Source organism: Thermobia domestica, chromosome 9 (assembly GCF_964235325.1).
Source record: "Thermobia domestica chromosome 9, izTheDome1.hap1.1, whole genome shotgun sequence".
In the NCBI taxonomy this organism is placed as follows: Eukaryota; Metazoa; Arthropoda; class Insecta; order Zygentoma; family Lepismatidae; genus Thermobia; species Thermobia domestica.
The window spans coordinates 78,623,964-78,696,052 of record NC_137462.1 but is presented as its reverse complement, the minus strand read 5'-3'; the positions used below and the strand labels follow the sequence as shown (position 1 = coordinate 78,696,052).

At 35.1% G+C, this 72,089-nt stretch overlaps 2 protein-coding genes across 3 annotated transcripts; both read right to left on the bottom strand.

The window, feature by feature from the left end:
• Positions 1-1,719: 1,719 nt before the first annotated feature.
• Positions 1,720-9,440, bottom strand: LOC145694029 (uncharacterized). The gene is made up of 2 exons (XM_081770169.1): positions 8,952-9,440; positions 1,720-2,545 (listed from the first exon to the last, which is right to left on the bottom strand). Exons 1-2 carry the CDS (start codon positions 9,042-9,044, stop codon positions 1,850-1,852), a joined length of 789 nt encoding a protein of 262 aa, XP_081626295.1. The 5' UTR covers positions 9,045-9,440; the 3' UTR covers positions 1,720-1,849.
• A 9,791-nt stretch (positions 9,441-19,231) lies between these two features.
• On the bottom strand, positions 19,232-55,366 carry LOC145694779 (uncharacterized). 2 transcript variants are annotated; one of them, XM_081771411.1, is made up of 11 exons: positions 55,138-55,365; positions 51,002-51,150; positions 48,358-49,304; positions 41,826-41,989; positions 37,380-37,579; positions 33,424-33,603; positions 32,589-32,724; positions 28,234-28,346; positions 24,672-24,911; positions 21,751-21,842; positions 19,232-19,941 (listed from the first exon to the last, which is right to left on the bottom strand). In XM_081771411.1, the coding sequence occupies exons 1-9, from the start codon at positions 55,331-55,333 to the stop codon at positions 24,747-24,749; spliced, it is 2,250 nt and encodes a 749-aa protein (XP_081627537.1). In that variant the 5' UTR covers positions 55,334-55,365; the 3' UTR covers positions 19,232-19,941; positions 21,751-21,842; positions 24,672-24,746. The 2 variants fall into 2 exon arrangements, with proteins under 2 accessions (XP_081627537.1, XP_081627538.1); XM_081771412.1 differs by lacking the exons at positions 19,232-19,941; positions 21,751-21,842; positions 24,672-24,911; positions 28,234-28,346 and having other exon boundaries at positions 32,597-32,724; positions 33,388-33,603; positions 55,138-55,366.
• Positions 55,367-72,089: the final 16,723 nt, after the last annotated feature.

Sequence of the window (72,089 nt, the reverse complement as noted above, 5' to 3'; positions counted from 1 at the left end):
GAGAGCTTCATTTAGTCCTCAGCTGTAAGACTTTTGACCGGATGAACTGGGAATAGTTGATGGAGATCTAAAGAAAGTTGGGTTGGAATTGAAGGATCGAAGCCTCATAAAAAAACTTATATAAGTATCAACAATAAGTGTTAGAATACGGGAAGAAATCACAAAGGAAAATGCAATTGGAAGGAAAGTTCCACAAAAACCTCCCCTCACTGTCCCTCATCAACAATATTTAATATCTAAAATGTGTAGTGAAGAAGAGCTTATATAATGAAGACGGTATTTCGATAGAAGATAAAATGATTAAATGTATACGGTTTGCAAATGATATGGCAACCAAATTGTTGAAACAGTATGTCCATGACAAAAAAAAAAAAAAAAAAAAAAAAAAATCATTTTCCACAACTTACTACAGCTCTAAATTTATATGATATATTTAATATAAAGTTTACAGAATAAATTTAAGCAAAAATAATTCTGGACTTATATTATTTAAATGTAAATCAGATAGAACACTAGTAGTTTTCTACAAAGGAAAAAGAAAATAACTACATTAAGTTATTTCGCTAGTGCTTTATCAGATTGGGAGAGAGAAATGTATAAGTAAATTACCAGAAGCATGTAGAGTTTTTAACTTACATCAGAACCAATGCCACTTCATGTCGGGAGTCACACGTTAATGTCAAGTTAAAAGTAATTCAGTGGAGATCGATAGAACACTAGTGAGTCAAGTTGGTAGTATTGGGGTAAAGAGTAATAGGGAAAAAGAAACAAAATATAAAGTAAGATAAAATTCTGGGTATGTGTGGATTGAACTACCGAAATGTAGGTTAGATAAAACAATAGTAGTTTTCTACAAAGAAAATAACTACATAAACTCTTTCGCTATCGCTTTATCAGGCTGGGAGAGATACATGTATGAGTAAAATACCAGAAACATTATTTGAAAAAAAAAAAAAAAAAAAAAAATGAAATGAAATCTTTGAGTTGTACGTCCCACGCTTATGCCGGTTAGGCTAAAGGAGACGGTGGTTATGAGTAATGAATGAAATGGTCGAATGAAGGAAGTGGGAGGAAACGGGAGAACCCCGAGAAAACCCACGCACACGGTGTTTGTCCACCACAAAGTTCACTTGGCGGGGGCTGGGATCGAACCCGGGACCCCAAGTACCAGAGGTGAACGCTCTACCACTGAGCCACCGCGGTCCCAAACATTATTTGGAGTAACGTTATTTGGAGTTATCAGGAGTAACGTTATTTGGTATCGGGAATCACATGTTAATGTCAAGTTGAAAATGGAATGAGTTCAGTGAAGATCGATTTTAAAAAATAAATAAAAAATAAATAAATAGAGGATCGGGATGGTAGTATTATGAAGAAAAGTAATAAAGCAGTGGTGCCCCCCCCCTTATGTCCATGACGCACCCCCCCAATTGTCTATCCGTAGGTGTTCTTCCATGAAAAAGAAATCTTTTCGATTAATTTTTACACCCCCTCAAACATTTTACACCCCTTATATAGATTCCCCCCCAAATATTTCAATGACGCAGTTTGCGTCATAGCCCCCCTTTGTGGGCACCTCTGAATAAAGAAAAGTGAAACAAAATATAAAATAAGATAGAATGTAATATACAAAATATAAGTAAACCAAAAACAATAGGAGAAAAAATATAACAATTAGTTAGGTCTATAAAAATAAAGCAATAGTTTCTTTCAATTTAAAATGTTTGTATCTTATGTTCTAAGGCGTTATTATTTTTTTTTTTTTAATATTTCAATTACAATAATAAGGCTTAAATTATCAAAAGTAATACAATACTCGAATTCTGTTACTTCTTTTTAGTGCAAATATTTACACAACATCTTCAGTCTCTGGTACAATAAAAACAGTGAATCTTGTAAGACACCATAGAGATTCTTGAAATATATCTTTACCACGATGGCTTGACCAAAGTTTGGTTAGCTCTAACTGACTAATATATTTAGGAGAAAAGTTCATTTTAACATCATCCAGCTGACTGATGAGAATAAATATAGAACGACACTTTCCATCCAAACATTTGTAATGCTCAACTGCAGTCACTGGCAATGCTCTACCAGCACTTTCAAGATCACATACAATGACGTCATTACAGCATGTTGAAAACATATCTTCTTCCGCTATGCGTTGTCCACGACAACATCCAGGAACATGGGTGTTTACAGTGCACATTACACTATTTAATTGGAAAAACTTTTTCAGACTTTCAGCTAACGAACAAACAAAATTGTAACCTGTTCTTAAACATGCTTGTGGCACAAGGACATATATCACACAAGGCTGGCCCGATTTAGTTTCTGCAAAATTTCCTACAGCTTGCTCCAATGTATACCATGTTTGTTGCAGTTGAGATGGGAATTGTGGCCTCAATTCATAAACAACTCGCTCTCCATCACTGAAATGGGGCACCATCAAACAGTATGAAATTTTGTAAGCATAAAAGCCGATAATCACAAGCGCTATTACACCAAATAAACAGACCAAACAAACATGTTTTCTAGCACGTGGCTGAAACGAAATTATTTAACAAAGAAATTAATATAATATCGATACATGTCATCTTCAGCAATCTACAATTGAATCAATGGCTGCAAAAAATATGCCATTTTTTGTAGTTTATTTCAGATATATTGAACATTTAAATTTTCACATTTCTATAGGCTGGTCTATTCCCTACACAAATATTCATATGTGACTCATGTAATTTCTGCAATCATCTATCGAGCTGAAAATACAATACTATTTAAATACAATTACAATACTATTTAAATTAAAATATTAACTTATCATTGTAGATGGAATTATGTGTTGTTCAGTGTTATCTCGTTTCTTTGTGATATGTAGTTCCTTGGTAACTATTCTTCGGAAACGCTTAATTATTGTTGGAAACGAAATATTCTGCATGATGACTTAAAATATTTCGTTCTTCCTAGATGTGTTGTGTCACCTGCTAACTGCTATATTTTCTTTATACTCGTATATGAATTTAGTAAAATTCCCGTTATTCATCTAGAAATAGATCAAATTAAAGGATATATAGGTATTTTTTAAAAATATATACAAACCTTAGTTTTCTGGTTAGAGGAACTCGTCGCTGTCGAAAGTTCAAATTCTCCTGAGTCAACCCATTCCCCACACCCCAAAGTTGACCCTCAACGCAGAGGTTAACTAAAAGCCTCTTATCACCTAAATCCATCAGTCATATTGAATTTCCTCCCTATTTTCCCACCAAATCGAGAAGGAACTTCAAAACTTTGTGCAACGTATTATATATTGTGAAACTATATAAACTATATGGACCTTATTAATGACCTTTTTTTTCGATGCGGAAATTGAAACCACTTTTGTTTTCATTTATGGAACAAGTATCAACAACACGAATTCTACACAGTCAATACATCAAGTAACCGAACATTTTCTTGCTTGCTTGTCAACCGGAAAGGATTCTTTTCCGGAACAAGTCAATTTGTGTAGAAACATTTAGAACCCAACATAGCATTGTGAAAAATGAAATGAAATCTTTAAGTTTTACGTCCCACGGTTATGCTGGCTAGGCTAAAGAAGACGGTGATAATGAATAATGAATGCAATGATGGAATGAATGAAGTGGGAGGAAATGGGAGAACCCCGAGAAAACCCACGCACACGGTGTTTATCCACCACAAAGTCCACTTGGCGCGAGCTATAGGTGTGTGATATGCGTATATCGGGAGATGTCTCACCCACTTTATCTATTACATGAAATGTTTTGGAACAAGATGAAGAGAAAAGTGCATATCAAGAAAATGCGAATTGAGAGTATTAAAAGAATACGAATATTATTGCTCTTCGTAAGTTGAATTGAAATAAACCAAACTCAAGATGTCTTTAGTCAATATGGTAACAGTAGTTCCTAAACATTAACAATTGAATCATGAGAATGCTGTACTATAATTTTTCTTCTTACCTTCACAGAACAGCCAGAAGAAGAAATCAATGTATGTTGGTGTCTTAAGAGCCTGACATTACTAAAAATAATACAAAATGTACCATTTTTCTTTTGCATGTTTTTCATAAGTGAAAGGAGATAATGAAATGCAACTTACTACAATTCTGGTTCTACAACAGAAAATATGAACCTGAAGAATTTTTAGTGTTGCTATCCATAGAAATTACAGGTTGCCGGAATAACTCAGTTCTAAACTTCTTCCTTGCAATAGTACGCCTTAGAGTACCTCGCACACGTGTAATGACAAAACATGAACTGTTACAAACACTAAATATTCAACTACTTGACACTCGTCATAAAATCAGTGACTTCAAATATCTGTATAAACTCACACATGGTCAACTCAGGTCCGAATCGCTACTCTCAGAATTGTATTTCCAAACCCCCTTCAGACAAACACGTAACACATATCTTTTTCATACAGTACGACCTAGACTTTCAATAGTTCAACGTCCTCTGTTCTACATGCTTCCTAAACTATACAACGAAATGTCACATACATCCATAGATTTATTTAATTCTGAAGCTACATATAACTCTGTACTGCGACGTCATTTTGGTGGATAAACTTTAGTCAGCTCTTGTCAACCTTCTTGTTATCACTTACATATTGTTATTTTGTTGTTGTTCCTATTATTGCTATCTTATTATTATTATTATTATTATTATTATTATTATTATTATTATTATTATTATTATTATTATTATTGTATTATGTTTCATCTCTAAGATTTGTTAGATATTTCAGTGTAAACTGGCGTTCAATTGTATCTGGAATTGTGTTCGTAAATAAAAAAATAATAAGAAAAAAAATAACATTTCCCCCAAAATCTAAGTTAAGGCAGCGACTAGAGGAACGAATTCAACTGCATTTGATTACATATCATGTTGTTGCGGAACTACTTTTTAAATAACATTATTATTTAATAACTGTTAAAACTATTTTCTTTGTTACAAACTAAATACAACTATTATTTAAAAAGTAGTTCACAGAATTCCAAGACAACATGATACGTAATCAAATGCAGTTGAGTTCGTTCCTCTAGTCGCTGCCTTAACTTAGATTTTGGGAGAAATGTTATTCTGGCAACCTGTAATTTCTATGAATGGTAAAACTAAAAATTCTTCAGTTCATATTTTCTGTTGTAGAACAACATTATCTATGATTGTAGTAAGTTGCATTTCATTATCTCCTTTCATTTGTGAAAAACAAGCAAAAGAAAAATGGTACATTTTGTATTATTTTTAGTATGTCAGGCTCTTAAAAACGACGATAAAGGCAATGGCCTGACAATCATTATTTAAAATATTATAAAGTTATAAAAGATAGGAGGTTAAGGCTATGCTTTTAATCATAAATTCTTTATCAGAAATATAGGTTTCAATATAACTGGACGATATAATGAGAGACTTTGAGGGATTTAATTATGTGAACAAAGTTAACGAAGCTTTAAAACCCTCTTAGTTATTACAAAGATAAATCCAAATTGGTTCAAGAGAATGCTCATCGTTGATTTAACAACCTCCTAAAAGTACATAAGGAAGCGCTCCGCCACGCCCAATAATTTTACGCAGAAGATTTCCATGATGGGTTATGGGTTTAACAAAGGTTTTAATGAAACAAAAGTCTTCAAAAACCTATTTTCAGCCTTACTATTAACAAGACTTCTGAAAAAAGAAAGAACAAAAAATTGATATTGTTAATATGTATAATTCAATTCCCATACCATTGTAATCACCTACACCTAACACTGGGGACTACCAAAGAAAAAAATTTAAAAAGTTTATATATTAAGAAATCTAAGTAATCACTAAATTACTCGAAGTATGCTTGGACACCAATTAGTTTGTTTAGTAAAATCGTGATTATAAAGAAATAGGACTGGTTATGAAAATATGTGCAGCCGCTTATCTCAAATATTAGATAACAGTCATTAACTACTTCGAAGGAAAAATAAATCCCATAACTATTTAGATATTACCATTTACAGTGAAAAAAAATACATTCTTTTGCAATAACTTTACAGAAACTACTGCTAGTAGCCAATACATACATGATTCGCTCTCAAAAGTGAACGAATGGAAAATTGTTTCATTAGGGCATAAAGATTAATGTAGCTAGATGAAGATTTCAAAGAAAGAACGAAAATATATTTTCATGTCAGGTATATCCAATAATTATGAAATTAACACATTACTAAAATGGCAAAAATTAGCACGTTTTATCACTACCAAAGATCATTCTTGAAACATGAAAAAACTAGTACATGAATAGGTATTCCGCTCTGTCCAATCTTATCACACAAACTAAACTTTTTTTTTTTTTTTCAGAAGTGTAACACGAAGTTGATCTTAAATAATTCATTATAGAATTCAAAAATAGTTTCATCGCAAATAATATCCAAGTTACGAACAATGTAACGCCACCAAACATAGAGGCATGACCAAGAGAAACACAATCAAAATCTGAATCGATGACTAAGGACACTTTCACTCACCACTTCTACTTCTAGCCTCTCAAGAAAATAAACTTAAAATTTACGAAATTTGAAATCTGTAAAAATCAAAATTGCAAATAGAAAAGATTTGAATCTTATTACATATAAAGGATAAAACCTTCACTATAACACATTTGGTTTAACATGTTACGTCGTAAGGCTTTCAGGTGAGTTGAGCAAATCTTTGAACAAAAATGTATCATCATCCACTTGCTACTATATTTCAGCAAATCAAGAATGCGGCTGTTTCGGTTTACTTCACCTTTGACTGCAGACAACTGAAACGTGGCTTATTGTTTGTTTTACGCTCTGTAAATGTTTTTACTGCAAGATGATTTTTCCTTTCATTTTTCTTTCTTTCTTTTTGTTTTGGTCAAGTGCACAGCGAGGAGCGCTGGTGAGTGGAATGAGACGCTGTTGTCATCTGCTTCACAATTTTGCGCAAGAGCTGAAATAGGTTAGATACTACGTATAATAAACGAATTTCCACCTAAGGTGGAAAGATTTCTTTGATAGTTTGCTAAACACGCAACCAAAACATAATGTTCGTGGAGAAAGTGAAATGCATACAGCAGAGCCGAACAGAAATAGAAATTGCTATAAAGAGATTAAAGAAACCCAGGTCTGTAGGAGTAACGAAATTCTCGCTGAGTTCATTTTAACTGGAGGGAACCCATTCTCCTAATCTGGAACAAGAAGGGATTGCTACAGGAGTGAAAGGAATTGCATTGTTTCAACTCACAAGAAAGGCGTCGAGACTGACTGTAATAATTATCGAGGCATCTGTCTTTTCTCAACATCCTATAAAATTCTTTCAAACACTGTTACAAAGATTAACTCCATATGCAGATGAATCTGTTGATTTAGACGAAATTGATCAACTATATACCATGTATTTGCCATTCGCCAAATACTCGAGAAGAAATGGGAATACCCAGAGTTAGATGAACCATTATGCAAAATAAACACGTGTTTAGGGTATCAAGGGAAGGGGGGCACAGAAATTTTGCATAGGCGAAATTAAATATTTATTTAATAATAACAAGAGCACTCAGAGAGTGCAGATCTCTGCCAAGGTTCACGAAATCGAAAGGGAAAAATCCCTCCATATAACCTAAATAAAAGAAACCTTTTGTGCAATCTGTGAAATTTATATAGTCTACTTTCTGTGCATCGAACTTGCAGATTCCATAAGCCATAGGGTAAATCAGTTAAGGGAATTTGAGAGGATATTCAGCGTTCCCTTTTATTTGGCGAGCACGAATTCCCTGACTTTTCGGTTCTCCAGGTCACAATTAACAAATGTCCAGGTCTATATACTGTGCACATTATAACTCATGTAATGCTAATACGTTATAATGTAATAAAGCAACGTATTTTTCCTGACTATGGAACTTATCTACACGCAGATACATGAATATAGTTTGTGTGTAGGTAGAGAAATTTTGCAAAGCAAGCTACTTGTTTTATAAAATATTTCCTACCAAATAACCGGTAAAAAGACAACAGGAGAAATGGGTTCTGACAAGTAAAAATCCGTACTTCCTGACTTCTTCAGGTGTTTAATCTTTTCATAAAATTCTCTGATTTAAAAAAAAAAAAAAAATAAATAAATTTACTTACTTTTCGAGGTTCTCCAGATTTTCCAAGTCGTTGGGATCTCTGATATGATAGGAAGTTTCAAAAATAACACAATTCTACTAAATATGAGCTATTTTTACAAAAGCAAATTATATATACAAGATTGTTACTTAATCAGCGATTTTCTCAATCAGTAACTTTTCACTATAATATTGGTTACTAAAAAAAGATCAGGAAACAGTGTTTAAATGTAAATGAACAGGAGGAAGAACACACTGTTTTTATTTATTTATTTCAAGGTCAAGTGACTCACAAATTGAACAATTATTACTACAGTAGATTCCTGAGTATCCGGCTAACGACTATTCGGCCTCGTTTACTTTTATCGTAGTAAATGAGGAAGGCAAGGCGTTGCATTGGCAACATAGAACTCCAGCCCATCCGGCTTTTTTGTTATCCGGCCTGCCCTTCTGCCACATTAGGCCGGATACTCGGGAGTCTACTGTATAAGAATCAAACACACACAAAAAAACAAGTACAAAAATTACTATTGAGGTATTGCACATAATGAATTCACTAACAACAATAACAATAAGTACACCAAACGGATAGATCTGAACTAGGACATAATATTACTTTTGTTCCAGAAAGAGAATGTTCTAGAGAATTGATTTCTGCTTTACTCTACCTTCGATAATTTAAGGCCTAACTTCACGTGGCAAATAAGTTGCTCACTTGATGTTTGAGAGTATAACATTCAGTACGTTAAATCTAATCAGATTTCATCACAATGTTTCACCAAGTCGAACTCTACATAAATCTAACTGCTACTTAGAGAGATACTTACCCCTCGTACAAGTTGACAATCACAACATAGTGATACGAACGTGGCCAATCGACAAAGAAACGAATGCTCTTGGCAGTGGCAGTAGCAGGGCATATTGCTTAATTAATTAGCTTTGAAGTTGTTTTCTAACGAGTCGCCACAAGTCGAATTTCAAACAGAACACGATACAGATTAACTACGCTGTTACTTCCACACGTGAAAGATACTAGTAGTACTGTGTTTCCTTCAGTAAAGTTCAGCTCCTTCAAACGAATTGTCGATAAAATTTGGCATCATTTTCAAACATAATTCATACATTGTGTGTGAAGCATAGTAAATCAGGAAATTTAATTAAATCAGCATGAGAAGATTGGCAATTAAAAGAAAGAGTGAACTACATCATTATAAGCAAATCAAAATATTCTGAATATGTAATGTGAAATAACAGCCTAGATTTTCTTCTTATTTTTTATTATACATAACTTATTCTGGAAACCTAGGGTATATTCATTGTTTCACTTTATTTGGATTTAAATGTTAATTGTTAATTATTATTATTTTTCCTTAATTTTTTTGACCAATTAAGACTAATTAGTATATCGATTAGACCGAATGTAGTTCTAATATAAGAAAAAAGTATTATGTGTTTCTAATTATTTTCATTAATTCTGAAAAGATTTTTACAGCTGTTCCTATTGAAGGTTATGAAACCTTAGAAATAATATTTTTGCCAGCCAATGAATCCAGTTGATTTGAAATGCCTTAGTTATATATATAGGAAGTAGTAAGACTTATTTCGCATGCTTTTATACTGGACTGTACCGTAAATTGATGAGCAAAGTAGTAAGACACAATTCGAAGTTTAGACTTACCAAGTTAGTAAAAAATTGATAAGGACTAAACTTCGAATTGTGTCTTACTACTTTGCTCATCAATTTACGATACAGACCAGTATAAAAGCATGCGAAATAAGTCTTACTTAGGCTACTTAATAATAATTATTATTATAATAGCCTATAATAATTATTATTAGGCTACTTAATTGCAGGGATATTACAAATTCTCTTCACAATAAGAAAATAACCATAGCTCATGCTTAGTGATACTTGATACAAGGAAGTGGTATCACTGGAAATGGAAACTCAAAAATTTTTCAGAAGCTGGTAAAATTCACACCAAAATAAAACGGGGAAGGGAGTCGTTTTGTAGCCTAGATTTTTACGTCAATAATCTGTTATTATTACCCTCATGAAAATTTTTGAGAAAACAGGCAATGTACAGTGCTTGTTCTCGCATGTTTTGCTCATGTGCTACAGGTGTTACGTGTAAAGTAAATGGTTTGGAACAGAAATAGGCACTTATCCGGGAAATAACACCTGTTTTTGAATGTAATAATTCTTGTCCTGACATGAAATCACATGTGTGCACTGTACATTGACTGATCAGTACCTGTGCGACGCGCATGTACATGGAATGTTCAGAAGAAAATGTTGCTGGCTGCAGACATGTGCAGATCAGCGAATGCAAGTTCATGTGTAGCACGTGGTATTTAGTGAAAACGTGTCTGCGTATGTAATGGTACCAACACATACACTGTACTCCACCGATATTGTAAACATGTACATTTGCGTTCCAGGCCGGCCGGTATTTTAAATGTTGAACGAAAATTTTCTGCACATTACATATAATGTGTTCCGTTTTTTAACGTGATTTTCAGCTATGCTGAATTTCAAAAGAAATCTGCTATGAACATGAGCTGTTTTTCCCTGTATTGCCGAATGTTCATGCAGGTTCCAGAGAATTGTTCATCTAGCAGGAGTTTGTCGTTTACATGTCTGGTACATGGTATGTTTTTAATACGGAAAATAGGATTTCCAGGTGGTTTGTTTTAGCAGTAAAGGGTTGTATAAACATAAACTGTACATGGTATGTAGTGACAGCATGTATTTGCAGGTTACAGAGAAACAGTACACTGTCTGAAATATAAAAGAAACATGCCCGGTAGACAGATTTAAATCCGGGAAAAGGCCATTTTCAGATGGGTTTCTCATAAAAAAAAAAAAAAAAAAAGCTGTTTTGTTGTTAGGTGTATGTTGCTTGTATCAACATCATGTACATGCAGTGTCCAGCTACATGTTGCTTTTGAATGAATTCTTGAATTTTCAGCAAAACAGATTAATCTCGACAATATTGGAAGGCTCACTGTGTGGGTAGAAATTTGCAGGTGCGAATTTATATTTTCCTGGACCAGCAGCAGATACTGGTATGTTTAGAAACACTGTGTTGCTGGAAATTCAGTCTTGATTCTTATTCCTTCAGCCAAATTTCGAACAAGTTTCATTCAACAGTGTACACATTTTATAATTACTACAAAATGGAAAATAGCTAGTAGGTCTAAAGACCAGGGACAGGTTAAAAAACAGAAAATTGTGCCCTATAGTATAGATGCCCGCTAGTTTGAAATAATGGCTGCCATCTTGAAATTGGGACCTGTGCATTCACTATTAACTAATCGAAAAATGTGTTCGTATCGTCTGAACTGCCTATTTCCAGTTCCCCTTTCACTGCATGTTTGTGATCCCTGTACATTGCATGTTCAGTGCTCTCGAACAATACTAGAATAGCACCGGTCTTCTTCCTTTTACATGCAATGTTCAGCGGATGATCAGCTGCTGTTGAAGAGAAAACACGTTAAGAACAGTTGCAAAACATGCAGTCCACAGATGTTCCGTTCGGTTATAGGTACAAAACATGTTTTCCAGGTACAAACCAGGTGTTCACTTCTTCCTTGTTTACCTGTGTTTTTCCGTTTCCAGGGACTGAACACGCAATGTTTTTAAAAAACATGAGCACATGATCAGGCGTAAAACAGTGTTCCAATTTCAAGGGTTTTCCAGGCGCATGTTGTACATGCGCATGTATGGTACGTGTTTTTTTTCTGCTGGGTATGCAAAATAATTTTAGAAGCTTGATGAAGATTCACTTAGTGTGCGTGTATGTGTAGAGTGGAGCAATGGTACTCCATCTGTAAGGAAAGTCATCCAGCCATCTATCAGTAAGCGTTGAAATAGTGGAGCTTCTCCGTATAACTTTCACGCGAAGACCACAGAAATTTATTGTTAAAATGAGCAAACAATTGAACACCCCACAGCCGACTGTATGGAAATTTTTTGTTTGCGATTTTGTCCCTGCCGGTTGCAATTCTTTTAGATCCTGAAAGCGAAGCGACTTTCTTTTTGCGAGAGTATGCCATGAAAACTGATGGTTCCATAGAATCATTAGTAATCAGTGGTAAAACTTGCCTCTACTCTTCGGATAGAGCGAACAAACATAATGTTAGAAGCTGGAGGAGGAAAGCCTACATACTTACGAGGTGACCACGTGTGACTCTCCCAAGGTGAATGTGTTTTCTGCTATAAGCAATAAAGAAGCGTATGGTTCTTTGTATTTCGATGAGGAAACAATCACGAGTATTTCATACCTGGATATATTGCAGAAATGGCTTCTTCCACAGCTGGAACATGACGTCTCAAATTTCATCTTCCAACAGGACAACAACTCCTCATTTCACGAAAAAGTCAGTAGTGAGCTCAAAAGGTGACTACTGAACAGATGGGATCGGCCGCGGTTGGTTCTGGTGATAGTGAACAACTTTATTATACTCCACGTTCTTGGGATATTTACGTATTTCTGTATTTTGGTTCTCTGACGGTATGCTAAAGATAAATTTACCTTACCACCCATCATGCACAATCTACCACAAGAGCCAAGTTACTACTTGACTGTGATATGCTATCATACAACGTCTATGGAAGGAACTTGACTAGTCCTAATATGCGTGAAGTGACAAAAAGGGCTCACACGTAATACATGTAATCTGGAAAACAAGATGTAGTGAAACAAAACTCTTTCATGTATCTGAGTATCAGTTAAGGAGAGTTCTGAGTGTTACTAACGGGGGAGATCGTTTGTAGTAACTCTGTATATATTGAGTAAGTCAAAGTTAGGACCATATAATGAACAAAATGAAGGACGATATGTGTGTAACACATGATGGGCGGCCATTTTTTTTTTTTTTTCTATGGTTTGTTAGCTATATTGAATTCACTTTAGAATTTTTAAACATGTTCCTTGAAACATAGTTTAAGCCACACTTCCATGTGACAATTAAATACGAAGTTTTACGGCTTCTAATATTTTTAAATATCTTTTTTGTTATTTAAATTATAGAATTTTAGTAAGAATTGTTTTTGACAGACGAAACAGGTTACTGTTCACAGAAGACACAGAGTTCTCTTTTGGGAGCTTACAGCTTAACATAGTTGGCCTTCAATCAATTTAAACAAGAAGCAACGTATGTACCTTCAACGGTTCTGTATGGTTATTCATTGTGTGTTCACTCAGAGTTCTATCTAATATCATGAGGACCGACGATCTATATTCCCACAACTACACTATGATGAGGATGAAGCTTCATCTTGCTGGAAAAATGTTAGAAAGACATTTAATACGGGCAGGTGCAGAAATGCTTACTTTTTCACTTACCTATTACGTAGGAAATTTAAAACAATATTATCAACACAGATTTGCCACAAGAAAATAAAAGAATATGTATCTTTTGAAGAGTGAAAAGATGTTTCACAATGACTAGTGGGAAAACTGAAAAACATTCTTAAAACAGACTAGTGTGTATAACTTGCGTCCATGGGCACCCGAACCTTCCCCGGCTCACGAAAATGTATACGTAATATAGCAAATCACGTATATTAAGTACTATAAATAGTATACATAATCAGGGTTGGGTAATTACGCGTAAAAAAAGGTTTTCTACGTAAAAAACGCGTAATTTACGTACAATACGTAAAGTACGTAAAAAATTAGAAACAGGTCTACAAATTAAAAGAAAACGTTCTACACGGTGAGCTTTAAAAAAATTCTTCCTAAAATTGTATGGAATCTAGCTGGATTTTGCAAAACTTAATCCGTAAGCATAAACTGGGAATTTTGTATTGGCTTTGTAAAGTAGCATTGTATAATACTGTTCAAAACTGTTCAAAACCTATTTCATCATGTTTCATGTTTTAAAACCTCTGTAATCGAGAAAAGTTTTATGCCAGAGAAGCCGTGGGAGAAACTATTGTACAATACAATAATAATGGTAAAACCTTCGTGGTCTCCATTTGCGACGACTTTCTGCAATCTCTGAGAAAAGCATCACGAACAAGTAGAGGAGTTTTTGTTGAAAAACCTCGGCCCTTCAGGAATAACTAGCTACCAGCAATATCGGGGAAAATGTGGAAAATTTGAAGAACTTATGAAGAAGGGAATTACAACACCACGCACATTCTGGTATTTCGCTACTCGGCAACATAAGGAGTTGTCGGAATTTGCTATGAAGTTACTGAACATCCTAGCATCTTCAGCCAAAATTGAAAGACTTTTCTCAAATTGATCCTTTGTCCATAACGTCACAAGGAACCTGCTCAGCTTCGAACGTTCGAAGAAACTACTTCAAATATACTACACCCTCAAATTAGAAGACCACTTAAGTTATGAATATTAGTGTGATTAAGAGTATTGTGTTCGAATTGTACTAAACTATAATGGAAATGGCATGTAACATTTTTTTAAAATTAAAATAATGGCTGTTTTAAATGAAATGATATACTCAGTGTTATTGGAACCAAGTGAAATATATTCAGTATTCGAACTAAGAAGAAAGACAAATTGTTTCTTTCCAAAAACAACGAAGAAACAAGTAGTTCAATATTCTGTTGAGTATTTTCTTCCGTTTTGTCTATTTATTATGAACATGAAAAATTTCTACATTAAAAGTTGTGCTAAGGGAAGTAATATATTTAGTGTTGTTGTTGGACTTGGAAGAAAAGAGCAAAATAAGTGAGTTCATTCCGAAAAATGTAGTGTGTTGAAAATGAGAATCTAATAACTTTTACATCGAAAATTCAATATGTCCCAGTGCTAAGTGAAGTGGTACATATAGTATCGTTGGGACGTGGAAGAAAAACAAATCAGTTTATTCTAAAATTTCATTATTTCAATATTCTGTTCAGTATTTTTCGTATCAGTTATGTGTGTGTATTAGTGTGTAATATGAAGGTGAAGTGAGCCTAACAGTCAATCTCATTTTCTTTTCTAATAGAAGTTTCAAAGTATACTGAAATGTTTCGAGTTTTATATTAAAAGCTGCAAAGGTATGACAATAAATTGTTATAATCAAAAGGTTACTTGATACTTTCAAAAATAGCCGAATCAACATATATTTATAATGTGTGCGCTTATATGTTGGATGGTTGTGCTTGTGTGTGCGCTAATAGGTGGAAAGTAGTAGTGGGCCGGCGAGGGGCTATCCAAAATTATCTTTTATTACTATGATTTGGCATGAAATCATTACTTTTAAATATAATGTTTAGAAGATAATAATGTTTTAATGCTTAAATAAGAAAACTAAGCTTACAATATAACCGACTATTCAAAATGATCTTAGTTTTAATGAAAAAAATATAGTTTTCTACATGACGTATATTACTGGTAAATTACGCGTAATTTATGTAAAATACGTAACAAGAAAATTACCTTGCCAACCCTGTACATAATATAGCAACCATGGAGATGAGCTCCCCTATAAAATTTTCTTCGGGCGCCTATGATTGCGTCCACGTATAGTAGACAACTAGAAGTTACACCTACTTCCTACCCCACGTCCTCCATGCGCGTTCATAGACTTCGAATCCGATGACGGGAAAGAACCAACATTTCAATGAGTTCTCCGAATGTATTGGAAGCAACTTTTACAGTTCGGACTTTTTCGTAACCAATTACAGTTACTCTAGAGTAAGCCTCGAAGGAGTTGTGACCTACCAGGTATGCTCAACCTCTGAACTTCACCTAACCACTTACATTCGGACCGTATATATTTATACTGTGTTACTTTCTGCATTCGGCTCACCTGGGCACTTTCAAACCATATGTTTCTATCGACTCGTCGGCTTTGTTACCCGGGAATTATTCACTGGACGTGGAACGAATGCCAGGAGTACGCAATTGGCTAATGTTTCATTAATCTCCCTTGCATAGGGTCACACTCAGAACTTAGTTTTGCCAGGATCTTGTGACTGGCTTTGCGTGTCCAACCCTTGAGAATCATTCCAGATATTTCTTACCACATTCCTTGACTGAAAAGGTTCTGTTCACTGAATGAGTACCCTGGGTGGTGCATTGGTCAATAAGCGACCCGTGAGGTACAATGAAGAACAGCAACCACTGTGATCATAGCAGCTGTTAAGAGAGTATCTGGTAGATGCATTTTCGTAAATAGCCAACAATAGACAGTCTACAGCCAGTGTTGTTCTCAGTTGAGTCACTTCGAACGTGATCTCTCAGGATCTTGGCTAGACTTCGGTCTTGCATATAACTGAGTAGATAGTCCTACTTGTTCTCCTTACAGTCAAATACCAAATTCATACCTCAATCGTTGGTTTCAAGGCCTGGTGTCTCGGTAGTACCCAACACATTGGGGTAGTAGACTGTCCTAGTCGTTTTGGACCTAGCTTTGGTTGTACTACTCTCCTGTAAATAGGGCAAAGTCTATGAGACAGGCGATAAAGGTCTAATATTCAACCTTTTACATCCTTTGAGACGTAACCGAACAACCTTAGAAATATCCTAGAAATTCTTACCAGTATCTGATTCTGACTCTCGTCCTCCCAGTTGTTCGAGAATTAACCTTGATTTCTGAAGCGCACTGTATTTCCTGAAGTTTTGTGTTGGACTCTGTAAGTAGTTTTTATAATATTCTTTATAGACATTTATAAAGATATTTGAATCATACTTTCCTCATCCAGCTCATGTAACCTGGATATTTTCTGAAGTCAATGCATGCATCCACTCAGCAAGAAAAAACACTTTTGATCTGCTGCCTTGCAAAGACATCAAGTCTGGTTGGTGACTATCAAGTTCTTAACGGGAAAATGACTACCCTCTGTCTGAAGTTTAGTTTTGGTCGAGGCCAGAGCTACCCTGTAAAACTAACAAGCAACGTATAGAACAAGGCACGATCAGATCCGACTCAAACTTCGCCCAGAGAACACATAATATAAAAGAAGAAAAAATGCCAAATTAGAGCTGCCCCATCCAGAAACGCCGGAGATATGCTCCGCAACATAACGCACCACGCGACAATATGATATAAGGTAAACCTCGCAAGATACCTGTTTATGTCGGAAACGGAAAGGATGGGCAGCACCAGGATATCAAGATATTTGATATGCTATAACACTGACTTGGGCGGCCATTTTGAAAGCCGCCATCTTGGATATAGCGTAAGGTATTGAAATGAGAAGCGGGGTGTATGATATATCAATGTAAGGTAAAATGCAAAAGGAAAACCAATGATGTAACCGGGAAAAACATATGTCTGATGGTATGGACGGGACAAAGTGTAGAAGATTCGGGCAAAACAAATGTGTATTCGAAGGGCAGAATAATAGGGCAAGACTCCACGATAAATGGTACGTGACAAGTAACTGCAACAGTGTCTGTGCATGGAAGTGTATCCTCCGCCTTGACAGATTATGCCTTCCGAGGATAATGGGATTCCGTTTGGAACAGTGAAAATCATAATTGCAACCCGCGATACGATCACTCCTTTGGAGACTACATAATCTACAAAGGACTACCTCTTATGGAACAGCAATTCGGCACCTCACTCCGGAGTGTAGAACATATCATCTTGGATTGATCAAAAGCGCGATCTACCTGTGATTGAAGCCCACTCCTGGACACCGTTTTGTACGTTTCTTGTTCAATTTTCTTGCAGTTTCGTGTGAACAAGAGACATTTCGGCCCACGTTTGTTTAAACAACACTATCTGAAACACAGAGCGTACGGATGAGAAAGGCCAGCCCTGTTCTAGTTTACATTTCTTTACGAATGTATCTTTTCCTTTGCACGGTTTGCTACACTGTTTCACAAGGGTCCCAAACAGTCACAATATCAGGGAAATGCACCAATATCCTCGGAAGGCATAATCTGCCAAGGCGGATGCACTTCCATGCACAGACACTGTTGCAGTTACTTGTCACGTACCATTTATCGTGGAGTCTTGCCCTATTATTCTGCCCTTCGAATACACGTTTGTTTTGCCCGAGTCTTCTACACTTTGTCCCGTCCATACCATTACACATATGTTTTTCGCGGTTACATCATTGGTTTTCCTTTTGCATTTTACCTTACATTGATATATCATACACCCCGCTTCTCATTTCAATACCTTACGCTATATCCAAGATGGCGGCTTTCAAGATGGCCGCCCAAGTCAGTGTTATAGCATATCAAATATCTTGATATCCTGGTGCTGCCCATCCTTTCCGTTTCCAACATAAACTGGTATCTTGCGATGTTTACCTTATATCATATTGTCGCGTGGTGCGTTATGTTGCAGAGCATATCTCCGGTGTTTCTGGATGGGAGCAGCTCCAATTTGGCATTTTTTCTTCTTTTATATTATGTGTTCTCTGGGCGAAGTTGGAGTCGGATCTAATCGTGCCTTGTTCTGTACATTGCTTGTAAGAATTTCTTTATTGGTTTGTAGCTGAATTCCTGTTTCTGATTGTGATTTCGCTGCTCGGATTATAGTTGGATTTCCAGAGACTTTCGCTAACCATTTTTCTACAGAAGAACTTTGTCTCGTTACTAAACTTGTGTGTGTGTGTGCTCGACTAAGTGAAGACGATACCGTCGGCAAGTTACATTGATACAAATACAATATAGTGATATTTGACGCATATTTCTATAATTATAGTGTGAAAAGATACTTCAGCTGTTACATTTACTTTCGTAACAAGTGAGATAACGTTTATTATTATGAATAGATGGGATATGTACTAAACAATGTTGAGCAGAAAAGTAAATGTAATTTCGTACAATTAGCATTAACAGTTCTTTGAAACAAGTGTAAATTATATTACGCGGACCTTAATTTACTACCCTTAGAAAATTAGTTATAATAAGTTGTTCAGAGAAAAGCTGTAAAACAAAATTCTAACCTTACGTGTACTTCTTAAGATATACAAACTACGATATTAATACCGCGATACTCATTGGTTGGTTGGTCGATTTGGAGTTCAGCACCAAGGTTATATGAGACATGGACACGAGCTTCCGTCGGGAATCAAACCCGGATTTCCCAGGCCAGGGGCACGTACGCTAACATATAACCAGGGGAGGGAGTTCGAGGATACTATGTCAAATGGAATCACGGTAATATTGGTACATATCGAAATGAAAATTCAATATTTTTTTGTGTTTTAATATTTTATTTTGAGACATGTTCAAAAATTACACACAACCAATCAGTAGACATCCAATATTGTACAGCACAACAATTTCACCTATTTGTTATACGAAATTTTAAATATATCATTTAAAACTAATACTTTAGTAGTAAAGGTCAAATTCTATACAAATTTTTATAACTGTTACAATTTTTCTTCCCTTTACAGGTGTTTTGTAGATGTTTGAATTCAATACACTTTATTCTTTCTCATATATTTTACGTATGCTGATATTTTGCAATGTTTTTTTTTCTATAATCTTTTACAAAACCAAATGTCATGTACCCTATTATGTCGTGTTCATAAATAACGAAGTTATACAAACATTTAAATCACAAGTTAGTCCACGAAAGGATTTTTACTACATGAAGATGATGAGTACATACAATTTAGCTATGATTTTAAGAAACATCTAAGCTGAAACCCACAACATTACAATTAATAAAAGGCATCCACATGATCTTTAGCTGGATATGGTCACCATATCGATTTACATTCAACATTTCTGGCTTTTGAAACCAGATTTTAGTGCTTCTTGATTCGAGTAATTTCCCAATTTCTTAATAATAATAATTGCTTAAGAAAAAAACCCTCCAAGGATCAGGAATTGTCATACATCCATCAAAAGCGAGGTTCAGATACTAAGAGGCATAACGTATCTAAAAGAAATAAAGGGAAAAAACTTAATGTTTAGTTTAATTTATACTATGTAGAGACAATGAAAAACAACTTTACGTAATAGAACTTCTTTTTAATACTAGTTAATTTTGTGATTTTGACTGAATTTTAAGGTCTACATACTTATACGAAGGTTGGTTACAAATGATTTAGATTGAATCTGGTATTCGAATACTAAAATGGCAAGCCGGCGACAATACAATGTTCTAAAAGAATCAACATTGAAGACTGCATAATTATAAGCGAGGCCGGTACATGCTAATAGTGTGACTAGCGCACTATCTGACGAACAGCTTGTTTGATCAGTTGGTGTTGGTTCAACCGCACTCAATCGTCGCACGTTGAACCAAATCATCTTTGACGACCGAACAAAAACAAACCAGAGGTGTGGTCTGCTGGCTATATGCATGATGTTGATCCGGACGAGTTCTCCGCGAGGTTGATGACTGGTGTTGAATGTTAATTTCATCATTACGAATCAGAAACGAAGCAACAATCCACCTCTGCTCGTGATAATCACCGTACATGACCTATCATTGGTGATGAACAGGTTGCCCGTCAGATGATACGCTAATTACCTACTACCGACGTCTACCAGCCTCCTGCATCATTATTCACTCTTCAAGGTCAACTTTTTCCGCCCATTGTACTGCCGCCGGTTTGCCATTTCCAGAGTTCAAATACCAGTCTTAGTCATTTCTAAACAACCCTCGTATTTAGCCGTAATCTTTACCGTAACATTCTTCAAAATTTACGAGAGCCTGCACAGAAGGATCATCGTTCGGGTGGCCCTAACTGATAGGACGGCGACCATCACTATAATAATAATAATAATAATTATTATTATTATTATTATTAAAAAAGTGATCGCCATGTAATCTTAGGAACACTAAACAATCGATGATTGAAGACAGGTCTCCCTTACTACGTTCTTTTCGTACGATTTCCTCTGATACTTGTTTATCGTCGGGAACGTTTTCTGTGTTGTCAGATGATACAGCAGCGAAGCGAATAGAGGCCGGTGTTATTCAGCGATGAGAGTCATTTCTGTCTCCGACACAGTATGTGTCCGTTAACGTGTCGGTGAGTGGAAAAATTAAGCATGTGCACACAGCACTCACACATTTGACACTGTGGTATGTACAAAAGAAGCTACATATCTTGCTTCCATTTGGTCTTCATGTAGGAGAGAAATTAAATTAATAAGGAACATTTTCAATTTAATAACCGATTGAACATGACCATCGGGTAAGACGAGTTAACAATTGTCATATACATTGGATAACAAACAACTGATTGAACGGAAATACTGAATTACGGTATTTCAGTAGTAAATATTATAGGCAAACATAGGGGGCACAAGAGCATCTGGGTTCAGAAATACACAAAAGTCAGTATACTTTCCATTTGGCTATGTTTCGCACAAACAATGTTATCTCTGTACCTGCCGATAAAATCGGATACTTGTTCTGCTTCGATGCTATGTCTTGAACACTAAATAAGTATTACTTGTCATATATTATTATGTCCTCCTGGCAATTTATTTCTTATGACATGTTTAAAAGAATTCGGTTATCTGCCTATATAAAAAGCAACTATTCTCAAAAACAATAGAAGACATTCCGAATCTGAAGAAATAGCAATAAGTGTGTAAATACTTCCGTTACCTATAACCGATTTTATTTTGTGAAAACCATTTCTGAAATATTAACATGCATTTATTCACAAAATAATTCGTTTGTAGCTAGATTAACGATCTAAATTGAATAAATAGTTTTTATGGACCATACCTTGTTTTCAGCTGTTATCCGCACTGTCATTTCTTTCGAATAACTGGTCAGAAATCCTCTTATTTTGAAAGATAAGTATTATAGGCACTCAGCTACAAAAGAGAAAAACAATAATGTTTATTGCATTCTTATAACAAGAGATATCAATTGAATATAGAAGGAATCTTACTACGAGCGACTTCAACAATCGATAGTAGTAAGAAAACAATAATAATAAAAACAGGGACCCGAGATGTGTGAAACTTTGAGTAAGTGAAGGCTTTAAGGCATGTAAACGAAAGAATTTAGTAACAGAAAATATGTAGTTCAACGTAAAACGAAGAAAATCATACCCGACAATATTAGTCAAAATATTTTATGGATGGCGCCGCGCAAGTGATTCCCGAAGATAAATGTTCTTGTAACCATTCCCTTCGCAAATCACTTACGTTGTGTCTATTCATCGTACATTTCAGTAATCGCTTCGGAAATTTGAAACTTGTATTGACGAATACTAAAACTGTAATTAGCACCTAAATACTCAACAAATCGATTTTGTTTAATTCCACACGAAATATAGCTTACATCATCAATCACAATTACAATTTTTACATTATTTTGGGTCAATCCAAATGAACTGATCCAATGAAGGTTGTTTGATTATTATTTTTAACGTACTATTATTATATCCATTGGCAGCACAAAACTCTTTTTAAGAAATTTAATTTCAACCCATCTGTGAGTGACGGCCATTTTTGTTGAGCACTGTGTACCAATTAGTGACTTTGCACACGTTAGCGTGAACTTGTATATCTCAGTATTGTTCTTTAATTTTTTCGCTTAGCATGAAAAGCCTCAATTGAATCCTACTAGGTGAAAATTATTCCATAAGTTCACTATCGAAATTTAACAAATTTCACTTATTAGAGCTAAAGTTGATAATGAAGAGGTGAAATATTAAAGCTGTTTTTTTTTTTTTCTTTCTTATTATGATCACATATGGCATTATACTCACTATAGCTATTTAAATACAGTAACAACACTGATACGTGCTTCCTATAATTTTTGTATTTTAAAATTTGAAATTTTGTAATTTTTTCAACGTTTGAAGTACGATATCTCAGGTGGAACATGAAATAAAAGATCCTTTTTCTTTCTTATTCTTTTTTTTTTTTTTTTTTTTTTTTTTTATCAGATTATACATCTGCATAAGGGAAAAAAACTATAATAAGCATCTGAACTTTGATATTTGACTGTTAACAAAGTTACGAATTTTCAAAAATTGCACGGAAAGTGCATGTTTAGCTATTCCCAAACTAAATACTTTACCAACTTGAGTCACAGATCACTTTGTTTTAATTTATTTCTATCTTAATGTTGAATGATTTACACCTTAGAATAAGCTTACAACATTCAAATAAAAGTTAACTTTGAAGAAAAAAAAAAAATAACCACCACGAACAAAAACAAAACAAAGTATCTAAAATTGTACGAAAGAGTATTGGAAAACATGACATTTATTATTGGAACTGGATTACGAATAAGTACAGCATACAAAGGTTCATGTCACTGAACGCTTATTATTTACTTTTCTGATGGAAGTGGTACGAAATATAAGAATAGAAAAAGAAAATTTAAACAAAACAGCTTTTGGACTAGAAGCTGAACGGCATGTTTTGCTTCTTGCCAGGGCAACAATGTCTGTGATGGAGTAAGAGGTACAACAAAGCGTGAAGTAGATAAACGTAGCTTGCAAAAGACAAACAGAGCTCAAATCCTCAGTGTTAACAAAATGTTCGACCTCTGCAAATGAAGTATTTCAAGTGTATTGCCTATTGTCTCGTCACACAACAAGTAATTGTTACTCATGTATCAAAGCACTTGAAACCAGATTTAAAAAACTGTATGCAAGACAAAGGAACAAGAAAATAATATAAATTTCATGTTTCACGTATTTCAGAAAACGTAACTGTATTTTTCAAATTGTGTCCTTGATTTTACAAACAAATAATACGGTGGCATGTGTCTATGATGGACAATGGTAATTGGTAGAGGTTGAAAAACTCAATTCGGAGAACAATGATGTATATGTATAATTTTACTTAGAACGTTACTTAAGAAATCTGCATGTGATCGTATCTGGGTAACTATTAAAATATAATAAGAAGAATATCACCTCCTGAACTTACAACGGCAACAAGCAGATTGTATAGCACTCCGCAAACTCTTTCTGAAGAAATAAGAATACTTCTTAACAGTTATTCAGATTAGAAAAAATGTCGAACGTAACTATTTTCAATTTTATAACTAAGATTAATAGGTTAATATTTTTTCCTATTATTATTATTTATAATTTACTGACGAGTAATAGATTTATTTTAATTTTAAGAGGATATATGTATGTAGAAATAGCAATTAAAATTAGCTATTGTGCAAGTTACAGTCTTTCTTTTTAATTTGGTTAAGACGTTCATTGTCTAATTTCTGAAAATTCATACAATTTGTATTACTGTATTCGATTATTGCATTGGAAAAGAGAAGAAGTCTGACATGATACTTCCGGAGATGTCTATTATTTTATTATATCATACGGAACACTGTGTAAATTATTCGATTCATAGTCCTACATCGTTATTTCCATTAGTTTCTTTAATTTTTTCTTCCTCCAGTTCTTCTGAGTTTAAGCTTCTATTTCATTTTCGTGGTGACAAATATCGAAATGCTTACAAAATACTTTTGAATATTTTCAAATTTAAGTTCCGACTCCGAAATTCTCAATACATTATAGACCCAAAACCAGACCAAACATTCCTCTACAAGAGGAGCATTAAACTGAGCTCAGAAAATAGTACGTCCTATTTAGGTTTGTAATTTTAACCTTCTGCTTATTCCCCATTTTTATACGAACGCCTGTGAAAAGGAATTTATAATAAACTACGTACCTGTGCATCACAATACCATTTCTTTCCTTTCAAATTAATTCCAGTTTAAAAATAAGAATACTAAGTCAGTAAGGTTTAAGTAGGAGCTGTCTGTTGTGGATGTTTCTTAAGATGCTTCTGGAGATCAGCCTTCTCTTTGTATCTTTTATCACAGAAATTACAGCTGAAGGGCTTCTCACCCGTATGAGTAAGAATATGACGCTCTAAGTGGAATTTTCTCACAAAACCTTTCTTGCACAGCTGAAAACGAGAGAAATACGCATTATATTGTAAGTAGTATGTATTTCAGAGTTAGTAGTATCTCTATAATAACAATGTATTTTTACATACACAGTACACAGGATTAAATAAATAAACAATTCGTTCTAACAGAATAAAAACTTAATAAACAATCTGTTCTAGCAAAATAAAAACTATCATTATTATTGGCAACGAATAATGATATTTTTTTAAGGCCACGAGCCATTTTCTCAAAAACTACGAACGAGAATTTATTTTCAACTCATTTTGTTTAGCTCGATGTGGTCTATAGATTAATATATATATATATATATATATATATATATATATATATATATATATATATATATATATATATATATATATATATATATATATATATATATACTAGCAGCGTTCACCCCGCTTCGCTGCGGTCACCCCGGAACGCAATGAACTTTGTTACTTAGATAATTTTTACTTTTTCGCTTTCAAGTGATATGATAAAAACCATAGAAGATTGCAGTAAATCTTAACATTATATCGCCTGTCATTTATGTTAACCCGCCCCGCTTCGCTGCGGTCATCCCGGTGCTGGCATATTGTAAAAGTGTCTGTAAAAATAAGCAAATCAATTAAAAAAATTTAAACAGAAGATTCAAGCTATTTTCCGCTGTATATCGCCTGTCATTTATGTTAACCCGCCGAGTGACACGGTCATGCGGGTTGCATATAAATACGTTTATTTTTACCTATGATGAACTAATAACAAAGGATTTGTACGTTATGGACACTTGAATGGTCAATTATCTCAAGACACTGGTAATTAAAAATTAAAGTGATATGATAAAAACCATCTAGGGTCCAAATCCTAATAACCCCCCAAAAATGAAAGAAATTGGTTCAGCCGTATTAGCGTGATGAGCGGACAAAGGATTTTGTACGTTCTCTTTTATATATATAGAAGATAGATATATATATATTTTTAATTGATAAAACTAAAATTAATTTTGGGTTATAACTCATTAACCATACCGTATATTATGGTCTTGTTGGTGTCATGCTGTTTCATGGTTTCATATCAGTTTAATCTTATTCAGTGGTGTGGTTAGTGTACAGAATCAACTGTTGACTTACAGAAGTTTCTCTCGTTTTTCTCGAAAGCAAAGCATGGGGATTTATACTCACCCATACCATATTGTTCAGCTCAGTGAGATTTATCGATTAGTACATGTCTCATCTTTGAACACTGCCCTCACCCCCCTTAAACTTCCTATCCATAAGATTCTACTTTATATCCTCTCAACTCAGCTTTACAGAAATGGCGAAATACACATAAATATATACTGCAATAACACCAAGAAGGAATGACAGGAATATATACAAAATTTCACGATTTGTAAGACAGGATATGACGTACGAACGATTACAATTTCAGAAGGATGGCATATGCGTGGATCTACCAGCGCTCTCCGCTCATTGTTCGCTAATACGTGGGTCAGTGGCGTATTTACGATTTTGTTTCGTGGAGGGCTTTGCTAACTTTCGGGGGGGGGGGTGTCTTTGCCTGAATATGTGAAAATTCTGCAAGATATTTTATATACTTTACTATAGTAATTAAGATTTCGGGGGGGATTAAGCCCGGAAGCCCCCCCCCTAAATACGCCACTGATGTGGATCGTGGATCATTCTCTAGGCTGTAAACTATTTATTTTTTAAGATGCATTTGTAAAATATATATTATATGCGTAGGTGGGTCCTTTCTCATCTCTCTACATAATCCCCATTGAGATTTAGCCAGTTGTCTCACCGATGCACCAATTTGTCCAAATCCTTTGTAAAAAATCAGGGCTCCGCTTATTTAGCCCTCTTCTCACATTGCACTTCACTTCTTCATCTGTTTCGAAAGGTTCACCTTGCCAATGCAGACTTCAACACCGGAAGATGATGGAAGTAACTCGGTGCTAAGTCGAGGCTGTATGGACAATGGGGCAGCCGTTCCTACCCTAATTCTTCAATTTTGTGTCTTGTTTGCGTGCTCAGTGGGAGTGGGCGTTATCGTCAAGAAGAGACCAGTTCGCTTATGTCGAATTGCGTTTCCCTGAAGAAGAGTTCAGGTTCGACATAAAGCGACCTGATTTCCTCTCAACTGGTGTGAAGAAGTGAAGCTGAATGAAAGGAGAGTGTGTTAAAAAAAAAAAATTAAAAAAAATAAAATAAAAAAACAGAACCTTGATTTTTTGCAAAGGGTTTGAACAAATTGGTGCAACAGTGAGGCAAACGTCTGAATCTCAATTGGGATTATGTGAAGAAGTGAGAAAGGAACCCGTAGACATGTATGTTCAGTTCACAAATATATCTTAAAAAATAATTCATTTACAGCTTAGGGAAACATATATTGAAGGAACTACGCATATTTTGGTCAACAAATCCATGTTTACCTCAGAACAATAATTCGATATATACACACATTAGGCCCCGAGATATAGCAGAAATGAATTAGGCCCTTACGGAAAAGCAAAAAGTTGACTATTTCTAATTCATTCTTGGGATTCCAAATATTTAGAGACGATGATGAACTATCGTTTTGTACGACGTTTCTACGACTATATACTATTAATGCCGTGAAATGCATTCATCGTGGAATAACACTGTTACTAATATATAAAGAATCGAAGTTGGAGCAAAATAATTTATTCGTGCTGGATATTAAATTCCCACTTACCTCATTGGCCACGCAATTTACTTTCAGACTAGAGTGCACAAATCGACGGAACAATCTCGCACTGAGCAATGAACCGGATCGAAGAATATGCTTCACAAGTATGAAGACAAGCTATTTTATTTTCTTCCTTCCTATCTATACTCATCTCATTTTCAACCTGAATCTTGTTCTTTTGACAAAGATAACATACGTTGATTGAAATATTTTAAAAATGTATAATTACTTATGTTAGAGTACTACAAGGTAAGTTCTTTTTATTCTGATCATTTTTGTATAAGGTTTTTATCCTAGTTTCCTACGGAAGTGTATATTTAACTCCTAAGCAGAATTACTTGTGTCTGGATCCACGTCTCAGATATATGTATCGCTTAATATAGTTATTACTGGAGATAAATTCGTATGTGGCCTAGTCGAATGGTTGATTATCGTAACATAAATGAATACAATTATGAGAAAATCTGCATCATAAATACAAAGATCAAAGTAAATTTCTCAATATGGTTATTACACACTTGCCAATAATCCTATACTCCTTAGCCGAAAAGAGGAGTTTCTAGAATATTCGAAACTAAACAATTAACTATGCTAACTACTAATAATACAAAATAAATCACTCACCTCACAATGATAAGGTCGTTCACTGTTTTCTAGATGAGACTTCTTGTGATAAGCCAATATTCTTTTCTCAGCGAACGACATCCCACAAACATTACAAGAAAATGGCTTCTCTCCTACGAGTAATAAAAAAATATGATCTACGTAAGATGCTTAATTATTGTATGTTGAATGCATTCAAAACAATCGAACAAGCATCAAACCACGAATCTTACATTTCAATATACGTATCATTACTATAAACTTTACGAAAACACGAAAATATTTTTTCTACTCGTAGTGACTTGGTTACACTACCCGTTTAACGTATCATATTCTATCGTCTTATTTTTGTTATTTCACCTGTCACCTACCGTACGAGTACATACGTGTTCCCAACATTTTACATACGTGAAGATCAAGTATTTTACTAAAATTCATGAAATCAAATTTGGACTACATGGAGTATTGTGTCTTCTTCAAAAGGCGTAGAATTATTTACATTTACAGTTTTCTACCAAATTTGAAGGTATACTATAGTTTTCATCAGGCAGCGAAGGGAAATGTAGAAAGAACAGGACTCATATAGCTGGGCACGTGCTAAAGTGACACTGTTACCAGGAGGTAAGCAGATGGGATTTAGTGGAAGAAGAAACTACTGGAACAGTAGGAGTGCAGGGGAAGGAATAAATAAAAAAAAGAAAAAGAAAAAAAACTGTAATATAGGAAAAAAGGATTGAAAAATTAAAGGAAGAAATTAACACAGGGCTCATAGTGGTCTGGTCTCTTGTAAATAACTGAAAAATGACCAAAAGCACACGAAAAAGTGACCAAAATCTCATCATGCCCCTTTTTTCCTCTGTCAATTTCTCCGTCACCTCTCTCTTTGTTTGTTGTTTTGTTTAATCTTTTCTTCTTTACTTCTTTTTGAGCTTCCTCCTTTCTTAGGTTTTCTAAGTATGCTTTGTAGTTACGGTAAGCAGTCTTAGCAGATGTAAGAAGCTTCTGAGTAAGTGGAACCAGTTCTGGCCTATTTCCGAATTTCTTCATCCCAGACATTTTATTTAACTTAGCACTGAGAGTTCTCAAAGCCATAAGATATTCAAATTCATCACCTCTTCTAAAGAAGAACATACAAGAAGCGTAACACAAGACGAACATGATGAACCACACAAACACACACACACACACACACAACGTTGAGCGGAGCGTTAACTATTACGAGAGAAAGCTAAAAGACAATTATGATAGAAGGAAGAGTAGACACAGAAGGGTTCTCAACCCCACCTTGAGAACTTATGCATCCACCAACCATCCACTGTGCTTTAGAAAGAATAAAAGCTGAAGAGAAAATAAAGCTGACTGTTTCATATGTGGCAGTAAGTACTGAAGGTTTCAGAAGAGTAATAAGTAACAAATTTCTGCCTTTTTCCATTTATTTTTATAATATTTTTCTTAGAAAACTACCAATGCAAAACATAAATCGCACGAAAAAGTCACTTTACCTCCCCAAACAGTAACTTTTAGTTTTAAAAGTGACTCGCTGTGAGCCCTGTTAACATATATATATAAATAAATAATACTAATTAAAAATTTAAAAAATATAATAATAAATGAAAATAAATAAAAAGGGAGATACAGAAGAATGAAACAAAATAAGTGTAGGGACACAGGGTATTACAGACACTTAAGACAAATCAGCCGGTTCGCTGACATGATGATCAGTGGTCAAAATTTAAGTAAGTAAAGGTGTTTAGTCGGTTATAGTGTATAGGAATTAAATATTTACTCTTATAAATAAAAACGTAGGTCTGCTAACGCTCTATCATAATTAAATTTCTTGCCTTATCTAACTCTTAACAATGCAGATGTCAATGAAAATTCGACATTTCATTTTTTTTAAACAATCTATAACAATTTAGCGGAGTAAAGTGGGTACTCTTTGAGTTTATTGATCCTGCATGTTTCTTCTATGAAGAGACATAGTGATTTTGTTTGGAGTTCGTTAATATATTACATGAAACAAAATATATTACATAAAACAAAATTAAGTCAAACTGAACAGCACAACATGCAGTTGCCAGATTATGTTGCCGAACTTTAGCTAGACTATATTTCATCTTTTACATAAAAATTATCAACTATGCCAGAGACGTTTCACTTAGATCATCTAAACAAACCTACCGCAGTAGATTCTTAATATATATATCCGTGCAATATATATTTTAAAAAGCACTCTAAATATATATTTTGCTTTGCAGTTGTTTAGGATTAAGGCATTATCAATCAAAATGTTTGTTGCTTTTGTAGTACTGGATACTATTTCCGCCTATGACAAAAACAGCGTGCTATTTTCCGAAAACAAACTACAGGGTGTATCAAAAAAAGACCTAACAACTTTGAAAACTCATACTGATTTATTTATTTAGCTTACAGACGTGTTTTTGGTGTCATTTTGTAGCAAAATACACCAAGGTTTTTACCTTGTATCTAAAGAGGTTCAATGTGGTTTCCATTTGTGATGCGGCACACACAAAATTCCTTACGAGCAATTCTACTAGTGGCGTTTAATTCTTGTACCATTTGTAATTTGTATGGTTTGAGATGCAACCGTTTTTTTCAATACACGCCAAACTGTCATGTGTGGGACAACCAGCTGTCGAGAAGCACGCCGAGTTGATTTTGTAGGACTGTTCAAAAAGCTTTGTCTCACTTGCTCTACAACATCTTCAGACGTATGGGGACGACCTGCAGATTTGTTGTGTCTTACCGAACATCCAGTTTCAATAAAATACTTATGCCACCGATAAATAGTAGGTTTACCGGGAAGATCTTTTCTACGAAAATTACGTTGCACAGTTATCGCAAACTTAGATTCCTCAAACCAAAACACACAGTTAGCACGCTCGGGATCAGTAAAGGCAGCCATCTTTGCTCCAACTGCCGCTAGCGTTTGCGGTGGCTTGTTTTTGAACTACTGTACTACGTGAGTCAAAAGTTAATGTATTTTGCTACAAAATTGCACCAAAACCATATCTCTAAGATAATTGAATAAATCAATGAGTTTTCAAAGTTGTAAAGTCCTTTTTGATAACCCTATATTTCTCCACTACATTACTATGTTTTCGTTATGCGTGCAGAGGATGTAAGCAACAAAACCGATTCACTTAATTATATCCTCTGTATGAGTCTTTTTCCATATTTTGGCTGGAAATCGTTGGTTTTGATCACGAAAATATGATGAGGTTTTTTTTAAAGGTTTTGGGAAGAGAAGGCAATGACGATTTTAAAACTGCTACAGCTATTGCCACAACATTAAAAGCGGGATCTATGGACACATTAGAGGCGCCAAAACTATTATCCCATTCTTCCAAAAATGTCAACGGAAGGCAAATTTATGAATCGAGTTTTATTAGAACAACAAATAATCTAGAATTAAAACTTTGACCCAGGAAACTTAGATCAAATATGGATACCATTGTAAGATAACTAAGTTTCATAATGTGTTACGGATTTCATGTTCTACGTAACTATGTTAATAAAGTTTTTTTTTTTTTTTTTTTTTTTTTTTTTTTAACCGTATTACAGTATTTACAGTGATCTTTTTATTATACATATTCTCCTTGTAATTCACTCACTTTTGTTTGTTTGTAAGAATGGATCTAAATGTGTATGCATACACATCTTCCACGACCATTCGTAGTTGTTCTAGTATTTTCCTAATAGTGGTTTTACAAATTTTATACGAATTTAGTACTAAAAAGGAGCATTTGTGCTTACTTACATCCAGAAGAATAACAATATATCTTAGAGAGGAGAGGGAAGTTAAAGATTTGATCTCAAAAAATTCGTTCCTCTGAAGAACCTCATAGAAGTAAAAGTGAGTGAAATATAAGATAATACAGGAGGACCACGCAGCTTAAGGTAAAATATTTATTTTTTGTAATTTACATAGTAAAAAAGCACATATTGAACAATCGAAAACTAAATATCTAACCATCGAGTTTATCAAACAGCATTAATCCAAATTACAATTTCTAAATATAGTTTTAAAATCATTATGGATTTCCTCAAGATTTTTAAAACAAACAACATACCGTCCTGATTAAAGCTGACGATTTTCAGTCAAAATATTGAAGACATTATTTACTCTCATGCAGAGTATATATAGTGGAGTAGCACTTTATTAGTATTAGGTTGTTATAACTTTTAGATTTTTCTTTTACGTTATTTTGACCAGGTCCTTTTCAGAAACATACGTTTCTTACCCATTCTTAAAAGAAAAAATATTATTTTGTACGTGATTTTGGAATTTACCTATTAAAAGATGACGAACAACTAAATGACAATGTCATTATTAACAGATTTCACTTACTTACCTGAATGTTTTCTGTAATGTAACATAAGCTGAGATTTAGACGAAAACTTCTTATCGCATACTTGGCAACTTTCTAGTAATTCTCTTTGGTGATGAGTTATTCGATGCAGCCGAAGAACACGGTTTCTTTGGAATGTCTGTAAATTGAAAATTATGTTACTATTTCAAAAATAGAATTTAAAGTTTTAAAAAAGGGCCATAAGTAAGTATTTCTAGTTGAACTTTATGGGAAATACAGAAAATATCTCATTAGCAGTATTCTTATGACACCTCTACCCGATTGCAAAAATTTTCCTGCCTTTTCTCTTGGGCTTCAACTGTCTGGGATACAAGTTTTTCATATGTGCAGAGTTACACATACGAAATGAATTTTACATGAGATGAACATTATATCCACGAATTTTCTTTCTAAAGATTTTAATCATGCGACACTGAACTAAAGATTTTAGTTCATTTGATTCTGACTTCCCTTTAGTATTACGTTTATACAGTATGTTTATATAGTGTAATTTCTCTTATTAATTGATATTTTTATTACGTATTTTAAATTCGCTATTTTTTTCTTTCGTCTTTCAGAAAATGATTTGGAGATCGACAGTCACTAGTTGAACCTCTCCACTAAAATTAAACATCAAAATTAAATTAGCCTTTTACCTAATTAAGCAGAATAATTACGTCAAACAAGTACATTTCGTAGGTGAAATCAAAGTACAACAAAAGCACAAATGTTAAAATGTCTATGATGACGATTTTGGCTACTGGAAAAATCATACGTATCAAAATTATTTCTAACAACTTACAATTATAGCTCACATTTAATTTCAGGTACTTCTTACCTTCCCACAGTCTTCGCATGGAAATCTTCTGAGATGCAGTTTTTGATGCGCCTGGAAATTCTCTAAAGTTTTGAACTTCTTTCCACACTGTGAACACCGATGTAGAGGGGCACGAGGTGTGTGCACTAATTTCATGTGTTCCTCTAAAGATTCTTTATTAAGGAGAAGTCTGCCACATTGCTGAAAATAAATAGTTGATCTACGATTATAGTCACAGTAGAGAGACTGTACCTTTTGGACTGTAAAAAGTAATAAAACTTAAGTTTCACAGAAAACCTTTCTAATAAGTCCCAGATTGTATACTGTTTTGACTGAATTAGATCGCAAAAGTTAAGAACGTTTAACATAAAGAAAAATCAAACACTAACTTTTTTCTATTGCTTCTCTGATAAGTCTGAAAACAATTCTACTGAATTTCTTCAACTAAATGCAAAATCACTAATTATAGGCTAGACATAATTTAAGAATAGTTGCACGGTAACCCAGTGGCGTAGCACTCACCTCTAGTGCAAAAGGTTCCCTGGTTCGATCCCAGGCCATATAAGACTGGTGAACATCGTGTCCGTGAGTTTTCTCGAGGTTCTACTGTATTCTCCCACATTTTCAACTTACCATTTTTTAAATAATCATTCGTATTAATGAATTGTCCATCTTCTTCAGACTAAAGAGTATAATCGAAATTTGAAGCGGTCATCGGTTGATGGACATAATGAAGATTAGTGCAAGAAGATCGCATTGAGTGACTCCTCAAGAACATGAAAAATAGTTGAATTTATGCAAACATTAAAAGGTTAAGAGCACTTAATTGGTAAGATATAGAAAATTATCTGTGAATACCTTTTATAAGGATGTATAGTGATATAAAAATGCTTTATTACGTACCACTGTTAGCTGTAACAACTATGTGAAGATCTTAATACGAAAATAATTTAGGTCCTTTGTCCTGAGGAAGATTGACCGATATAGGCCGACTGACTGAAATATAGGCTAAAGTACGTATTGAAGTAACATTATAGGTGAGTCAGTATATTATTATCTTTCTATATATCCATAGTTTGTACCGAACTTGGAGAGAACGTTCCATTCCATATTTATCTAAGATCAGAACAGGGATTATTCGAAAGGTTGTAGTTTTGGAGATTTGACAATGAACTAGTATTTGTCTACATAAAAGATCATATCTAAACTTTACTTTCAGCATACGGATTTATTTTTATGCTTTTATCACATACGCCTGTACACGTTCACATTTTAAGGTAGTGAGTTACTCACAGCTTGTAAGTTTTTTTCCTATTCATATTTAAAGACTGTATTGTTTGCTTTTAACTTTTATAGACCCAGTCTCTCCACTTCCTTTACTTCTTTTTTTCCTACAAACTCTTGCACGTAAAGAATAAAGATTAGGATGATATGTGAGAAGAGCTGGATTTTTTCCAGTTTAAGTGTTTGTGAATATTTTGATTCATCAGTGTTGACGTTAGAGTCCTTTCTTTTCCTTTTATTTATTCTTCTTTAATTTTTATCCGAAATTTTTCTTCGGATCTATTTCCACTCGCTACATCCACACAATTTTATACTACACCTGTTGTATCTACAAGTTTTTCTATAGTGATCTGCAGATCGTCAGTCCGATAGTATAACACGATCGTATTTCTTTTGTTCGAAATTATTTACTGTTTTCTTCAGCCCTTCGCACATCCTGAAGGTGGAAGACCTTTATTTAGTGTCTTCAATGCGCTTTTATTCACAGCTATCATGTAAGTAATATTTACCTCATCTCTCTTTAGTGTTCCTTATTTTCAAGGTTTACATCTTGATTTTCGGTACCTTGATGCGCTAGTACCTTCCTTTGATATTTACTGACTGAAGCTATAGGGTACATATTAATGACCTACCTTTGCACTGCAACGAATATCCTTTGTAACTCTGGATAATTTCGATTAACATTGTGATCTTGGGTCATCATCACTACTGGTCTCACTTGATGTCTCATCTATGTCCTTCCATAGATTATTAAACAACAGAGAACGTGGTTACTCATTGTAACACAATTTTTGAGTGTCTATAAATTAAAATCTTAGTGAACTTAATTTCCTGATCTGAAATCACAATGAGTTATTCACTGGAAATTCCCCTTTTTAAAACATGAAAAACCAGTTGTATTTAAGTAACGAAGTACCTATTTTTGGAAAGTTTCTTTTGAAAAAGTTTATAAACTATGTACAAATATAGTTTTTTTTTTTTTTTTTTAATCCAACTTGTTGCTTAAACTAACAAAAGATGACCACGTTCTCTATTTATCAAAATATTGAAGGACATACAATAAACTGAGGAGGTTTGTGGAGACAAGAAGCGATACAAAAATAATTATTGTTTGGTCAGAAAACTGTGTTCTATTTCTTCTTTACAGGACAATAACATCAATAATGACTTATTTAACATCCACGATAATAAAGATTACAGTATTGATCGAAGTTATCCAGAATTACAAAGGGTATTCGTCGCGGTACAAAGGTAGGCAACTGATATTTACCTTTTACTCAATTTATCGCTAGGAAAGGGTTAGTGATTAGATGTTTATTAATTAAGGATGCGCTATAAGATACAGAAATATCTTACATTTTAATGTGATATAGTGCAGTTTCTATTTTCTCCTTGTTTTCCTAGCCCATTTTCCTCCAACTTTTTAATAAATCAGAAGCAGAACACAAAATGTGCTCGTATTTTTCCTTCTCTTGGCATGGTACTGAAATCTAAGTTTCTCGGAGGCAAGGTAGTGTGGTGGCAAACGGCCTATATTGTGAAGACTGATCGCGCATGTTATGGTCTGTGCACCTGCTAGCTTCACTGGATTCTAGTCCCACATTAAACCTCAGTGTTGCATAAGACGAAAAAATAAAAAATAAAATAAAATATAAATAAATAAATAAAACAACTCAAAATCAGTCTTCGTCTTGTAATTTCAAAAACAAAGTTGTCATCATAATCTTGTGTTCAAAATATTTGTTTGCAGAGGAATATTCGAGACTGAATATTTTAGCTATACTATTATTTTGGTTTTATACAGTTGTTGGTAAACAGTCAGAATCAACTTCATATCGAAATTACTTGCTGTCAGTTTGTACTACATTTGTAGTAAGTCTAAGAATATAATACTTTTTTCAAATATAACACAAGTAATAGCAAATAAATTCAATATATGTTAAGTTTTATATACTAATAATTATTATTGTATTATATTTGTAAACAAGTATTATAATTATATTCTTAGACGTATTAAATATAGTACAAACTGATAGGAAGTAATTTCGGTATGAAGTTGATTCTGATTATTTACCAATAATAACTACATAAAACCACAAGCTTATATCAAAATAATGATATAGCTACAATATTATAACTAGATAAAAGTACACTGCAATATTTTGTCAAAGTAATCACATTTTTAAAATATTCAATCTCAGAGTGCACACAAATATTTTCAACACGCTAATTACAACAACTATGCTTTTTGAAACTAGAAGAGAAGGGAGGAAGGAATTTTTAAGTAGAACCAGCACAATATTACGCTTAAGTTTGAAGTATTTACTGTAGCTTATAGCGCATTCTTAATTACTAAGGTAATACACATCTAAACCCTTTTCTACTGATAAGCTCGAAAGAAGGTACTAGCATCCAATACCCGACACTGAAGGAAGAAAAAACTATGAAGTATTACGTAACTATCTTATTCACAATTGACCTACGGTTGACTTTCTTAAGTCCACATTGGTATTTTTATGCTCCAACAATACAGAATAAGCGTACTCGTAATATTAAGCATGATTGTAGTCTCCAAATTTTACTCTATATTATTTTGATATCTTTTCCATTTCTAAATTTCAACAATGTTGCACTCATTTCCTTTTATATAGCGTGAATGAAATAAAAAATATAGAACATAATACAGTGTTCACCTCACAGGCAGGTAATGGTTTCCCTCGATGAATAGTCCGATGAATAAGAAGGTTATACTTCCGGACGAAATGTTTACCACAGATGTCACACTGGTAATCTTTGAAGGTTCTATGCATACTCTGATGATCAACCAAGTTTCCTTTTCTCACAAAACTTTTTCCACAAGTATCACATTTATAGGGCCGATTTACAGAATGTACTGAAATTATAAAAATTATGAAAACTAATACAAGATGATGCATTAATCTGCTATAGAACATGAAATACCAACATACCTTTGATAGAACCGCTAGTTACACTCACAAGCAACACCAATTGTGGTTTACAATAAGGATTTCAAACATACAAAGAAATTACGCCTTTCTTTAATTAATGAGAATATGTGGCTTCGGATACAAACGTCGAGATTTAGTTTTAACAAACCAATTATTAATACATTTTATTTACAAATTTTAATAAATTTATTAAATATACGTGCAGCGGTTGGTAACGAAAATGAAGGTGTCAATGAAGTTATTCCAACTTCTGTCCAGAATGCTATACCCATATCCTTCGTTCGAATGAAATGAAAATTGTGTCTCTCCATGAACGATGAAGATTTTTTGATCTCTTCCATTTTATCAGCAATATATTTTGTATTATTCTGATGTTTTGAAAGACAATGTTGGGGTATCGTACTTGGCATCACAAATATTCTTTCAGTTTAATATATTCCTTTTCGACATATCTATATTGCATGTACAATCACAAACATTAATAAATGGAGGCTGAAGCCATTATTTCTTATGGCTCCAACCTCCATTTATTAATGTTCGTGACTGTATATGAGACACCATAGACAAATGAGGAATCTAGAGGATTAATGTAGGAACCGTATAACCTGTTAAGCTTTTCTTAATGTTCTTCGGGGACACTAATGCTATGTTAAAAAAAATTATACTTCCCGAAAACTTATTTTAAATGAAATCTTTCAGTTTAACATCCCATGATTATGTCCGTTAAGGTAAGGGAGACGGATGATTAACGCAAGTGAATGGTGATGTGGAAGGAAATGGGATTACCCCAAGAAAACCTCACGGAGACGATGCTGGCCACTACAAACTTACTTGGCCAGGGGTCAAACCAGAAACCCCATGCACCAGAGGTAGGTGTTCTATTACTGAGCCATCGTGCCTCTCAAAACTTATTTTATTTTGAGGCCGAATAAAATAAAGGGATACTTATCCATTACTTGGTATCACCTTTTATTTTAGTACTGTCTGTTTTGAGCGATGTTTCAAACTGATGTAACTTTTCACAATGTCAATAGTGTAACCATTTTTCTAACAGATACTTTATAAAAAGCTCATCATTTTGCACACACTTCCTTCTACCACTGAATCTGTAATGCTCTTCAAAAATACATCAACGAGAAAGGCAATTGGCCCCATAAATCTTTTCCGTGTCTCAAATGTTCTCCTTGTGAAACGGTGAGGATATCACAACACCAATCTATATTCAGCCGCATGACGTGCCAACGGCTGAACTAGAAATTTCTGCACGTGTTCCCAAGGTTGCATGCAAGATTCATCACTATGAAAAACTTCCGTGGGAAAACTAATTTCGCACCAAAAACATATAAGTCTTGTTTCTAATTAGTGCACTGTGTAAAAAGAATATAGTACGTGGAGGTGTTAAGAAAACCTTCATCACTTATAGAAAGACAAGTATATTGACTAAAATCATTCGAACGAAGGAATCAAAATTAAATTCCGAGATAAATCAACATCTCAGGTCAGCAATCTTTCGGTTGGTTTGACGCAGCTTTTCACTCCCTATCTTGGACCAGACTTTTCATTTCTTTGCATCTTTTCCTCGTTATATCTTGTATTACTTGGTCCGTATATTTCAATCACGGTCTTCCTCTAAGTTTTTCCTTCTGCAATTTCCTCCATAGCTACTAACGTGATTCCTCTATGTCTCAATATGTACTCGGGACAAAAGTTGAAATAACATCATTAATACGCTCACGGCCATCACCAACCACAAAAGAAGAAGTACTAAAATTTAAGTTGTACATTATCTGGAACAGTAGGAAGTTTTTACTTACGACTGTTAATATTTTAAAATGTTAATGTCATATTTAACTAGTTCCCATATACCCTATCTCCACCTATACCTCTTCTTACTTGTGCCTTAATAATGCTATCAGTGAAAATTCAACGTTTCACATGAATATTTGAACAAGAAATAATACGGCACAAACGAGCAAGATCAGTTTCTTTTGAGTTTATTGATAAGACTGCTCTTAGAGCGGCTTACAACATAATGGATTACCAACAACAGCTTGAAATGTTCTTGTAATCATTTATAAGTGATGAAATAACTTCTTCAATGTATGTTCGACTGTTTCTTTTTGTTCCCTTATAAAATTGTACTTTGCGACAGACCTTTCCTTATATGTGACGAAGGCTAATCTCCACTGTCTAAAACTGCAAATATACGGAAATGCTTTTTCTCCTTGTTATTTTATTTGTATACAATCGGAATCCTATTATAATTTATACTACAAACAAAAAAAGCCACTAAATTCGACCTTTTATTTTCCTTCTTTTAATTTTATACTTTAATAAGACCAGAAACTATAAAATTCTACTAAACTACAAAGGTGATTTATAAGTCTTGCAACATTTCCACAACCCACACAGCAGATGCATGTACGCGCCATGATCGACCATAAGTACAAGGTCAAACTGGCTCAACAGATAATGTAACAAGCAAAATATTTAACACGGGGTTGCCATTCCGTCAGTATCTTTAGTCAGTTTTTAGAGGCAGCGACGATGAGTGCTTAACAATGTCTGATATGTGAACTGTTACTGTATTAGTTCGAACTTGGACATAACTCTGCGGAAGCAACCTAAAACAATTGTCATGCTAAAGGGTAAGGTGCAGTGAACCACAGCACACAACTAGTTGGTTCTAGAAATTTTCAAAATCAACCGCGGTTCGACTGACCCAGATAACAGATTCTGAGGTCATAAGACACGCCATTGAGGAAAATCCATCCATTAGCACATAACAATTGTCAACCCAACGCGTTATGTTGTAGTCCAATGTAATATATCATCACCTTCACGAACTCTGAAAAAGAATCAGGAGCTGCTGCATTGTGCCACAAGAGTTGACCTCAGTTCAGGCCCAGAGGAAAGTAGATGTGTGGCGATAACTGCTGCAAAATTCGTGTGATGTGCGCTTCCTGAAATAGATTGTCACATGTGATGGAAGAGGTATGTTTCTCCGAAATCTTACACAAAACAGTGGTTAACACCAACTTCCAGAACCGGTCGTCAAACAGGGCCATTTCGAGCATAAAGTCATGCTCTATGTATAGTGGAACTACGAGGGGGTAATTCACTACAAGTTCGTTCCTAAGAGCTGTACCATCAATGCTGACATTTATTTCGAACAGTTGGAGCGAATGTATCCTACATTACGCCAAAAATATCCCGCATTGGTGAACTAAAGCGTGCCCTGCTGCAGCAGTATAAAGCAAAACCACATTCGACTGCAAAAACGCGACAAAATATTCAGGAATTTGACCGCAGTGAACTAATGCCACATCCGGCATATAGTCCTGACCTTGTACCTTCAGATTACTACCTGTTTCGCACTTCGTGAAATTACGATGCTTTATTAATCAGCAGAAGGTGGAAATGGTAGCGACTGATTTCGTTCCCTCTAAGAATATTGCAAGACTAAGCTACCGACTTATATCGCCATTTCGAGTTCGTTATCTCTTAATTCAACCAACTTCCCAACTGCCACACGACGCTGAATGAACACGGAACATTCTGTTTCCCATATGGAATCAAAATCAAATTCATACGCGTTAATCATTCGATTAGAATAGGTAACACAAAATGGCACAAAAATGACATTGGAGTTCTTAAAGCCTTGCTGTGACATTTAAAATACAGGTATCGAACATGCAAGCCAACTGTTTTCAGTTATAAAACGTTATTTCATTCTATTTTACATATATATTAGTATAAAATGAAGCTACCACAACTTAGAATTGAGATTCCTTTTCCTATTCGGACTTAAATTTACACTTCCAATACTTTACTCGTTGAGCCTTCTGCGAACTACTTCTGGACATTGCGGTTTCACTGATGCATATGAATTTCTTATATTTTATATTAAAATATGCTTAAGCACATTTTAGTATTGAAGAATTTTTTTGCGGGGAGGGGGAGATTTTAGATATTTAAAAGGATGGATTAAAACGAAATGTAAAAATTCCCACGCGCTTGTTTGAAACTGCACTGCACAAAAGTTTACAGAATTCTCAGGGAATGAAATATTGGAAATACAAATTTACGTTCGAATAGGAAAAGAACACATATATTACATCACTCTTACTAGATTAAAGCTACAAGCACTAGAGGATCATAGTAGCTTACCAAGTTGATGTTTAACCACTACATCTCTAGTGAAATATTTGTTACAGGTTTTGCATGGATAGAGTTTAGATTTCCTATGATAATCCTTATGCTTCTCCAGGAACTGTTTGTTAATAAAACGCCGATTGCATAGGTCACAACCAAAAGGTTTCACTCTACACATTCTGGAAAGAGAAAAAAAAGTCATTATATTTATATACCTAATTATTTCATAAATATTGTCAAAGGTTTGGAAATGAAACAGTGTTGACGATATATTAATATCCTTTTGAAAGATAATACATGGAAGTATGGAGAAGGAAGAGCACCAGTCAGTTTTCAAAATGTCCACAAATGAACCTAGATACAGGACAGGACTCTGGCGGACTACTCGTCAATGGAATTATGAACAGAGTCGATTGTCAATCTGGAAGTGAAGGGCTGCCTTGACCAGCGAGCGCTTCAGGGAGCCTACATTAAAGTATCTCCTCTTGCAGGTGATTTATTGAAGCACTGACCACAGTTTGTAGTCGAGCGGGTTCAGATTTGGGCTTCTAGAAGGCCAGTTTAGTGTGGAGACGAAGTCTCGGACGCTGGCCCGTAGCTACTCCTGTGTTGACCGTGCTTTGTGCGCCGGAGCAGTCCTCTTGGAAGGCCCACTGTTGATTGGGGAACATGGGTGCTCAGTGGTTTTACAATGGGTTCCAACACTGAGGTTTGGTACACGGCAGCCGATGCCTTAAACCTTTATTCACAAAAATGGAGCCGTATGCCGCTGAAGCTCACAGTCCACCACACCATTACTGATGCTGGGTGATAGATGGGATCTTTGCGCCTTGGAAACACGTTCAGTTGCTTGACTGATGATGCGAAAACAGTTATTTTGAGCATTAAAGAACTGCTCAACTTTGAACAGCTCCGCGTCGTACAAGAGAACTGTCCTGTCCTGTGAAACTGAGTTCCAGGTCCTGATTGAGCACTCGTGACATCGGTTGGTTTCGAAATGGAAATTTTTCGGGACATCGCTAATTGAGCCCTGACGCGATTTAGCAGAATTCTTGCAGCTTAACTGCATGTGGTGTTCTCACTGCGCGTCTGCTACTACGCTTCCGATCATTGACAATTTTTTTTTTTTTTTTTTTAATAGTAACGCTGGATGGTGCGGTAGACAAATCGTTCACTGAGGGCTTTCAGGGTGGCGAATACCTAGGATGGTGGAATGCCCACCTTGTACAGCGCTACAACTGCAACACAATTCTCGTAGTTGCCCCATTCCATCGTTATACGTTCCCACTGTTACGCGTTTCAGTGTGGAATGAACAGCTCAGGGACCCACCTCGTCCACAATACCCAGACGGCAGCACTCACTCATACCCAGGTAGTCAAACAACGGTCAAAATCTCTGACAATATTTATGAATAAGTAGGTATTAATTCTTAATGAAGGTAACTACAAAAGGTTGCTCACAATATATAGTCGACTTCACTGACACTCCTGAACGACACATTTCATCAATATTATGTTCCAATACATTATTGGTTATATTAGGGTATCTCCCTGATAAAACTACCAGTTGAATATGATTCGTGGAATGAAGAAGGTAAATATGTCAGCTTTCTGGAAAGGGTTCATTTGATGAGTTTCCGCCGACCTTATAGAACTTAGCAATACTGAAACGTCTAAAAAGCCTTTAATCGCCCGCAAAGCTGATTTGGATCTCATTATCCGACGATGTATCGAACAGGATCCTGTAGTACATGATCGGCGGAAATTATGAGAACGCGCCCCAGCCCTCTCGAACTTCCAATACAGTGCGTGCCATTAGGAGCATTGATGCAGCACAATTCCCCAACGCAGGGAAGTTTGGCCATACGAAATGGTATCTCAAAAAACACAGTTTCCAACATCATCCGGAAGAATCTCATATTGGAAGAGCGCGAACAATGTCTCAGAAAGCATTACATATATGAGAGGTTCAGGAACACCAGAAAACTGTATGAAACACATCTCGCTGGGGCAAAGTGGAAATCGGCGTGTATCCTAGATGAGACCAACAGACTTCGAACCATTTTCAACCGTCACGCAGACCACAAAAGCAGTTCTGACTTTCTACAACAATGCAAGGAAAAGTTTTCCGAGGGATTTTAATGATGGTGGTGGGATATTGAAGTTGAGAAAGGCCGCAATTCTTCGAAGCTTCTGACAAAAAAGTCAACATAGCTTACTTCCAGGAGAACGTCACGGAGCCTCTGTATGATACACAGTCTCCACAAATGGATCCACAGGGACCAGGTCTCCAGGCATACCGCTTGATCATCCCAGGCGTTCTACGCAAGGAAGGCAGAAGAGACGGGAATTCGAGTGATCCCATTTTCGTCTACTCCTGGTCGCCTCACCAAATGGGTTCGGACTCCTTAAACAAGCATTTGCTCGATGCAGCCTTCATAACTTTCAGGGTCTTCGGAAATTTGCCAAAGCAGTATGGTTAGACATTCTTCCCATTCTACACAATTTGCTACAGTGGCAACTACGCTGCTGAGCATTCGTTCGGGCCCTTAGCTGTCACATCAAACACAATCGGTGGTGAAGGAAGATTTACTACTTAGGTAAGTGGTTCAAAGTCGACTATTTTTATCGATGGCACCCTTCTGTATCGGTATTGCTTGTATTAAATTCCTATATAATTAATGCTTCACAATTCAAAATAAGCAATCTTTTAAAAAGATCTTGCAAATCCATTTTGCAGTTATGGTATATTCAATGCTTATATATTAAAGAAATCTGACGGAACAGTTCTCACCGATACGGATAGCCTCTTAAATAGACGGAAAGATTTCTTTGACGATTTGCTGAACACGCAGCCAAAAACTAATGTGCGTGGAGAAAAGGAGATACACACCGCAGAACCGTATATTCCAGAACCCAATCGAATAGAAGTGGAAGCCGCTATAAAGAAATTGAAGAAACACAAATCTCCGGGTGTAGATGAAATTCCGGCTGAGTTAATTTTAGCTGGAGGCGAAAAATTGTGGAACAAGATACACAAACTCATTCTCCTTATCTGGAACAAGGAAGAATTGCCACAAGAGTGGAAAGAATCAATCATTGTTCCAATTCACAAGAAAGGCGACTAAACTGACTGTAATAATTATCGAGGCATTTCTCTTCTGTCAACATCCTATAAAATCCTTTCAAATATTCTGCTAGCAAGATTGACCCCATACGCAGATGAAATTATTGGAGATTATCAGTGCGGATTTAGACGAAATCGATCAACTATCGATCAAATATTTACCATTCGCCAAATACTCGAAAAGAAGTGGGAATACAATACCCCGGTGCATCAACTATTTATTGATTTTAGAAAGGCTTACGACTCGGTTAGGAGAGAAACATTATACAACGTTCTTACAGAACTTGGAATACCGAGAAAGCTAATTAGATTAATTAAGATATGTTTAAGTGAATCCCAAAGTAAAGTGTGGGTAGGAAAATTTTTGTCCACGAGCTTCCACGTCGAAAATGGCCTGAAACAAGGAGATGCGTTGTCGCCATTATTATTTAACTTTGTCCTGGAATATGCCATAAGGAAAATCAAAGATAGCAACCAGGGCCTAGAGTTGAACGGCATTCACCAGGTTATGGCATATGCTGATGATGTAAATTTAATAGGGGATGATAGGAGAACAGTAGAAATAAATGCAGAGATCTTATTAAACGCTTGCAGTGACATGGGTTTAGAAGTAAATGCAGAGAAAACTAAATACATGGAAGTGCGTCGGGACCGTAATACGGCAAATTGTGGAGGCGTTAAAATATTAAATAATGCTTTTGATAAAGTGGATACTTTCAAATATTTAGGATCAATATTAACAGACGAAAATCATATTCACGAAGAAATTAAATGTCGACTAAAAGCAGGGAATTCGTGTTACTATTCGGTTCAAAATCTCTTGTCGTCGCGAATTCTGTCGAGGAATTTGAAGCTTAAAATATATAAAACGATAATCATGCCTGTTGTTCTGTATGGTTGTGAAACATGGTCGCTTACTCTGAGGGAAGAACATAGACTGAAAGTATCTGAGAACAGGATCCTGAGACGAATATTCGGACCCAAGAGGAACGAGAATGGGGAATGGCGGAAGCTTCATAACGAGGAACTACATAGTTTATACGGTTTACCCAACATTGTTAGGGTCGTCAAGTCTAGGAGGCTTAGGTGGGCAGGTCATGTAGCTAAAATGGAAGAAAGTAGAAACGCTTTTAAAGTCTTGACTGGTAGACCCATAGGAAAACGACCATTAGGAAGACCAAGGCGCAGATGGGAGGACAATATTAAGATGGATCTCGCAGAGATAGGAATACAAAGTAGAAACTGGATGCAATTAGCTAAGGATAGAAGTCAGTGGAGAGCTTTTGTGAACGCGGCACTGAACCTCCGGGTTCCATAGGCCATAGAGTTAGTTAGTTGGTACATTCAAAAGAAACACTTGAAATCTTGAGAAGATTTTCATAGTTTATTGTAAATAACACTAACGAAGATGTATGTGAAAATCTAACTTCTGGGAGAACATAATTCAATGAATAAACATATACAATAACACTTGTGGTACACCTTATTCCCATTGTAGAGAAGTTTTCTCTTTATACATTTTTATTGAACTACTAAATTGCTTATAGTATTAACTAACGAGTTAAGGTTACGAATGTAATAATATTATGCATGGAATCATTTGCTACTTTTAACATTTAAAACTATTTACTACGTTTATTCATTATTACACTCGTTCATTGATTTGTATATTATAAATATATTTCTTAAATATTTGATTGCTTGGTTGGTTTGGAGTCTTATATCCATTTTCAGCTCTGAGGCTATATGAGACGCTCGCCTACTCTTGTATGCAATAGATCTCCCTCTAATCCTATTTCTCAGTTTAGTTGACTCCAGCTTTTCAATTCTCAGTTTTTCATATATTATTTTAGCCATCGACTCTGCTCTACTGAGTTTGCAACCTCACCTATAGCTATATCAAACTAAACAACCTACGTTCAAGCACAACAAACAGACTAACTGCTAAACCTACCGATTTATAAATTAAAAAATAATAACATCAGTGGTGTTCCTTTGAGGTATACTTTCAGTAACTAGTTCTTCCGGAGACGCTCGACCCTCCCCCTTCCCCAAGCAGATGTATTAATTTTTCCATATATTATTATATACCTTATTCAACATCGTTAATAATGTCCTCCCGAACTTAAACCGCCCTCTGTAGAAAATTTTCTGGGAGAAACACTGAATAACAGTGACGTCAGTTTTCAACAAATGGTTAAGATTTCTTTTCAACTGTGAAAGTCTGATAAGCTGAAAACACCTTTCAGCTTAAGTGACTGTTAAAGGAAAAGTAACAGTCTATTTACTAATCTCTTGATAAACTGTGGTTAGGTTACTGAGCTTGAGGTAAAGAATTATGACTTCCAATTATTTTTCTTTCTCTAGATTAGTTTTCGGCCTACTAACATTTGTCAAAAAATGAAGCATAAATTTCCTAACATCAATTTGTTACAAATAATCATCAGCTGTCATGAAATTTTCAACTCGCAAGCAAAGGATTTAGCATTGACAAGACCAAAGTTCCTTCAAAATGTGTTTAGTCCTTCACGATGCTTATGGACAAATAATATGCGAAGGGTGCACTGAAAAAAAGTAATATGCTCTACTTCTAATATTTTAACAAATTCAAACCAATTTACTGTTCTTTGTATTTCATTGCTATTGCCACAGCATAATAAATCAGGAATTTCATTTATTGATTTAAGTCAAACAACGTATTAAAAAAAAAAAAAAAAAATAGATGGCGCAGAATGTACGCCCTCGGAGACTACATATTTACAGTCAGGCTCAAACCTCCTGACGTTTAAGGCGTGTCTTCCTTTTCATAGTATTCAATGGAAGTTGGGCGACGTTGTCTAATAGATTTGTCCCTGGGTTAGGAGAAAGCAACTTCAAAGGTACGTCCTTATGATATATGTCACTATAGCGTTGATAAATTTGTAAGAACATTTTTCTTTTTCAATATCTTAATTTCTCGCTTTAACGTTTCACGTTATGCCTGTACACGAAAGGAAGCAAAATCCGACAACGTCGCACCTGCACACCATTGGCTTTCGACAGACGTCAAGAGGTTTGAGCCGGACTTTAAAGTTCAGTTAACAACACGGCAACTGTAACTATCGAATCGCAGAATCATATTTTCGCATCTTTAACTATATATTTAATAATAAGAGTAACGATCACCGATTCACACACTGCTATAAAATAATAATCTACATTTAATTTGATAATCCTAATGCTCATAGTAATGTGGTAAAAACCGTTAACATTTACACTTGAAGTTACACAAGGAACTACTACAATTTTAAAGAAAAAGATATATATAATATGAAAAACGGTTTTTTACAGAGGAAATGTAGAAGAAATAAAGCAATGAGTACTACACAAGAACCAACGTAAGAAACTTAAGAATGTCTATCAATTAAAAAGATTAATTACCTTTGATGCACGTCTCTGATCAACTTTCTGAGGAAGCCCTTTTTGCACAGGTTACACTTAAAGCTGACAGACTTTGACGCCAATGTCACTTTGGGCTGTGCTGGAATTTTTTCCTCCTCGTTATTTTGCTGCAGAAATGCCAATGTATCTCTCGCATTCGAGAAGTAATCATCATCATCTGACCATCCGTCCAATAAATGTTCTTCGGATAATGCCATTACACCTTCACATTCATCGTCTGATGTTTGCGTGGCTACGGACACAGTCATAGGTGGCAGGGTGTTTGTGCAAAGATTTTCAGGACTCAAAAATGCCCCTAAGTTCAATGGCTGGCAATCAATATCGTTTAACGAAGAGGGAAGGTAGTCTGTGTGGCTATTATGTAGCAAAGGTAAAGGTTCTACGGAGTGTAAATCATCTGTGCATGGAGGAACATAATGGCGATCTTTGTTGTTGCTCGTATCCTGTGCAGGCCATTGAGGATGAGTCGAAATTTCGTTAGGAAATGAATTGTGGTGACTAAAATCCAAGCAACCCGTGTAACTGTGAAGCGCTGCATCTAAATCTTGCTGCTTATCAAATAATCCAATTTCTTGAAGATCTGCGGACGTTAGTTTCAATCCGGATCTATCATCCTTACCCGGGTTATTAAAAGGTAAACCTGCTGATAATACTGGGAAGTGAGACAATTCCATTTGTTGCCATGGTGGAAGGTGTACATGAGATGGTGATGGTAAAGAATCACAGTTCGTTGTCCCCGAAGTAGGCTGAAACGGTAAATCAGGAACAGGATCCACAACATCTGGAGTAGAGGATTGAGTGGAATGGTTAGCATCAAGAGGTTGATTCGACGTAATTACTTGATCCCAATTTTCCAAAGTACGATTAAAAGACGGTAAACGCTTCCTGCTGCTTAATATTGATACAAGTGTCTCAATTCCCAATACCTGAAAAATAACAATTACAAATTTTATATTACTTACTAGGAATTACGATATTATTCAACATAAGATAACCAGAAAATACTTACACTTTACAATTATTACATATTGTAAAGAACCAAGAACCTGAAGCCGGACATGGGCGAATGATTAACATTCACTCTTCATAAGTGGAAGATCCCACAAAACGAATCCTAGTTGCGACGTCACACACACACAAGGAGTTGCCAGATAAGGTCTTAAGAAACACTTAACCATTCAATTAAGAAAACATGTTTTCACAGTGCGCATCCTATAATAAATGAAAGAATTAAAAATACTCACCAATTAACGCGTAAATTTTCTTCGGAACGGTGATTTCGATTATCTGACTGCAACCTTCCACCGACCCTGCTCAAACTTCGTAAGTAACCGGATCCTGATTCAAAGGATTCATCGAACCAGTTTTCAGCTCCGTATCGTTGTTTAACAAAACATCTAGCACACTGTTGAACACTGACCGAAAATGGTGACACAGAGCAGGAGAGCAGTGTATGCAGCAGAATTTCCAAACGAGCTCTTGCATAGTATTGTTTGATCAGATTAACAACATGGGGGCAAGCACTGTCGTGTTGAAGAAACCTGCCATGTTCTTTGAGTTGTTTTCGCTCGATTATCTCGCTGAATCGATGTGAACAAGACTAGCGGAAAGTTGCAGTCACGCATGTAACAGAAATTCTCTTCACGAAAAATATACTTTACTCGCGAATTAATGAGTAAGAAGAAACAACTTTTTAATCTTTCATTTACAGTCAAAACTATATTCTCCTTCATCGTTCACAAGCCTTTACCGATTAACTAGCAGGATGGTGCCTTGACTGTAGAAATCACCAGGTATCGACTCGAAGAACTCATCGAGCCACTATTTCAGCTCCAATGATGAACGAAATTGTTCGGATGTTATTGATAGCGATATAGAAAACGATGTTGCTCTGAAGGCGTTACATTCACAAGAACAGGGTATGCAGAATTTCCCAATCGAGATCTTAAATAATACTATTGGGCTAGTTAGCAAGCATTGTCGTATTGAGTCTAGCCAAGGGTTTTGTAGTAGCCGTGTCAATGCTCGGGCTGTTCAGCTGCAGTACCCAGTTGAGTCGCTGAATTTGCTAAATGTAAAGCTCGCTATTGTTCGTGCGTTATTTTCGAACATTTTCTAATGTAATTCTCATATAAAACACATGAACACATAAAAGATAAAATAAAATCTAAGAGAAAACTTAATATACAACCCAAATTCAATAAAAGGAATTTTTTGCAACAATAATAAAAACATTACACATTTTCACGTGACCAAACGATTGTGTTGATTTTATTATTCAAAATATGGCAAGCAAACACATAGTAACGAACTGTTAAGGGGAAGAAACAGACTAAGTTTCTTTTCCAACAAAATTACATATATTTTCAAAAAACAAGCCGTGTATCCCTCGCAATCTCATTATTCTCGAACGGGAAAATTATGTCATTAAAAATACTTATTAGAGTTTCGTTTCCAAGCTTATACGTTTTCTCGCACCAGAACAATACATCATAAATTTTCTCTCGTTTCATTCAAACTCAATAATTTGCATGAAGGACAAAATGAAGATGAGTATTGGTATCTTTAAAAAAAAATCTACATACTTTAATTACTTTGCTTTTACAATTAATTATATACTAACCTCTGCTAAGAAAAGAATATTTTCTGCCTGAGCCACTGTTGTGGATAAAGTCCCAGTGTAAATATATTTCAGCAATGTATGCAAATTATCTGGTGCTAATGTGATACCTTCCTTTGCTAGCTCCTGGTCCAGATGCAACAGAGCCGTGCCTATCGAAGTAACAAAACACTGATTAAAAAGATACGCAACATATATTTAAGAATGTGCACGAAGAAAGGAAGAGACAGAATACCGAAATTTCTTGTCTACAAAAAACACGACAGCTTAATTATCTTCCTGCAGATTTTCTATGACATGTATTGGACATGCTGAACTGGTATCGGGGCTGCGATGGCTCAATGGTAGAGAGTTCACCTCTGGTGCATGGTGTCTGGTCCGATCCCAGCTTGCGCTAAGTAGGCTTTATTATGAACGAACACCACGTGATGGGTTTTCTCGGGGTTCACCAGTTTTCTCCAATCCTATTAATTCATTCTCATCATCACAGTCTCCTTTAGCTTACACAGCATAACCATGGGATGTAAAACAAAGATTTCAATGAGTTTCATTGTTGAACTGGCATTCTCAGAAACAAAAGTTAGGTTCGTTTTTTGAAAATAGTACCTTTATATCAGGTTACAACGATTTCGTCCAAAGTATGCTGTGCATGAATATGTGAAATCTTTAGAAAGCAGCTCATTAAAATGTTGAATAGATTTGGTCATAGTCTGTCAAACTTTGGAATAGACAACTTGAAGACTGTTATCGGTATGCAGAAAAAGTACTGGTGAAGACAAGCATTCACATGAATCAGCGAAACTAGCACGAGATACAGTGTAGAAAACAGTGTGTCAGGAACTGGAGAGTACAGACTGCGTCAATAGAAGAGAAGTACTGCGTAGAGCGTAGTAGTTAGACAACTTCAAATCCATTGGAGATTGGAGATACATAAGCTAACTTTTCCACAGTAATTTTTACAATAAATTACCATAATATAATTCTAGAATAGGAGCTGGCCATGCAAATGTGAAGTATAATCATCCAGTACAACCAAAATGATTCCAATTCATTATCATCATCATTCCAATTGGACTGGCTTTAATATAGAATTATGCATAATGATGAAAATTCAAATATGTATTAATCAAACTGAAAACTTTAACTTTTTATAATATTGATATCCTTCTGCCATCAAATTTACCACTAGCATACATAAACACTATACTGGAAACGACAAAAAGATCACTGACTCACGAAAGAAGCTTCAATTGCAATCCATTGCAGTTATTGCTGAGTAGATGATTTACGTGAATTTAACAAAAATCACTTGGAAGCATTCAATTCCATATTCTGGAACAGTTCTCAAATTTGGTTTCACTTCTTTGGAATCACTGGGAGATAATTTGAAGATTTTAGATTAATTACAGAAATTCTAGTAGAATAAGCTGCACGGTCCCTGCTGTGCATATGCATAAGTTACTTGAAGTAGTACGCATTTAGCTCTCAGTTTGTGCAGTGGACAGAAACATACCGCAGGGCACAATTCCATATCTTGAGGAGTTCAGAGTAATGTATCGGTGTGTTCACGATGAACGATCGTCGAATTACTACTGCACTTATCTACCTTCATCCTATTTATACACTGCTGTACAGTGAGTTTTAAAATCATTGTTCTTTTTTTGTCTACAAACGCTTCAACTTATCAACGCTGACGACTATCAGCCAAAATATCAAAGAAGTTACCGGTACATTTATTCACGTATACAGAATAAAGTAAGACCGTTTTATTTGTTGGTTATAGACGACGAGCCTCGTTTCCCATTTAGGGAAGGAAGAGAAACGCCACACTTTTAAGAATTATTTATTGACTATCTAGGATGTTAAAAAGTAGGTAACAAAGTAAGTTCGAATTAGTTAATGAGTCACTGAACAAAAAAAGAAAGCGTACCTGTATTCTTCTCTCCTGCCTGTTTGTTTGTTTTGACAACTGGCGCGTTTCAAATGTTTGATGCCACGTCAGTGAATGCGACAACTGGCGCGTTTCAAATGTTTGATGCCACGTCAGTGAATGCAACTTGTAATGTAGGTGGGGACAGCAGTAGTTAGGGAGTAAGAAATTTCATACAGTGTGGAGTACATGCGCCGGTTCTGCCTCTTACCTAGGGAATTTCGACCATCTTGGCACGTGTGATTTTCGTTCATATACTTATATAAGATAACTTTTAGAGACATAGGCGACCAAGGAGTTCGAGCTGCGGGTTAAAAATATAATAATATCTGGGAAGAGGTTGAAGAGAAGACAAGATAACATGGCAGGTGGTGTGTTTGTTAGAATGCCGGCCAATTGAACAAGCACATGTAAGTGAAGTCATTGTACAAGAAAACAAGACGTGCCTGTATTCCGCTCTCGTTCTGTTTTCAAGTTTATTTACTTTGACGAGTAGCGCTTTTTAAATGTTCGTTGCTACGTCACTGAATGCATGCAACTGCGTCTGCGCACATTTATATAGGTAGCGGAGAAGTAAAGAAGGAAGCAGACAAAGATGACGATGGAGGAAGTTTGTACATGGTGTGTGAGTTGTGGACTTGTGTCTGAGTTGCGCAATTGTGTTTGTGTTCTTTATATTGGGTTAAATTCCAAAGTTGGGCGTCCGTTTCCAGCGAAATTTTTAAAATTTACAGGAAATATATGGATAATTTGATCGTTTGTGTACTTGATAATATATAAGAGTCTCGAAAAATCTGTTTATTTGTTATATATAAGCGGTTATAAACATGGGACTATATGGCGAGCGGAGGGAACTACTTGGCGCAAGGTAACCGAACAGTTGCATTGTGTGAAAGAAACGAGCATTTATGTTACCAATATGGCGAATGTACAAGGGCAATGAACTAGCAGTTTTAACATTTGTGAAGGAATACATTGATAACGAGCAAAATCTTTTAAAAGTTTGTGAAGAGCACGGATTAATGAACCTAATAACAAATTGCAGAAAGTGTGGAAAGGAGATAACAGTGAAAAAACTTGACGAAAGCGGACGCCCAACTTCGGAATATATGCCTTTATATTATTAGATGTTTTTCATGTTTCCTGAGACTCTAACTCCGAATACAAATAGTGTGAAAACGAATCTAGTTAGAAGAGGCGAAGAGAAAAATGGCGGATGAAGTTATAGTGGGCATGCCACCGTGTGACGCATACAACATGAGTAAGTATGGTGTAGTTGAAGTTGGTGATATTTTTTATTAAGGAAAAATTACATTATTCTTCACATGTTACGAATTATTTAGGTGAATAAAGGGGAAACAGCATATCATATTCTGAATTGTACAAGCTCGTAACGGTAAGCACTTTGTATGCTCCTGAGTAGGTCATTCTAGGCATTTGCTTTTAGAGTGGTTTTATATTGGTTAAAATAATATTGCCCTTGTACTTAATGTGTTAGCGTTTCCGCCTGGTACTTCCTTTTTTTGTTGCATTCTTGAAATTTGCCCTTGTACTTAAGGTGTTTTTTTCTTTAAATACCTTTTTTTAATATCGTATGGGAATAATTAGCCCTTGTACTTTGTGTATGACTATGTGTGGGGGGATTTGAAAAACCCATATAGCACGAACCGTGCACGTGGATACTTCTCACTGTTGCATTACCTAGAAAAATGATTGTATTTGATATAGAAGTGGAAATGAGAAGTAGCTGTTCTTAACTATAAGAACAAGGTTAGTAGCCAGATTGGGTCCTTTCTTGATCAAAGCTCAATACTCAAATCTGATAGTAATGCCGAGCGAGTGAAGGCGGGTTAGTAGCCAGGTTGATTTCTTGGCATATTTTTGGATTGGGGGGGGGGGGGGGTGAGAATAGAATTTTTGGGTTAAAATTCGTACTTTCTTGCTATATTTTCTGTTGCTTAGGGTGACATCGGGTTAGCTCTAGGTTAAGAAGTTTGGGCCCATTGCATTAAAATTAATGTGTAATTTCTCCTGTCTTTGTAAGGATGTCATACTGCCAAACTTACACACCTAAACATCGCATAAGAAGTCCAAATCATTATTTCTTACCTAATTTCTCCTGTAAATTTTCCTAATTTTTATAAAAAACGAAGGGGTAACTCTAAACTAACCCCATTATTATTATCAACCGACTAAGATGTAAACAAACCTGGTTCCTGAAGAAATCTTTGCTTGAAGTAACTGCTGCTTGCAGCCAAAATGACTTTATGTGCTCCAGTCACTTGACCACTGCAACTAAGATTTATATCAATAATTGCTTTTTCATCCAAAATTTGTCTCAGTCCATGTATTAAGTAATTCACTTGCTCTTCAACAAAGAAATCAAACTGCTCACTACTCCCCATTCTGTCAGCACAGCACAGTGTTGCCACAGTCCAAGCTCTGAAGTGGGCTGTAAAATAGTACCAAATTGAAAAAAAAAAAAAAAAAAAAAAAGGGCTGAATTTATTATTTTATACCAGTGTAATCACCGGCGTCTCTGGCATGTAAAATTTGGAGAGGGGGGACATCAAAGAAAGTTATTTAAATGGTACTACCTAGCACAATTTGTTTATTAACTTCGATTCCATTTGTTACTTTTCTGCTTACCTTCACGGATCCCCTAGGGTATATCAAGAACTCGATTACAATCGTTTCACAGCCTGATTATTATATTCCAAATAAATATTATTATTATTTATATGATATTCTGTCGTTAAAATAAATTAAATTAGAATAAAATATTGAATATTTTGTATTTCAAAATATTGGGGTACGGGTCCCCTTTGTCCCCCCGCCAGAGACGCCCGTGAGTGTAATACATGGATCTATAACACGAAACTAAAAGAGGTAAAGTTGTAGAACACCCCCATCTTCCAAGAGTCCAAATCAATAAAGTACTCTTTTTAAAAATTACTTTTTTAAAATATCCAAATAGACGGACCCCGAACAACAGTGGAAGTAGATGAAACTTTTCTTGCGTGTAGGAAGTATAACAGGCCGCAAATTGAAAGGGAAAACAGTTAGCATCTTTGGTATGTATTGTAAGGAAACCAAACCTTGTATGTACTGTAAGGAATCTTGTCACCAAATGAGACAAGTATTTGTTAGATGGTGCTGAACCGGGTAGAATTGTACCAACTTTTCACAAAAGGGGCTGAAAATCCCAGCGTGGTACCAACGGGCCGATGAATGACAAAAAAGGGCTGAATTTGGTACAATTGTACCAAGCATGGCAACATTGGCACAACATCAAGCAAGCAGCCAGCTAACACAAATACAAAAATACAATTTATTCTTCATTTGTTTGGTCAAACAGATCAAACGGATCATCTAAAGCGATCTACATTATCGCTGTGTATTTCACCGTTTACTAAATTAAGCAAGTACTACGTTTCACTTGCAGATCTTATTTATTTATTTGCCTGATTTGCATACAAATGAGAGTATTCTCGAGTACGTATACAGTTGTCAAATTACAAAATAATTACATACAATGCTATAAAAAAAACTTACAGATAGAGTAATACATGCATGTCTTTTATAAGCTTACACATTCATAACATAATTAACAATATATATATATATATATATATATATATATATATATATATATATATATATATATATATATATATATATATATATATATATATATATATATATATATATATATATATATTGTTACACAGTTAAGCCTCGAAGTCCTAAGCCGGACTCAAATTATGGGGCGAGACGCCCGCGATTTTCTAATTGGGTGTGTTGCAAAGAAAAGAGAGAAAGGGAGAACGGAGTCAGGTGAGGCTTTGATTGTATTAGCAATCTGATGCCTCATTGACACCAACCCACACGCATGTAATAGTGATATGACCCTGGCTTTGATTTACTCAAATCACAGCGCCGGGTCGCGGATGCAAATTTAGTTAATACCACGCAAGCGATAAGTACATGAAAAACATTATGTATTTGGAGCTATGCGTGAAATAAAAATGTAGTAGTAAATGTAAAATAGACACTTCAGCCCCGGCGTGATGGGGAAAAATCATAGAAAACCTAGAAGTCTTGGCCACTATTGAGCATGCGCGTGAAAAGCTTCTCCAAGCTCGTCAAGGCTCGTGACGTAGCTCTCGAGCGACGTCAGAACTGGCAGAAATGCGTGGGACGAAGTCGCTTTATAAGCGTGGCCCGTCGCCCAGCTCGGTTGATTTTCTTTCCAGCATTCGTCCAGTGTGTTTCGCTCTTCGACCTGGACGCTCGTCGTAAAGACAGGTATGTGATTATTTTTCTAAGTCCCCCCTCGATACGGGATGAGCACCTTGAGATTTGTTAGTGATTAATATAAAGTTTAATTCCAACATGAGACCAAGTTCTCCCTTCGAGAATTATCACTTTCCGTTTTGGGCCAATGCAAGTTGCGAGTACGGATTATCAAATTTACTATTTTCAATCAACCGCGGCTTAGCATAATAACCTTCTAGCACCCATTTGGTAATGAAGGGGTTGTGCCCATAAATGTGATGTAGTAATAATTTCAAGTTGTAATTCCAAGTAACCGATTTATGAGATTCTTTGTATTTTTATTTTATTTTTTTTATTCTTATAAATAAACCGTACAATGGAATTGGTCTCTTTAATTTAGTCAAGCTATCCCTCTCTATCTAGATTCAGTTCACAGTCTTCATATGTTACATGGGTTTCGATTTCCAGTACAAGCTCTACCTCTGAAATACGAGTCTCCCCCACGCTATTGAGACTTTTAGTGCACTTTCTCATCATCTTCGAACCAGTAAGCCAAAGACGTTTCAATACTGAGGCTTAAAGGGAGTTGGACTCAGAACCAACTTTGACATACTGGGTGGAAAGTAGAGGAGTGATCTCAAATACGATTTCACGAAAGAAAGTGTATACAAATATAATGCCAATCTCAGAAAACACATAACAATATATATATATATATATATATATATATATATATATATATATATATATATATATATATATATATTGTTATAAATCTTGTTTCTACACTCACACTGAATTGTAATCGCAGTTCCTCACATGTCTGACTGGCACTATTCTCCTCAATTGCTGCGTGAAGATCTTCATGTTGTACATGTGTTGGTCTTCCGGCACGTGGTGCGTCTTTGAGTGTGTCGTCACCATTCTTAAACTTGTTAAACTACCGATGCACTGTCCGCATAGTCACGACACTTTCATCAAAGGCCTGACATACCTTCCGGTCCACTGCAGCGGCGTTTGACTCCAGTTTGAACTCGTACAGCATACATGCTCTGGTGACGCTCTGTGGAGGCCCCATGTTCACTCTGTCCTTACGTACGTTCACGGTGTAACTGAACTGCCACAACCAGTTAGTATGTTGGATATACCCACACCAACAACTGACCTTCGTCTTATCTACATTCGCATTCAACTTACGGTGTGAGGGCCAATTGAACACAGACCTTAACAAAAAGCGACAGTACTTTCTTGGTTACCTTTATATTAAAAATTCGAGTAAAGCACTGTACTCCTTCTTTGCCTAAACTTTTCCACGCTTCGATAGGCATATTGTCTGCTCCTGGAACGTTATCACTTTTCATCTTTTTGAGCGTTTCCTACCTCTACCATGATCACATATCAAATCAGTTCTTGATTCATGGATAGACTTTTGAAAGTTTTCTTCATTGAGATGTTTCTGGAAATACCCCTTCCACCTCTTCTTTATCTTCTCTTTACATGTCAGAACCTCGTTATTTTCATCCTTGATGTAGCTCATGCAAAATATCGTTCTTTTACCTCTATCTTACCTTTGAGAGCTTGTAAATCATCTTCTCTTCGTCTTTTCTTTCCAGGTTTTTGTACAACTCATCATAAGCTCGGCCCTTTGCTACATTACCTGCCTTCATAGCGTTCTTCTTCGCTTCCTTGTAATCCTTGTGGTCTTGTTGATTGCTAGAGTCCTGTCATTTATTATATCGATCCTTCTTCTTCACAGCTGCTTGAACTTCTTTATTCCACAACCACGTTTCCTTAACAGTGACGTGTCTTCCGTTTGTTTCTCCCAAAACTCTTCTTGCTGTTTCCCTGAGTTCTGCTGATAGGCCTACTCTGGTCCACTCCCTTTCCACATGCATCTGTTCATTTGAAGAACCTGCGTGTGGTAATTTCCAAAAGTGAGACCCCATTTTGTTTTTAACATATATATATACGAAAAATACAGAAAAGACGCCATTTAGGCTGAAAATAATATATGCAAATGCTTTGCTTGTTTCTTCCCATAACAATCAAGGGGGAAAAAGATTTGAAAAAAAAATAATTTTAATATGGACTGCGGCATTCGAAAAAAGTGTTCAAAAGCAGGCCTTCTTAAATTTAGATAAATTACACAAAGTTAAAACATGTATTGCTTTAAATTAATTACGTCGTATTTAAGCTACGCTGAGTGCTCACTGAATTGCAACCACTCCTCCACACATGAAATATGGCCAACACCGAGCTGATTACATGACCACCCTGACCGGTAGTGTTGCGGAGAAAGAGGACATTCAGGGTTATATGTTGGCAGATAGCACACTGTTATAATGGAAGGTGGGCAGGATTTATCCACAATTTAATAGGGCATGATTGTAGGTACCGAGCAATAGGTGCATCAATAACCGAAACAGCAATACTTATCGGATGCGCCCGTTCCTATAAAGTGAAGGTGTACAAAGCGTGGGAACAAAATGAGGTAACGGTTTCCAAAAGACGGAACTATAGGAGCGTACGGAAGTTCAAAACGTGGGGCGACCGTCAAGTCAAACAGCTCGTGACACCCAAACGAGCCATCATTATCCTGGAATTACGTGACCGATATAATGGTGGATGCACAACTCCCACATCCCACGGAACTATACGGCGAACACCGGCAAACATGAAGTTCCATAGTAGACGACACACTCATCACTTACTCCTTTCGACTCGTCACCCTGACTTCTTCGCGCTTGGGCATAGAAACAGCTAATTGGACCACGGATGATTGGAAAAGATGTGTTATACCGGGACAGCCGTTTCGGTATACCGGTGAGATTTACCTAGCGACCTGTGCAGGCGACCGGAGTAGAATCGAAATTCAATTCTTATTACCTGCACAGGCGTGTAAACCTGAGTCGCTCTGGTATAGCTGTGTAGGCTAGAGCACACACACGCAACGGTAAACCTGAGTAGAGAAGAGCGACAGTTGTAGAATTTGGTAGTTCTAATGGGTTACAATGTAGAGAAAGTGTTGCCGTGTTAACTGCTACATGGGTAAAAGTAGGTGATGATTTCTAAAATGTGTGAATGACATTAGATGATGTAAATGATCTTTTTGTCATCAGGAGCATGATCCCGGACTTGAGAAGCTTTTGAGGGTTTGTATGCTATGCATACTCACTGTTAAAATATGGCCCCTGGGTTCCCAATGGATTTAGGACCCTTCCGTTATGTCTACAGAAGGACAAATGACCCCCAGAAGAACCCTGGCTTGAAAAGCTTTTGAGGGTTTGTATGGTATGCATACTCACTGTTAACATATGGCCCCTGGGATCCTGTATTGCTCAGGACCCTCAAAATGGTCCAGGACCCTCCTGCTATGGTCCCTGATCTCCCAAATAGATTATGGTACTAGGACCCTCCCGCTATGAATACAGAAGGAAAATGGCCCCCAGAAGCACCCTGGTTTGAGAAGGTTTTGAGGGATTGTATGATATGCACATTTATTGTTAAAATATAGCCCCTGGGTCCGCAATGGATTAAGGACCCTCCCGTTATGCCTACAGAAGAAATATGGCCCCCAGAAGAGAATGACCTCCTAATGCTCAGTGCACCCGTGAAACAGGCCCTCTGACTCATTTAGAAGCTTTTTGTTCCCTGACTTTTCAGGTTCGATTCTAGGTACTGTATAAAAAACTAGTAGTGAAAGTGCTTGTAGATGATAGGGATGGCCGAATCCGGATCTGGCCGGATTGGGTCCGGATCCGGATATCGGATCTGGCTCTGAATGTCCGATTTTGGATCTGGGTCCGGATCTCGGATCTGGAATCGAAATTCTAATCTCGGATCTGTGTCCGAAATTCAGATCTGGATCCGAAATCTGGATCTCAAATCTTGATTCTTATCCAAACCCCACCCCAATTTGAATATTTAAAATTCCCCGAAAGTAATTTCACGAAGTCCTGACAATGAAGAAGAAAACTGAAAATTAAGAGGAATATTGAGAAGTCTATTTGTCTCCTTCATTCTACTCTAAAGGTCAAATGCTTGCCTTACTGAAAAAATCTCATTTGATCCGGATGAGAGTTCGAATGTCCAATCTAGATCCAGTTGGTTCCAGGACCGAGATAAACACCTGGGATTTGGAACATCTGAAACTAGTATACATTTGAAACCGGAATACAAAATTCGAATATTTAAAATTCCTCAAGAGACTTGTTTCATTGACAGCTAAGAAAACATAAACAGTTAAGACAATTATTATCGACTAGTTTTTACGTATATAGTGAAACCTGCCTATGTTGGCCACCATCGGTTCCATTGAAAAGTGGCCAACTTACAGAAAATAAGTGTGATTGTTGTATTTTTAGAATAGGATTCTAGTAATACTTGATAGTAAAATTTTAATAAGCAATGAAACAGCATATACTTTTAAATAATGTATATAAAGTAGCCAAAACAATATACAGTACTAGAAAAAAATTACTACAATATGTTTAATATATGTACTAGTCTGGTACACTGAATTATGCGTACTGAAAACACATTAACACAAACAGCCATAAAATAGAAACTGTATGCAGTTTATTGAAATTGATATTGTAGCACACAAGTGGAATTATAAATTGGATAATTTATATGCAGTTTATACGACTTTTTCCGATAGTGACAAATATTTTCTGTAGATACCTTTCGAAAAAATAGCAAGTCATTTATTACACAAATTTATTCACGGTGGTTCATTCTAAACGTATTCTTTTATTCTTTTCGGTATATGCACATTCTAATTTTGTAGTTAACTACCGGTTGTTAATGAGCTACAAGTGTTTCCCTCGAAATAAAAGATGTTTTGAGAAGGATGGTAAGGAAATTCATATCTGAAAACCTCCGCTACCTTTCGACAAGCCGTCAGGTGCCAATACTTGACAATTGGCATAGTTAGCTTTAACCTTGAGAATTTTCCAGAATTACCAAAGCTCTCCACTGATGAAAGCGGTCGATATAGCTAATTGTTTCAACAAAACAGACAGGGTAAACAAATACGTACAACCATTTCCTGAATTCCTGTATGTGTTTTTTCTTATTCACATCTACCTTCACCACCCCTTTATAAGGGTAGCGTTCTGGTTATTGACCTCTAAGGACAAATCGTGGAAATCCGTGCTTCTTGTCTCCAGTAACAAATACAGAACATCTGCCTCTCATATCAGTTTACGAAAGAGTCAAGAAAAATAACAAAACGGTATTTTGTGTGGCCAAGATACAGGAGTAAATTTATTATTACCATCATAGGGTAAACATTGCTTCAATGCGGCCAACTTCCAAGATAGACAGGTGGCCAACTTAGAATAATACGTAACGAATGTCTTATGGAAAAATGCAGGTTCAAGACGAACCAGGCCAAGATAAGCAGGTGGTCAACTTAGAGATGTGGCCAAGTTCACAGGTTTTACTGTATTTATCTTGCTCAGTCTGCTCAAAATATCAAATGTATACCTTACAATTAGATTTAATAATTATTTAGTAAATCACAATATGAGCGCTGAGAATAAATTATGAATTTTTGTGGCCATTATCTGGACTTGAGATTTCGGATTCATACATAGAATCAGGCTGAAAGATAAATATTTGAGTTCTGGAAACCGAACATGAGCAAGTACCAAGATCGCAGCCGCTCTAATGCGAGCGGAAAGCACTTGCACTAATTCCGCATGTATTTTGAGGTACACGAGAAACTAAAAGCAGATAAATATTCTTTTTCAGGGGTAAGTCAAGCTTTAACATAACATTTCATGAGTTTCGTGTTCAAATACGAAAAGCGTAATGCCGACTTATTTGAAACAAAGGCCTTTTCATTTTTAACAATAAAGTTAGGTACTTTCACATTGGAGAAAAGTTAGCAAGGCACATTCCACTGATGAGGGTGCTGATTCTTATGGAGGCTTTCACTTGAACCGGAAGATTTCCTCATGTGGGTATTGGATTTGCCACAATTCACCTTGCTGAAAGACGTGATTTGTCAGAAGGTGGCCAAGATTCTTTTGGACTTAGCCTGTACACTGCTTCTGATCTCAATTATTCCCATATAACAAGACTAACCATATACAAAGTTGGTTCGAAAGGATTTAAAACAGGGGTGCCCACAAGGGGGGCTATGACGCAAAGTGCGTCATTGAAATATTTGGGGGGGGGGGGTAAAAATCTGTATAAATATGTTTGAGGGAGTGTAAAAATTAATCGAAAAGAAGATTTTTTCATGGAAGAACACCTACGGGTAGACAATTGGGGGGCTGCGTCATGGACATAAGGGGGGGGTGGGCACCACTGTTTAAAATATCACTAATTGACTTTAAGGGGATAATCGCGATTTAAATATTCGTAAATCAGAAGAGATGTGAAAATCAAGCGTTAAAATAAATCCGATAATTCCGAAATGAAGAGATTTATATACAACCTAAAGATAGCAATAAAACTCCTTATGTAACGTTTTCAAAGCTAAGATTAAGAGTTATCTTCTTGAAGAGGGTTTACGTCAGCATAGAAAATTATAAATACAATTATTATAAGTAAGCCCCGCATTTCACATCACAAGAGTCCTTCCTCCTGACAAGTAGGCAATTCTCTTGCCCACGCTGACTTTTCAGCCGTACCAGTAACATCAATATTTCAGTTTGGGCTTGGGTCTTACAACCTTCATAAACTCCTCTTGGCTAATGTTCGTAAACGCCTAGTTATTGGTTTCATCTCCAACACAGCCTTCAATGGGAAAACACATCTTAATCCCTATGAGTTTCGAAACTTTGACGTTAACAAACTGGATTACAAGTCGACTCAAAATTATTTCTTACTAACCCCCTCAACACTAATTTACTATACTCTGATTTCAGGTACTGGTATATAATATCAAAATTATTCACATTCTGTTACTAATGATGAATATCTAACTGTATATGCTCTCTATTCTTTTATTCTGTCTCCAATAGGAACTTTAAATGACAATATATGGGATGTAGTACGTGATTCCCCTGTAAATTTAAAAGTATCATTTTCAGAAACTTTAACTCAACCTGTTATATGTATTGCGTATGTACAATTTGATTTCTTAGCACAAGTAGACAAAGATATTTATACTGTTAACACCTTCCAATTTATTCAGTTGAGTATGATGAGGGTTGTTGTACACTTCTCTGCTTTTCACGATGATGAGTTTATTGTAAAGGAGTTAGCAATTATAAATCCTCACGTTCCCTTATTCCGAAATTGGGTATTTAAACCACCATATCCTGTAAATAAGTTATCTGAGCCGATCATAAATAAAAACAAATATCTAAGTTAGAATGCACAAAGCCCAAGTAGAGTATTTCCATCTTAAGGAAATACTTCAAAAATATTGTTCAAATACTACAAGTATTTACATTTACGGAATAACTAGAAAGTGTTTTCTTCAAGAAATTCTTCAAAGAAGGGTACGCATAATAAACATCGTTTCGAACAATATAGGTGGTATTCACGAAGCATTACTGTATAGTGAATATGTAAAAGTGCATGATTAGATTTTACATGTGAATAACTGATAATTACATACCTACTACAATTAAAAATAATCATATATAGTAACGAATTGTTAAGTGTTACTAACTGATAAAGTAACTGGTGCAAGTGTTATTGGGATTTACCCTACTGACAGACGTCCTGTAATGATAGAACCACCTGCTGCACTTGTGATTAATCACGATACCTCTGATTCAAGTGGATCACATTCGGTTGCAGTGTAAATCGATGAGAAAAAACAAGGATATTACTTTGATAGTCTTGCTATGGACATTCCCAAGGAAATAACACTCTTTTTATCAAAAATACTAAAATATATTTTATAAATAATCAACCATATCAGGACGATGATTCTGTGTTTCGCGGATATTTTGTTTTCTTCTCTTTGCATCATTATTCGTACTCAATCATTTCAAAATTGTTTAAAAATGTTTATCAAGAAAGATTTGGAAAAGAATGATGATATCGTTTATAAACATGTAAACAAAATTTTAAAAAGAAAAAATATTTTTATTTATTATATATATTTACATTTTTATTTTTTTATTATATGTATATTTGTAATTACAATTTTTTAAAATTACAATATTTTTTTAAAAAATAACATTCCTGCATTTTATTTACAATTCCTAAGAAAGCCACATTACAATCTTGATAATGTATTAGTTAATGCTGTTGATCTTTCATATTTCCACCAATAATTCAACTGTGTGCATTACGATATGCACATCCTGATTTCTTTACAATATTTGTGTGAAAAGAACAATATTCAGTAAATGTGTTTCCACACAATTCATTTAATGAAGGATAATGTTTTGTTTCTAAATCAATAACATTATCTAATGCAAATATTCTCTTAATCCAAAGAAATTTCTCTAAACCTTTACAATAAAAGGTTGAATTCTTTGCACATAATTGATATACAAGGTTCCTTATGAATAATACAGTATATCCAGTTTTGCTGTCACACTTCAAACCGTGTAAATTTAATGTTAAGCAATTTGTTTTGGGCAACCTATATGACAATAAATTGTATCTGGCGATTTTACCAAGCAATGGAAATTTATTGTATCATCACATGCGGATAGACAAAACTCGCGAATAAATTCGTTATCAGAAATTTCAAAACCTTGAATATCAATAATATACTGATTTACGCATGGTGAAATTTAATTTGTGCAGTGAATGAAGAATGGTATAATTTGTCCATCAAATTCTGTATTTTTAAAAGATCACAAGTTTTACGCATAAAGCATATAAAAGATTTCACTATGTTCTTGTTCAAACACTTCAAAAAGTTCACTAACAAGTAAAGGGTCCAAATGGATGAATCGGGTTGCAGGATGAGACATAGTGTGTCTTACAGAGGATGTGAAAGTATGTGTATGTGCAGTTATAGCGACTGAGCGCCATAAGAAACGGAGGAGGAGAGGGTCAAAGTTGGTAAGGAAGGCCTATTCTATGTTATAGAAATACATCAAATAAAGTGTTGAGTCGTAAAAATAGAGAAATGTAGACCATACAAACAGTAGTAGTTTCAGATATTGGCAAAAGAATGGGCAGAGTAGATCAAGAACCTCCGGCGTCATTTTGAAATTGTGATTATTTTGAAATGGAAATGTAGTCATATGATATATCAATTAGGGCCAGCATGTTCTCGAAAAGACAATTATGAACTTTAGTGATCGTTACCTTTACTTATTTGGAATATTTAGGATCATCTTTACAGTTATCTACGATAATTTAGGAGACTGATACTCATGTGTTGAAAGTTTGGATTTTTACGAAAATACATTCGACTGCAGTAGCCCACTTTTCATTTAGATATCACTTGCTACGCTCGTCCCAAGTTACTTTTGCTTACGAAGGTGAACAAAGAAAGTTGAGTAAAAATATAGCAAGTTGTGAAAAAAATGGTCTATATACAGTACGTTATAATTGCATTCTAATCTATCAGATTTTATTGTGTTATGGTCTATATTAGTAAGTATGTCATTTATCAAAAGGTAACTATATAAATTTCACATTCTTTTCAACCAAAACCAAAAACAACGCGGAGACGGTTCTTCCACATCGTTCCAAACAGTTCTCTTCGGCACTATATGAAGCAAATGGGAAGTAATGTCATAAATAATAATGCACTAATATACACTTTGGATATCAAATTTCACTGTTAGTTTTCTTGGCTTGTAGATATGCTTAACTTATATTTGTTTTAGTGATAATCCGAACTTTCAACATACAAGTATCAGGCTCCTAGATTTTTGTAAAAGGCCTAACTATAAAGTTGATCCTAAATCTTCCAAATAAGTACAGATAATGATCACTAAAGTTCATAATTGACTTTTCGAGAATATGCTGGCCCTAATTGATATATCACATGACTACCTTTCCATTTCAAACAATATCACAGATTTCAACATGGCGGATTTCAAGATGGCTGCGGAGGTTCATGATCTACTCTGCCCATTCTTTTGTCAATATGTGAAACTACTACTGTTTGTATTGTCTCCTTCACTATTTTCACGACTCAACACTTTATTTGATGTATTTCTTTAACATAGCATAGGACTTTCCCACCAACTTTGACCCCTTCCCTCTTCCGTTTCTTATGGCGCTCAGCCGCTATAACTTTGCACGTATACATATCTTCACATCATCTATCAGACGCACTATCATCCCGCAACTAGATTAATAAATTTATTTATTTATTTATTTATTTATTTGTCACCTATAACAGGACTGCTGTCCCATTACAATAGGCTTACATGAATTAAATTATATTCAAATACTTATATACATGTACAATAATAAGAATAAAAATAAAAATAAAAGAGAGGAAAAATAGAAAGAAAAACGAGTAAATAAAAATAAAATAATAAAATAAAAGAAAGATATACATTTGATTGGCATTGGTGTAAAGAAAAACAAAAACAATGTTACATCTATAACGTAATAGAAAAAAAAACTATGTATACAATGTTCGAATAATTATCTGACGCATTGCTTGTCTGATATTTGTTTCAACAATTGCAAATATAAAGGATATAATAGAGAAAATTATACAATATATACAATATTTTAATAATCATCTGACACACCTCTTATCTAATGTTTGTTTTAATAATTTCAAATATAAAGTGTATGGCAAAGAAAGATCAATCTCTGGACTTTCCTTAGATATATTATTATAATTTCGACAAATTCTAATTAGGGGGGAATTCATATGCATAGAAGTTCTAGATTTTACAGTATAAAATAGCGATCTAGTCCGTAAGTTCATTTTGGCAGTATTAAAACTTAACTTACTTATGCATTCATGATTATCTATAATGCCATTCACCAATTTAAATAAGAAAATCAATTGAGATATTTCTCTTCGTGTAGTTAATGGCGAATATTTAAAAATGTCTAATAATTTGCTGTAAGAAACTCTCATGTCATAGGAATTCACCCTGTACATTTTAAAATACAAATATCGTAAAAACTTCTTTTGTATGTTTTCAATATTTCTTTCCTGTTGTTTATAATAAGGAGTCCATACTATTGACGCATACTCTAACTTGCTACGTACTAAACTATTAAACAAAACCGTACAAGCTCTTATGTTAGTAAATTCTTTTGTATTTCTAATTAAAAATCCTAAAGATTTGTATGCCTCATTAATCATTTTATGTATATGCTGATTGAAGCATAGTTTAGAATCTATAAGGACGCCTAAATCATTTACATGTCTAACTCTTTGTATTATAATGTTATTCATAGAATAATTGGAATTAGGTAGGGTTACCTTTCTCGAGAACGTTATTACTAAACATTTATTTATATAAAAAGGCAATTTATTGTCAATACTCCATCTGTAACAGCTATCTAAATCCATTTGTAACTTAATTACATCACCGTTGTTCTTTATTTCTTTATACAATTTCATGTCGTCTGCATACAACAAACATTTGGAGTATTTTATAACTCGAGGCAAATCATTTATAAACAACAGAAAAAGTAATGGTCCAAGATTTGAACCTTGTGGTACACCCGATAAGACTCTATACCGTGACGAACTTAACTGATTATATAATACATACTGTACGCGATGTTTAAGATACGATACCACTAATGTCAATAATTTATATGATAATCCAAAGGAAGATAATTTTCGTAGTAACATATCATGATTGAGTCTGTCGAAAGCTTTTGCAAAATCCGTATATATGGTATCAACCATAAAATTATTATTCATGGAATCTGAGATATTTTGGATAAATGTAATTAAGTTGGTCACAGTTGAACGTCCTGGATAAAATCCGTGTTGATATATGGATATGTATGATTTAACATGATTAAAAATTCTATTAAAAATTATGTGTTCAAATATTTTAGCCGGAGTTGATATAAGTGATATTGGCCTATAATTTTCAATTAAATTTGTATTACCTTTTTTCAGAATAGGACAAACTCTACTGACTTTCAACAATTTAGGAAATGTTGCCGTTTCCAATATTAAATTAAAAATATAGTACAAAGGGGAAATTAAAATATCACCACAACCTTTGAACACATAGCTAGGAATAGAGTCTGGACCACTTGCCTTAGATGGCTTTAGTTTTTTGATGGATTCTTTAATTTCAAGTTCAGTTATAAAATCAATTGTTAAATTCTGAGAAACTTCCATAGTACTTATATCAGGAATAACGTAAGAAGAAGAATCTGAACTATACACACTTCGGAAATACAGCGCAAAACTGTCTGCAATATCTCTGTCAGAGTTCAACTTCTGATTATTGTAAAACATACATTTATTTACAAAATTATTATTTTTCTTGGATTTAATATAATTCCAAAAACATTTAGAATTCTTATTTAGAGTATTTTCAGTTTGTAATATATAACTCTTGTACACAGTGCTCAACATACGTTTTAGCTGTCTACGAAGCTCAATAAATTTATTATAGTTATACTCCGATTGAGTTTTGTGTTTTCTATAATAATCCTTTTGCTTGAGAATAGTAATAATTTCATGTGTAAACCAACAAGGGTAAGTACGTTTCTTAATAATCTTTTCTTTGGTACGTATCTATCAATAACACCATTAACTACTTCATAGAAAATATCCACGGCCTTATCAACGTTATTGGAGTTAGTTACTTCGTTCCAATTTTGTTTCTGTAATGATTTATGTAAATTGAAAAAGTCAGCTTTACTGTAATCATATACAATAATAGGACTTGGTTTAATAGTAAACTTTGAACTCTTAATATAAAGTTCACAGGTTAAAGAGGGATGATGATAATCTTCAGGTAATAAAGGAAATATACACTTAGATACATTTAAACCTCCTTCAATGTTAGAAAGAACTAAATCCAAAGTTTTTCCATTACTATTTCTCACTCTATTAAATGATTGTAAATTAACCAATGACAAGAAGTTGGCCAACGAAACACAAATCAGACTACCTTGCAACAAGTCATAATGAGAATCGGTAATTTCTGGAATATTGAAATCACCGAAAATTAATAAGTTATTGTGCTGAATATCCTTAACCTGTTCGATTTTTGCAAAAAATTCTTGATATTTATCAACTTTTGTTTTCGGTGGAAAATAAACTACAATTATATAAAAAGATTTGTGCTAATACCAATTTTATGAACAGTATTTCAATTGTATCAATAGTTATTGGAATGTTTTCAACAATAAAATCCTTGAGGACAGCAATCATAACGCCACCCCCATTCCTGTTTTGCCTGTCCTGTCGATACACATTATACCTATGATCTATAAATTCATTATTATATATTCCGTCGCATAGCCAGGTTACAGTTAATAATATAACATCAAAATCAGTCGCAGCGATACTCGAATATATGTCGCTCAACTTGGACCTTAAACCTCTTACATTTTGATAATTAAATGAAAGTTCACGCTTATCATTAACAATCATTATAACAAACTTCTAACCTCCTCTACCGTACGGAGTGTGTATACGTATCACTTGACTTTTTCTTTAACTTCATGTTACCAGCATAATCAACCCAAAGAAAATCGAATTCTTTCTCCCTTTTAACCTTCCTAGCTTCCTTATATATTAGCCTTCGATTCAGTGTTAAACTATGATTTACATAAATAATTCCACCTGTTGTATAACCAATATCTTTACAATTTAGGTTTCTTTTAACTTTCCTTCTCTTAACAAAGCTATCCTTATCAGATCTTCTGACAAATTTTACTACTATATGCGGATCTGGTTGGTTTGGGGATTTTTTACCTTTGGGCATTTGGACCCTTTTCTTGTAAGAGTTATATTGAAAAATAAGTACTTCGGTGCAAATGTTCCAGTATTATGAAGATGAATACAATCATGAAAAATATTTAATTTGTATTCCACGCATTCAATTGATTATTACGTAAGTACACTTTTATTGTTTTAATACAAAATTTACATTAATATTTTCAGCAGCACATAACAAATATGAAACAATAGCATTATTCGAATACATTTTTCAATCTGGGATGTCCGATTTCCGTCTCTTTTCTTAATAAAACGTCCAGTAATTTCGGGTATCTGGATAATAGTCTGTATCATTTAATAATTCCACATGTTTCATAGAAATTTTCTCTTGTTAATATTCCAATATGTGTGCATACCTGTAAAACACATCTTCTTCAACACTAGAACTTGCTATAATACTTCAGGCACGGATTCCCAATGATTTTGGGAGTACATTCATACAATCATGAGCATATTCGTCATAGAATCTTTCTCTACAACTGTCACATTATTAATGTGTCGTTGAAATCCCGTTTTTCAATAACCTTTTTTATACATTATACGTCCACTTTTTGACTATTACAACAACAGTCTACACTCCAAAATCTAGTTGGTCTTGATAATACAGGCGGACGTCCATTTTTGATTATTACAACAACAGTCCACACTCCAAAATCTAGTTGGTCTTGATAATACAGGCGGAGATGCTGGTGGAGTTTCTAAAACTGTTAGCACTGGTGATTCTATTGCGTCAATATCAAATTATTTACCTGACGATGATTCGTATTTCTGTTTCAGCATCAGACGATGATGCTTCAATGTTACCATTGCAATGACCCTTTTTCTCATAAGACTGCATGATGTATCTTTATACATTTTTCTCTTATAACCTGTATTTAAAGTATTTTCACACTCACAATGTAATTACGTGGTCACCCTTCGCATCCCAAACTTCTTTTTTAATTTCCAGTCGGTATTCTGATGTCTACCCAGCTTGGCGCTAAACTTCTTTTCTATTGACTGTAAAGTAGCACTTAGGCCATTACCCTACGCCATCAACTTTCACTTCCGTC

What these genes read in the sequence shown, in the direction of transcription:
- LOC145694029 (XM_081770169.1), bottom strand. Translation starts at nt 9,044, where the DNA reads ATGCCCTGCTACTGCCACTGCCAAGAGCATTCGTTTCTTTGTCGATTG. An exon ending in ATTGTCAACTTGTACGAGGG is followed by an intron (nt 2,546 to 8,951) that starts GTAAGTATCTCT and finishes ATTTCGTTTCAG; the next exon opens with CCACGTGCTAGAAAACATGT.
- LOC145694779 (XM_081771411.1), bottom strand. Translation starts at nt 55,333, where the DNA reads ATGGGGAGTAGTGAGCAGTTTGATTTCTTTGTTGAAGAGCAAGTGAAT. An exon ending in ACATTACAGAAAACATTCAG is followed by an intron (nt 28,347 to 32,588) that starts GTAAGTAAGTGA and finishes TATTACTCGTAG; the next exon opens with GAGAGAAGCCATTTTCTTGT. An exon ending in AACGACCTTATCATTGTGAG is followed by an intron (nt 24,912 to 28,233) that starts GTGAGTGATTTA and finishes TCTCGTTTTCAG; the next exon opens with CTGTGCAAGAAAGGTTTTGT.